This window comes from Netta rufina, assembly GCF_964035555.1.
Source record: "Netta rufina genome assembly, chromosome: 3".
NCBI lineage: Eukaryota > Metazoa > Chordata > Aves > Anseriformes > Anatidae > Netta > Netta rufina.
The window spans coordinates 101,010,047-101,082,135 of NC_140125.1; the positions used below are offsets into that span (position 1 = coordinate 101,010,047).

The 72,089-nt window shown below is 37.7% G+C and overlaps 1 protein-coding gene across 1 annotated transcript; it reads right to left on the bottom strand.

The window, feature by feature from the left end:
- Positions 1 to 30,685: 30,685 nt before the first annotated feature.
- On the bottom strand, positions 30,686 to 34,139 carry TMEM18 (transmembrane protein 18). The gene is made up of 5 exons (XM_084283497.1): positions 34,071 to 34,139; positions 33,717 to 33,837; positions 32,128 to 32,182; positions 31,259 to 31,352; positions 30,686 to 31,170 (listed from the first exon to the last, which is right to left on the bottom strand). The coding sequence occupies exons 1-5, from the start codon at positions 34,116 to 34,118 to the stop codon at positions 31,081 to 31,083; spliced, it is 408 nt and encodes a 135-aa protein (XP_084139623.1). The 5' UTR covers positions 34,119 to 34,139; the 3' UTR covers positions 30,686 to 31,080.
- Between the last annotated feature and the right edge of the window lie 37,950 nt (positions 34,140 to 72,089).

The window sequence follows — 72,089 nt, forward strand, 5'->3', positions numbered from 1 at the left end:
TAATTAGCTTTAGAGCATTTTACGTGTGACTTAGAAGACATGTTAAAACCTAGCATGCAATCCTCATGACGACATTGGGATCATATGCAAAACTATGCATTATCCCAGGAAATATTTGTCTTGCACCTTTCTTTCGTGGATTGTTTGCACATATACTTGAAAGATACCTGTAAAGTAATATATGAAGTGAAAGTAGTATTTGAAGTGAAATACAATGTATATGATTTAATAGAAATAGAGCTAATCTTCCAGGTATTATAAAGGCTAACACAACATCCAAAGTAAAAGAAGATCCAAGCACATTTTCCAGAGCTGTTCTAACCACACTGAGGTTGTATGGAACAAGAAGCAACTGACATTTGCACCCTTAAAAATGGAACAACTTCCTGATGTGCAGTAATGGGAGGAAGCAGTAAGGACCCATGTATCAGTCTGTGACAGAACAGCTCTCCTACAAAATACTATGTATATATGTCATGGCATAGTAAACCAAGACAGTGCACAATAATGTTTACCACGGTATAGAGAGGCAGCTATTCCCCTAATCTCTGGAACAGCGAGAAGTAGAACTTCTTTTTGATAGTTACAGTCAAACACTCATAAGGATCATATACTTCAAATCGCAGCTATCAGCACTGAGGATTAACACTTAGAATTCTTGCAACAGATATGTCCCTACAAAGAGCCTTAGCAAAATCTCAAGTTGTGCTGTGTTAAAACCTCTGCACCATGAACAGGAAGTGGGAAGAGAAGGCTTTTAGACTTGTGATTTAATTAGATGAAATTCACAAATCTTCCTGTCTTTTAAATTATTCTAGGTTTTTACCCAGTGCCATTGAGGTGCTAGTGAAGCATTGGGACAGGCTGCTTAGAGAAGTGGTGTAGTCTTCATCCTTGGACATTTTTGAGACCCAGCTGGACAAAGCCCTGAGGAATTCCAACTCAATGTTTCTCTAACAAGGAGGTCAACCCAGATAATCACATGAGTTCCTTTCCAATCTAAATGGTTCAGTGATTTTTGGGGTCATACACAGCTGCCTATAACTAGTTATAGAGTTACTCTTGTCACTAGTGATGGGTGAAACCATCCCAGTCTTGTCCATGGGTCAGACAAGGGGAAATGGGAGGCCCGAGATGATACTTTTTTTGTTGGAGGATGGATTTACAGGCAGGGCTGTTGGCTCCTGAAGTTCTGCAATGCAAATTTTACCTTTGAATCTAAATTAACTAATTCCAGAATAATTTCAGGTTCACAGTGATGAATCTGACGCAGTTTTAGAGCTCTGTTTCATGAATATAATTGCTTCCATTTTCTTCTAAACACTGGGATAGAAGGGACAAAACACTGTAACTAGTTACTCCCCCTTCCCTGAAGACTCCAACATACCTATCTTAACAATTGTATTCATGGACTTTGATGTCACTGGTGCAGCGGCAAAAATGTACAGATGACTATTCCCTTACTCTTGCTTGACTGTTGTTGCTGTAACTCTTTCATTTCATTTATAACTTATTCCACTGATGTGTCTTAGAACAAACTGTTAGTGTATTTACATGCCCTGCGTGACAAAGCTCCAATGTGAAATAGTTGGTTTTCTAGTCTATGTTTATCATTGCTATGGTTATTTATTATTTATTCCCATCTCATCACCTTTTTACAGGCAATGAGTGTATAAAATTGCTGAGATTGATGTGTTCCTTGACTGTCCCCAAAGAAAACCCAGTCAAATAGCTATCTAGTTGAATAATGAAATATTCAAATAAATATGCAACAAGCATCCCTATTAAATGCTACCTCAATTTTTGTTCCTGTATTCAGAGAGGGAAGACATCCCCTGCTGAAAAAGATTCTTTATATTTTTTAGTATCTTGGAACTTTGTCACTGCTGGTAAATTTTGGGGGGATAGAGGATATTTCAATTCAAAATTGCAGAGGAAACAATAATCTAAACTTTTCATTTTTTCTACCTCAAAAGGAAAAGCAAAATCCTCAAATTATAAGGCTGCTTTCTCATGGACAGAAAATGAAGTATACGTGTTTCTTTCATCTATGAATTATTCCCCACTCAGATCTATCACACATTTCCTAACTTGGTTCTTGTTTATCTATGGCACTTATATTAATTCACAGTAATAAGGTTAATTTTGTCTTGTTTTAATATTCAATATGTTCATCTCACAACGACTCTACGAATTGAGAATTAGATTGCCCAAAATCACAAATGTGCCTGCAGTGGGACTCAGATGTTTAAGTCAGTGACAGAGATGACTGTAGTTATGAAGTCACAGTTTATTCCATAGGGTAGAGTAGAAATGGAGGAACAATCCATCCATCCTCTGGAAGCTGTGCAGCTGTTTAGAAAATACTGTGAGTGGATCATGAAAAGCTCATCTGAGTCCTCTGTGCTTAAGCATATAATGCTTAAAGCTTGCTGTGTATTGGCCTCAGGTCTTAACTTCAGTGTGGATTCAACTGAGATGGGATAGCTCCAATAGACGTTGTTTTTTTTTTTTTTTGGTTTTGTTTTTGTTTTTGTTTGTCTGTTTTTGGTTTTGTTCTTGTTTTTTGTTCTTTTTTTTTTGTTGTTCTCGTTTTTGTTTTTGTGTTGTTTTCATGCAGGGTACACTGTTTCTCCTCCCTTTGCTGGATTCTGTGGTTGCTTTCTCCCATCTCCTTATAGGTTACTCAGTCCCATTCTGTTGATCATCAGTAATGTGATGGCACTAATTAAATCTTTGTCCATCTTCTACCTCAATGTCTGGAGCCCCAAGCAACTCTGTTAGACTACAAATAAGCAATAGTAGCATTTATTGTCTTGTCCCCTGGCCTTTCAGTCGCTCATTATGAGAATTTCAAGAAAAGCACAATATTTTCCTCTGACCAGAAAAATTCTATGGAACAAGCAAAATTACTATATTCATAATTAACTCTTTATTTAACTTTGATGAAAAAAAACAAACAAACAAACAAAAAAAAAAACAATAAGACTCAACCAACCAAGAAAAAAGAAAAGGGAAAAAAAAAAAAACTCACAAAACAACCCACATTTTGATGGCCTATAATATTACTATCTCATTTAAAAGATTTCACTTAAGAATTTAGAAGTTTTGCTGTAAAAAAAAGAACAACACTCTGCCCATCACAGTGCAGAGGACACCAGTAACAGTCCACTGTCATATCCAGATTGGATGACAGTTGTTTTTATCTTCTCAAACAAAGTCATAGAAAATTCAAGGAGAAATTCTTAACCATAACGTGTGAAATCAAACCAATATTTTTTTTACATATATAAAGCCACAGCCAAGTCTAAGCAAACCAAAATATGGAAATATCTCTGGCACCACCTACAGAAGTAATTCAGTATTAGCTTTTAAAGTTTTCAGTGGGGAAAAAAAAAAAAAAAAAAAAAAAAAAAAGGAACCATGAAAGAGAAATGAAGAGGAATAAAAAATAGATACATCTGTGACAACACAAAGAACTTCAGTAACTAGAATTAAATGGATGCTCAGCTTTCTACTGATGAAATGCTGTTTATTAATAGCTGCTGTGCTTCCCATGCAACTTATTCAAACACTAAAGTGTGCTTACGTGCTTGTGAATGGTCTGCAGGAAATGAAAAGTGACAAGATACAATCTGTGATGTGTGGAAATCAGTTTTTACTATGAAGATCTTATTCCCTAGTGCTGGAAGACTATGTATATAGATTAAACATATTTTCACAGCTGGATTTTTGAATAGAGCCTCATTAAACCGGGATAAATATACACTATATTGGTGTGTATGTGTGTGCGTGTGTGTGTGTGCGTTTTTTCTCATCGGCAACAAGACTGCTTTGGTACAGAAGAATGCTGTTTCATTATATCCAATCCAGCTGTGCTCTTCTACCAAAGCCCTAGCATTTTCCAAATGTAAAACTTAGCACTTGTTCACGACAACAGTAAGTTGGTGAAGTTGATTGAATGGAACATAATACAGATGTCTAGATAGGGTATGTGAAGATTTTGAAAACGGAGAGAGAATTTTGTCTACAAATATTTTTTCTCCACTAATCCACTGTGGTTGCACAACATTTATTTTATTTTATTTTATTTTTAGCTAAGTGTGTTGTGGTTATTAACATTAAAAAAAAAAAAAAAAAAGAATGAGAGGAGAGGAGAGGAGAGGAGAGGAGAGGAGAGGAGAGGAGAGGAGAGGAGAGGAGAGGAGAGGAGAGGAGAGGAGAGGAGAGGAGAGGAGAGGAGAGGAGAGGAGAGGAGAGGAGAGGAGAGGAGAGGAGAGGAGAGGAGAGGAGAGGAGAGGAGAGGAGAGGAGAGGAGAGGAGAGGAGAGGAGAGGAGAGACATAGCAGCAGAAAACTCCACAAAGTATCTTTATAAATGTTTATAAAGGTACACAAACAGCATTGTACATCCCTAATACTGTTTCAATTTGGTGCTCAGACATCTATAATGAAATTATTTCCCATTAAGTGATCTTAAAGCCTCAGTAAGGGCCTGTGCTTAAGCATGGGCTTAGATAGTGTTTAAGAAAGAAACAAACAAAAACTTAAAAACATGAGCTCTCTGATGTTAAAGACAAAATATCTGTTGAATTTCATCAGGGCCAAATTTCATTTGTGGACTTGTTAGAGGTAAAGCAGGTACTTGAATGCCTTCCAGATTTGGGTCTGTGGCACAGCTGTGAAATCAGGGGCAGTGTATACCCATTGGGATCTGCAGTCTTAAAGGAGCCAGTTGTTGAGCTAGATGTGTGGAAAGCAGCGAGGGCAATGCTGACAGACTAGCATGGCTGGCTGTTAGGGCTGTTTTACCCTCAAAACAAGTCATGTTTAGCTATACCAAGTATGCAGAACTTCTGTGCTTCTCCCTGGGCATTTAAAGAAGCAAGGTGGTCATATATTCATGGAGCAAGCAGCTTCATGAGAACCTTTATTTTTCATGATGTTTTGTAATTTGCCAGCAAATATATTTTTCCCAGAAGTTACTATGTAGTCTCCAGGTAGGCATCAGATACAAGAAAATTGTTGTATATATTCATATTTGTGTTCTTCACAATATATGATACGTATATAAAATGTCTATAAACATTCTTTATTGATATTCATTATTGAAAGTAGCTCCCTGATGAAACTACTTCAACTGATTACACTGATGTAGCTCAGAGGGAAACTAGACTGAAGATTGATTTGACATCATTGCATTTCCTTATAAAAATTCATTTCTTTTTTTTTTACCTAAAATAAGTTACATTTCATTACATTTTGAAATGTATGAGTAAATATTTAACTTGAGATTGTTATGATCCCATTAAAATAAGTCTTTTCCTGTTGTAAGAGTAATGATTCACTCTTCACAAGTGAGCTTTACTTCACATAGACCATTGACGTTAAATGCTAATCCTTCAGCCAAATCATAGGTAGAATGATTTTCTTCTTGAGCTGCAATATAAAATCCAGTAAACAAACCATTTAATCTTTGTAGGAATCTCACAAATATCATTTACCAGTGAGCCCAAGTCCCCTACTCTCAGAGAAGGCATTGGAGAATATATAATTGCAATGCAAAAATCCATGCTTGCTCCCAATGGATAAAATAGCTACATCTATGCATTATTCCACTCAAACTATTTGATCCTGTTAGATATTTGGTTACGCTGTAGATAGTGTCTTTATCATTGAGGATATTGCCTAAGACAATAATGCACATTCTTCTGCACAGGTTTTCTGCCTCAATGGGCAACTCCTTCCTTTTTTTTTTTTTTTTTTTTTTTTTTTTTTATCCAGGATGTTACTTTCACATGCAAATAAAGAGAAAGTTTTTACAGCAGAGTTCTTTTCACCTGAGTCACCTATCCTTCTAGTGATTCAATACTCTACCAGAGAGAGTTCTCTATCATCAAAACCAGAGGTGAGTTTCTTCAGAGCCCTTCAGCATATACTATGTCAGATATTTAAGAGAGTTTTTAATTGCTTTTCTGGTGATTATCAAGCTTTCTTGACCTGCTTATACAGAGAGCATAAACTAAGGCTATAAGTGTATTAGATGAATCAAGTTGAACCCTGCCTTGATTATAGAGAAGATGAAAGAGGTGATGGACTGCAGAGTGATATCCAAGTACCAGCTACTTTCCATCTTATGGAAGCAAGGGTGGAAACGGAAAGGAACAACAACCTTGTTTACAAAGCAGGTTGTTCCACACTGCAATATGTGATATGCTTCCCAAAAGGAAAGCACAATGCTTTTATTCACCCTATGGGAAAACAGCTGAGTACCAGTGACATGAGGATGTGTCCTGCTATTACAAAAACAAACAAACAAACAAAACAGCAACAATGACTAAGACAACACAAAACCTGTGAAATTACTATACCTGAATAACGACCATGGGAAAAAAAAAATCACTTTTATATTTTTGGGTTATTCATTTGTACGTTTGATAGCACTTTTGATATTGTCATTTTCACTTTCTTCTCTAAATTATCAGCTTTTCTCTTTCCTTGAAGAACAGAAATTTATGCCTATCAGGCTTTGGTTTCTTTTATTTCATTTCTTTTAACTGATCATATTTCTTGCTCACGGCATTTCCACTAACACATTACAGTCAAGAACAGGGAGGAAGAGCTGTATGTATTGTCTCTTATATTAGGAGTACAAGATTTGTATCCTATTTTATTTTCCTAATCTACTTTTTATTATTTCCATGACAACTGTCATGGTCCTATGTCAGTAAACTTATTCTGGATTTATTCAGTGTATTTAAACTCAAAATCAGAAACTGCCACTATAACAAAATTTTCTCTCTTAATGGGACATTTCTGTAAAGAATAAGTCAGTTTTGTGTTCTGTGTGGGTTCCATACAACTAATTTGAGATTCCAATTCATACGGGCCACATAGAAAGTTTTGTTATTAGAACTGTTCATTAACATTTTCCCTCGGGTGAGAAGATGATGCTAAATTGATTATTTAGCAATAAGAAGTCTGTCAGTCACAACTCTGTCTCCAGCCTTCCATTTACTAGGTGTTTATTTGGGAGGCTATGGAAAACCATTTTCATTTAAACTGTTTTCCTCTGAATTCATAGAATTGCTATAAATGTCACTACAAGAAAGAAGTGCTCTTATAATGTTGACTGAGTAGATTTTTGGCAGACTTCTTAACAACCTTGCACACTATCAATGACTGTTGATTTTTAATCTTCTTTAGATATCAGGTAGGGGCTGGGAAGATTGTTTTCTTTTTCCCTGTTCTATTGTTTGGATGCAAGTGGTTCCAACAATGCTGTTGTCATGGTAGTGCTTCTTGCAAAATCAAGTTTTTGTTTTAGGAGGCAGCTGCAATTTTTTTTTCTTCCTTTGGAGTCCTTATAGTGTATTACGGCCCTCTAACAATAATAATAATAATAATAATAATAATAATAATAATAATAATAATAATAATAATAATAATAATAATAATAATAATAATAATAATATAAATATTAAAAAAAATAATCACAAGTATTGGGCAAATTTCCCTTGAAGAATTAGCAATGAGAGCAAAAAATTAGCAAAAAAAATTGTAAGATGCCACAATCTGTGAATATGATGACTCACATCTCAACAAAGAAGCTGAATGAACATAGCAATAATATCCAAGAGTTAGTATTCCACTAACCTCATGCCACTGACTCACTGCTTGATTAGATGTAGCACACAACAGCTCCAGTGAATAGAGCAGCAGCCTTCAAGTATAGATTGCAAGGCTCTTATCAAAGACCATCAGAAATCTCTAGAAGGTAGTCGATCTTTCCTGCAGATCCCACTGTCACCTCCATGCCATTTTCCAGCATCAATATTTGCTAGAGCTTCCAATAAATGCGTATAATAGGTGGATGTGTTAATATCACTCTTATAAGTTTAAGCCACAACTACTTGTAGTTAGAATTAGAAAGAATTATGGTTTTCAGTAGTTTGTGAATTAGGTACTTCCCTGAACCTTAAAATACACATATGCATGCATGTGATTAAATATAAATGTATTTAAAATAATTTCAGAATTAGAAGACACTGGAAGTACAGTAAATCAGAATCCTGAAGCTGAAAACCAGTAAATTTCATAAAGGAATAATTTAATTCTGTATTATCTTTAAGTTTGCAAAATTACCTTGTGTAGAATAGACAAAACATGTTTATTTACATAGTCTGACATTTACTTTGAGTCTTTATTGCTAATAAAAATTAATCAGAGTGCTCTTAATCTCCTTAGAGTGAAATGGCATACCATCCCAAATCAAAAGACCCTGGAAACAAATAGCGATTTTATTTCAGACATTAAAATATTGTGATGTTTCTATTATGATGAAAGTATATAACAGGTTCTAATAAACCATCTGGAAAATCTTGCCAAAATAAGATAACTTTCTAGAAAGGCTTTTCTAGAAATTTTACTTTCTAGAAACTTTCTAGAAATTTTAGGCCTGTTTTATCTCCAATGTGGAGAACGGTTTGCTCGCGTCCTTTCATCAGCAGTCTTTCATAGATCTGAAGTGTATTTTCATGTCTTGCTTCAGACAAATCCTTCTCAGCAACTCCTCCTCATCCTTCATGAAGATCAGAGCCCCAGGCTTGCACAAACTCCAAGTCAGAAAACAGTTTTGAAAAGGGAGGAAAAACAATTTTATGTCATACAGGCTATCACTCCCTTTACATGCTACTGGCTGTTGTTCATCTGTAGCTCTAGAGAACAATATCACTGGGTCTATTCATTGTCTTGGCCACTGTAATTTCTAAATATTTCATTTACAAAACTGCTAGCTCACCAGTTGCTCCCATTCTGTATTCCTGTACTAGACTATATTAATGAATCTTCCACTTGACTTTCTTAAATATCATAGTGATTTAAGACTATTTTTCTAGTTTGCCAAGATCATTTTGAATTCTATTTGTCTTTCAACATATGTGCAGTCCCTGACTTATTGAACACCATTGTCAGCTGTATTCTCACTATTTATTTGAGAATTGTTCCAATTCTTTGATATAATAATTCTTTTTCTTACTATTACAAAATGAAAGTGACAGAATGCTGCTGATTCTGTTGCCCCCTGAAGCAGTTCAGTAATTCTGAACTACAAATCAGTAGTATTCACAAAATGAACACTCATAAAATACTCATACTTTATTAATAGGACTAATGGACTAATAAACCCACAATAAAATCCTGGGCACACAAGGAAATGCAAAAATGTTCTGTGAGCAGTATGAATAGTATTAAAATAGTCTAGAAGACTGTGTAAATAACTGATTTTTAATATTGGTTGATACAATAAAATTTCATTTTCTTCTTATGGGAAAAAATAAACGTTTTTTTTTTTTCCCCAGTCAAATAAAATGCCTGCTGGAACTGAATAAAAACATTTAATTTGTGAGCTTTGTGTTTGTTCTTCTTGGGATTTATTTGTTTTTCCTGTCATTCAGAAAGGAACAGTAAGAAAATATAACTAAAATACGACTTATTTTAAATTAATATTTTTGCCTTGTTTTATCTTTTTTTTTTTTTTCTTTTTTTCCTTTACTTTCCGAAATTATTGAAGATGTACATGTACTTCAGAACTCCAAAAAAAAGAAATCTTACAAAGAGAGGGTTAAACACAGGAATAAGTTCCATGAAGATATTGTGAAATTTCCATCCTTAAAAATTCTCAAATCTTAACTAGAAAAGGCCCAGAGCAGACAGATCTAATTTTGATCTAATCCCACTGTGAGCAGGGGTTTAATTACATAACATCCAGAGACTCCTTCCAATCTATATTTTTCTGTGATTGTGCCTAAATTAAATAAAGGACATATATTAAAACTGGAAAATGATAATAATTTTCCTACTTAGTAAATGCAAATATCCATTGTTTCTTCCAGAATTAATATGCTAGTAGTGCTCGGGGTGTTTGTTAGCACAAAAATAGATATGTTTATTAGGTCAAGGCTGAACGATCAGGCTGGATTACTCAAACGTCTTGAAAGTTGAGGAGATGACTCTAATTCTTTGTGGGAAGTTTCATCACTGCATCTCTGAATATCAGTGACTCTCTCATTGGTTCTTGATCTCCATCAATACTTTTCTTCCGGAGCATTCAAGTGCCAGTTCAAGGACAGAACGGGATTTGCTAGTTGTGAATAGGAGTTGTAGAGTAGGAGTGAGGGCCACCAAAAAAGAACCTGCCAGTGTCCCTCTGTCACTGAGCTGTGCAGAGAAGACCTGCCTACTGCTTTGAAATGGGGCTCAGGGCTGTGGGGGAGTACCCTGGGGGCTGGAAAGGGACAGTCAGGGCTGGAGGCACCCTAAGGGCCTGGACTCTGACATCTAGGCCAAAAGCCCTGTCCATGAGTGGGTCGATCTCACCCCAGGTTGTGATAGATGGCAGGACAAGTGGTTCCTTGGCACAACTGACAGGGAAACTCAGCCCAAGGCCTAGTCCTGAGGGAAGCTGTGTGTGTGCAGACCATGTGTTTTTCCTCCATCTGAGGCGACCATCCAGACCCAGTGGGCCTTACCCTTTCAAATACTGTGCAGCATGAAATCAACACATGGCAGTGCAGAAGGTGAAGGTTCAGCTTTGTGATGTGAAAACACCATGCTGGTGGGCTGTGACAGAGCCTTGTCATTGATTCAAGTGCGGTCAATGAAACAGATACAGAAGTACAAGCATGTCTCAGATGTACTTCGTGGTTGCCAGCAGGGAATGCAGTGTGACATGCAGTTGTATTACCTGAGGTAGGACCATACAAGTGCCACTTGCTGGGCTGTCAGAGGCATTCTGCTCTCATGCTCTCAACGAGGGCTGGCAGTCTTGTCACAGCCTTTCTTCTGCTGGATTGTCTCGGCATACAATTATTTTTTAAACAGCTCCAGGCATCATTATTTCTGGCTTCTGCAGTTTGATAGATGCTGCCACTAAGGTTTTGATCTTCACTAAGACCTTATTCTTCAACTGCTGATCCTAATAAACCTCTGCGTGCTATGGTATAAGAGCCTACAAGTAAAGAGTACAGCTCTGTTGAACCTGTTTTATTAATTTATTTTAATTCAAAGTTCTTTCACTTTTTAATGACTTTGCTGTTAACTCAGCTGGCTGTGCCAAATAGGAGACTGAGAATAGGTTCTTGGAAGAGCATATCCAAGAGTATTGCCCTTCTTTAATTGCAAGGCATCATCTTGCCCAGATCATTATACCTGGGATTTACTAGACTGAAAATATTCTGGCAAAACTTTTATAGTAGAAAGACTTTTAAATCTCCTACCTTCTGCCTTCCCTCTGCAAACAGCCATCCTGTTTGAGAGACTCAATTATCCGTATGAGTATTAACCTATGAGAAAAATATCAAATAAATAAATAAATATTTAAATATTTTAAATAGTCTGTCCAGAAGTGTCTGTGGAATAACCTGCATTCAAGCTCCAGTGTGCCAAGATTTTAAAGAGTTCAAATTCAGTGACTAGAGCCATTTTCATTTTGCTCAGGGATGGTACTACAGTTAACACTTGATCTGCCAGCTTTTATGGAGTTAAAAAATGTTAGAGGTAAAATCTAGGAAGAAAAAACACAGAGGGCAACACAAGGAATATAACTTTTTTTTTTTTTTTTTTTTTTTTTTTTTTCATCTTTCTTCCAAAGTAAGTGTGTCAGTATTTCCTGATTGAGTCTATCTCATTATACATAGCAGCCTCTCTGTTTTCCAGCTACTTAACCAGAACTGACTATGGTGTGTTATTCCCGGGATATCAGGAGAGGTGATACTTCCATAGATTTACTACCTGGAAGAGTTATTTGATTACTCCCCAGTGACTTTAGTTTCTAGAGGAAATGTTTTTTTAAGCACAGATACAGAAAACACTTAGAGCCTTGCAACAATGAATGTTTCATTCATTCACTGTATTGGTCATGATAATAAACACAGTTGTCTTTACAATGTGCATGCTTCCAAAATGCTCCAAAGCACTACCTTTCTCAGGCTACTCCAAAGTGACAAGCAGAACTCATTCACAACTTGCATGTGTTCTTACATACTCTAATTCTCTATAGGAAGAGAGGTTGCATGTATTAGATCCTGTTTGCTATGTGGCATTGTTGAAAAAGATGTAAATTAAATTTTATTAATACATTAATTAACATTAATTATATTTAAATTAGCACATTCTACCTGTACAGTTCATATTCTTCACACTTGGTATGTTTTGCTTTCATTTATACAGTTTGCCTAATTATAAACTTTCAGCTGATCCCCATTATATTGTGAGAACTGTTAAAAACTCACGGCACATTTTGGAGCTCAAGTAAATGTCAGGAGTGGAAGTATGGATACACTGAAGCAATTGGAGAATCCAGGTCAATAAGACCAGATTACACTCAAGAAAACTCTTCCTTCTCTTCTTTTATGCATTTTCTCTACAGTAGCCGCTCTGAGAAGATGAACAGCTTGCTCAACAGCAAGATCAGAATTCTGAAACAGCTCATCAGATGCTTCATGTTTCTGTGCTTTATTCTGGCTTTTGATCCCTGATCATATGCTCTGCATACATGCAAGACAGGAAGAGACATCAAGAAGTATAGATACTGACAAATGTTCAAATCAGCAAGCTATGACATGTCAATTCACATACACAGACACAGAGACACACGCAAGGTATGCTACAAATAGAGCTGATCACAAAGAGATACTGATGCATAACATAAAGAAAGATAATAAGACAAGATTTTGTTTCCATTTTCAGGGAATTTTTGCTTTCTTACAGGATAACTATCAGTTTCAGCTCCTGGGACCTACATGTATGTATTCCTCCCAGTAAGACTACTGTATATGAGAAATAATAATGTGTGTGCTCAGTGAAGTTAGTTGTAGAGTAATGGTGCCCTTAAAAGGTCAGGAGTATGATTTTTCAGAACAGTAAAGCTTGACAGGTCAATAGCAACAAAATCATAACCTTTTAATGCATATTGTCAGGAGCTGACTGGTCAAATTACACCAATAGGAAACAATGCAACAGAAATTGTTTTCTGTATCTGAAAACAAAGCAAAACAGAACAACAACAAAACACACTTTTCAATTACAGAGAGGTATTACCAGTAACTAATGAGACTTCATTAGATGAAAATAGAAAGTGAGGGAAAATCTCAATTTGATTTTCCAACATTCATATTTTAAATGTGTACATTATTCTTTACTTGTGCTGGTAGTAACAGAGCCGCTGTCCAGATATCATTTTAGCATGACCCTTCAGGCTAGCCAGGCCTGAACCATGATTCAAAGAAGGATTAAAAGAGCTAGGGAGATTCATTAATCTGGGGAAGAATCTGAACACTGAAAAAGAGATATATTAAGTGGGATGCTGTTCTTTCTTTTCACTGTGGTTCCTTTAAACTGGTTAGGGGGATGCATTCCTGTACAGAAGTGTACTTCCTATACTTCCTGTCAGAAATGACATAAGATTTTCTGTAAATTAAAGTCCTCTTTAAAACACGAGAATCGGGGAACCTACACATAAAGGCAGGATCTCTAGTGTCTAATGTATTGGATACACATATTTTAAGCATATGTTTTCAGTATAAAGAAATCCAAACACTGGATCAGTAGTAATAGTCTCACATTAGAATCTACAATAAACTCATTTATTCCTACTACAAACATTGATTTATGAACAACTCACAAACATAATTTCAGTACTTACCCAGTGCTAACATCCAGAAGGGCTGATTTGCTATTTTTGAGTAATTGCCAAACTTCTTAATTCCTGTTAGCTCTAGGAATTTTAGAAATATGTAATCACAAATCCAGGAAATCCAATACACATATGATCAATCTGAACTTTATCCACTTGCATAAGCTTCTACATTTTAGACAGAATGCATTTCCACTAAAAAAAAAAAAAAAAAAAAAAAAAAAAGTAATAAATGAAACATTATACTGGAAGTATAAAAATATTGTCTTGGATAATTAAAACAAAATGTCCTAAAAAAGACAAAGGTTTCCTAAAGCTGGCACAGACTTATTTGAATAATGCCCTGCAATAGAAAGGTTAAATGTACATCAGTTATATATAATTAATATCATACAATACTGCTTCATGCTGCTTTTCCTGCATCTGTCTCTAAAAGATCATGACATGTTGAAGTGAGCAAAATGGATGTGTTTATCTAAACCTGACAGCAATATGTAGTACAGACGGCAGCTCTTTGAAGATTACACAAAAATGCAAAAAGGAGATATACTTCATAGAGATCCAGAAGGAATACAGATTTGCTAAAAAGTGGTTTGTAAAAATATGGTTTGTTAAAAAGAGAAAAAATATGAAACCTGCAGCATATTTTTTTAGTTCTGCATAACAGTTTTGCCTAGATATATTTCTTTGCAATTTTTTTTGCAAGGCAACATTGAGCTTGCAGTTGAGTTGTGTTGTTAACTGTTAGGTGATTGTTAATTTTAGAATTGACCAGAAAATCTTTAAACCTTATGGCCAATAGCTTGCATGCCAAGGAAACAATTTTCTGTAAATGCTTTAGAGGTGTTAGCTAGAAAACAGTGTTTATACTGTCTAATAGTAGTAACCTAGGGTTAAGTGTCATATAGAAGAAGTCTGGTTTTATTTTACATTTAAAGCTGATTTTGGCAGAAAGGCAAAATTGGAAACACCAAATATAAATGAGGTATTTATGACACCACTGTAATCAGGATGTCTCAATGCAATGAAATTAAGTATGGCAAAGTGGTTCTCCAATAACCACACAAATAAAATTAAATTAAAGGAAAAACCATTAAACATTGTTACCCTAGTCAATTCTTAAAGAATAAACAGTTAGAAGTCAAGATCTAAATCACATTTTTAATTTCTTATTAAGCATTAACAGATAATACTAAATATTAAAATGTCAGCTGTGATATATATATATAATTAATTGACGAAGCATGTTTAAACTTACAGCTGTTAGTAACCTATCACTAGTGGTAAAATAGAAAAATAATTCAGATTATTTTTTTCAGTCATGGTTAACATCTTTGTAACATACAGTGACTTAGAACTTATTTAATTTGATAGTGTTGTGTATTTCTTTGCTTCAAAATAGGTTGGATGTTAACTAGAACTCTCAAGGAAAGGGCAAGTGACGCAAGTTTCTTATCTTAATGGTCACCTGGAGACGGAGAGCACCAGTTACCAGTTTTCTGGTAACTGAGCAAAGCAGCTTCCTCACCTTTCTATTTCTCTCAACAGAACTTGTACATCCTTAAGCTTGGTATGTGTTGTCTTTGCCATAGCATTTGTGTGTCCTTTGTAAAAGGAAATAATGTTTACTTGTTTTCATAAGATGTTTTCAAGATCAGTCAAGGAGAGTCATGTACAAAAGCAAAGCATTAGGCTTTAATAAAGTTTTGGTAAAATAAACCATGATCAGTTATAGAGTAATAGTACTCAGGCAGCTCACCAGTCATTTCCACAGCTTGCTTAAGCAAAGATGAATGGTGTATTGACAGTAGTGAGATATTTTATCACCCTTTCTCAATGCACACTCTTCCAGCACTTGATGCTCACCAGGCATCCATACATTGTTGGAGAGCAAGTCCTTCTCCTGGCTAGCAGCAAGGGCAAGAGCAGTATCCGATGTTTCCTTCTGTGCTGTACCACCTTAAAGAATATCCTGGAGCAAGTGTCTTTTTTACCCTTCTTTCAATGGTGCTGCATTTCATGGTGTCTCCATGACTTCACCTGTCATCTCATTTCAAGATATTTAATTCACTGCCTTTCCTCACTTTAGAGCCAAATGATTTGTTTGTATTTCTAACATGACTTAAGGTGAAACTTCAGATAACTACTTTTGTATCATGCTTCCTTTCAATTCAAAGAACAAACAAAACTGGTTATTATTAGAGATTGCTAAAATGAAGCAAAAAGTTACCCGAATCTTATTTTCAGAAATGGGGGAGTTAGGGGTGCAGGTGAGGGCAGAGGGAGAAGGGAGGAAATGGATATACTGTAAGAGAACAGATGGGGGATGTCTTATGCTTCAGTGATGTTGGTGCTCAGTTCAATACCCTAAGGAATGGTTCCCAAGAGAATCACAGCTGAAGGCTTTGTCAGATTTTGCTCTCAGACTAAGAGAATTTGAGGTCTAACTTTGATTTAAAAGCTGGGAGTTGAACTGCCATATTTTTAATTATTTTTTAATAATTGAAGGAAATTGGAACTTTCAAAGCAATGCAAGTAAAGGTTCCCACATAAAAAAAAAAAAAAAAAAAAAAGGATTCTCCTGTTCTCATGTTGATTTTCCAGTTTAAAACTGTTAAAAAAAATGTTTTCTTGTGCCTTTGGAAATAACATCACTGTTTATGCAATTCTAAGAGGCAAAATTATAAAGAATATCCTAAAATAGTGGATTTATTTTTCTTGTTTTTTGTTTTTTAATAACCTAGTTAATTTCAGACATAATTTTGGTTGGGCAAAATAGCTCAGAATTTGATGCTATTATATAATTAAAAGAAAATTCCAAGCTTTAAATGTTTTCCCATTTTTCATGTTAACTTAACCGTCAAGATCTTTGCCTGAATTTCAGGAAAAAATACACAGTTGGACTGACAGGAAACAGTAACACAGCAAGACATCCAACATCGTTGGGCATTCAGTGAGGCCTGTTCATTAAGTCTTAATTTATGCTCTCATGGTAAAAATTTCAGGTATCAGGAATATTGACACTGACCAGCAGTGAAGTATTTAATAATGCAAAGTAAATAACGTACTGGGACATTATGGTATTGTCTCATACTCTGTATAATTTAAGTTTGCAGTTTTGTCGTATGCTAAAGTAATCAATCCCACTGGCAATATAAATGTCAAGTACTATATATTAAGGTTAATGCAAATTTTCCCTCTTGCACCATGAAAAAAATATTCTATAAACCTGGAGAAAAGCCACATAAAATACTAAAATGTTTTCAACAGTTAGGCAGGAAAAAGCTGTCAACAACAGGAAGAATAATGATCATTTAAGCTGTTACAAAAAAGATTACCAACAGTCTTTCCTTGACATACACATGTGGTTAAAAGTTAATTTTACTGTACATATTGAATGTCATTATTTTACAAATTCCCATGCATGTGAATAATCAGGCAAGAAAGAGGTTTATTTAAGAAAATTATGCATACATATAAGGTTTTGCTGTACCATATTTGTTTCTTGAAAGTTGTATTGCAATCTTTTTTTAAAAAAATAGCAGAGCTTAAACATTGAATTGTTCCTATTCTATCTTTTGACCTGTTGTTTCAAAGATTTCTTGTTATTAGCCTAAATATCACAAATCTTTAAAATAATGTTATTAATTTTTAAGTATATTTTCCAGTAATTTCACTTTCCACTTCTCTAGTTTCCCAATTAAGACTGTCTACCTATTTCCAGTATTATTGATAAATAATAACTGAAGACTTATTCTAGTGTTCCTAAAAGTATTTCCAAAATATATATATATTATTTTTATTTGTAGTCAAGGCAAAAATGTATTTTGAGAGTATTTTGATAGCTAGATGGTTCACCAAGGTTGGAGAAAACCAACAGGCATGACTGCAAGTGCAGCTTTTCACCACATTAGAATTTGAACCAGGTTTCCTCATTGCTTAATAACTGGGCTCTCTCTCCTGGGTTAAAGTGGCCCTTAACAGGAGGCAGATGTTCCTGGACACTGTTGTTACTAAGGAGCTGTTGATAAGGGCACTGTACTGGTGTGAGTCTAATCCAGGTCAGAATTGTGAATTTGAGCTGTGAATCCCTTTCTAAATAAAGGTCCCCTTCATTGACCTATTAGTTATCATGAGGTTCTCTCCAGTGGTTTATTAGTTCCAGCCTAAACTTGAGAAACATCTACCAACAGAAATGTTACTGAAAACAGCTCATTTCTGCATCCACAACCCAACCTAAACAACAACAAATCCCGTAACAAAACTAACAAACAAAACCTTGCTTTAATCAATTACTGATAATATGCTATGTCAAAAAAATCCCTTTCACCCCCACTGAGGAGGACAAGAATGTAGACACAGTCTTTGTTCACATTGAATTTGTCAAGCTATAAGATGTCAGAATGGCATCTATCCTTTTAACCCCCCTATCCTTTTAACCAGGGACCAGACAATGAAGGTATCTGAAACATGGTATCAGATACCACGCACAGTGCAAAATCTCACACTTATTTTGCTTTTAGCAAACTAAAAGTTTAGCAAACACTGAAGAACTTCATGCAAATTAGTATTGTAGTTACTAAAAGTCCTAATACTTAAACAAAACTAAACAAAAAAAAAAAACTTACCTAAGAAAAGTGCATCAATGGCTACCTAATACAAATGTTCTTACCAGGATGTTCCACAGCAAAAATCACCAGGTGGTGGTGGTGACTGCTGGAGTCAGATTTTTTTGTTCTTGCACACTTCACTAAGTAACTGCTATTGGCAAGTCAGAGACAAGACAAGAATGGATTTGATCGGATCCAGCACAATTGTTATTTTTTGTGTTTTTCCTGTTATCTCTCAGTACAGTAAGACCATGTTCTGTCCTTAAAAAATGGCAATTTTTACCTTTCTGAAAACCTAGGAAATGTAACAAAAAAGCAAGCAGTATTCTAACATCAAACTATAAACAGTGTTTTTACAGTCCGAGTGTTGACCTCTCCACAGTATGCAAGTCTTTCAAATACATTTCTATTTGAAGAGAACAACCATAAACTGCAACAAAGGGAACAGCTAATCACTTCTACAAACTTGGGTGGCAGGATATAAAACCTTGAGGTGATCTCAACATCAGCAATGGAGGACAACATGTGAGGTTACTAAATTGCTTCCTCTGCTTCACTAAGAAGGCCCTCTCCTGTTTCCCTGTTTCTTTAGTTTTATAGGAGCTTTAGGGCAGAAGCAGAACCATCAGCCCCTGGGAGATGGTGGAGCTCCCTGCTGTGACAACATCTACACAAATGCCAAGCTACATCCACTTTCCTAAGCTGCAAACAGCCATTAACAGTTTGAGGAAAATACAATGATGTCTCCTACTCAAAAGCTGGATGTATTCTGTCCAGCATCAGTTCACGGATATTACTTTTCATTAATGTGGATGATTATTCCATTTTCAGAGAGGGTCACAAAGGGAAATATTATTGAAATCCCTAACAGGGTTTCCTATTCTTGCTTGTGCTGGGATACATCATAATGAACTTTTCAAACTGGAGTCAAAATGGGAATCCAAAGCAAGATAGCAAGATATAAACATTTATCCCAGATATGAAAGTGTGAAAGAAATGGCTGCTAGAAGAAAAGAACTGGCACTGGGTAACTCTGGATAGCCTAAATGCAGAATTTGGTAAGCTTCATGTAGTAGACTGTTTCCTATATTTCAGCAGAGAAAACAGCTCCTTTACCCTGAAGCTGTCAGCGTTCCTAAGGGTTTGAATTGGCTGATAATTGAAAAATGGAAGAATTCTCAAATACATTGAGGGCTGAAAGTTCTGACAGGTCTGGAGAGACTTGTCATCTTTTTGTCTTTTAGTATCAAACTGAAAATGAATTTCAGTGGAGAAAGTAGTCACTGAGAAGTTCAAGCTAGAGGACATTGAATTGGCTTCTGCCATAATCTGATCTGCAGCAGCCCAAATCTGTGTGCTTGCCAGCCACTCTGTGTTTATTTGAAATGCTAGTGTGGTTCCTCTGCTGACAGTAAACACGAAGCAGGTTTAAACCCAGCCCAGTAGGTCTAAGGAAGCTGTGACTACAGTAGATGTAAGTGTACTTAAATAACAGCATCTCTGCTACTTTTTAATTCAAGAACATTAAAGACAGAATTTATGTTTCACAGGTGGAAGAATACTTAAAATGTAAAAATGGGTTTATAATTTCTCTCTTCCAATTTCTGCTTTGATAGAGCAGATGTTACCCTTATTCCGCCTTTCATATTATTAAAGCAAAGATTGTAAAGGTTGTATTTATATGTGTCTATTAGCCATATTAGCCATCTTAATAGAAAATATAAAGTTACATCCATAACTGCATTTTGTGATATTACTCGACCTTATCTCAATAACTTATGATTTTAATTAACAGTTTACAGTAAATCTTAGTAAAGATGAATAAACTTCAGGCATTCCATAAGCCATATTAAAGCTCATACTCTATTTGGGAAAATTTTATCTTTTGTTCCCACACCAGTTTGGGAAATCATAACTAAATTTCATACACAGAACAAGATGAGCAATATGTAGGATTATATCAGCATCAAGTCCAACTCCTGGCTCTACACGGCAAGAAAAATTAAACCATATTTCTGAGATAATTGTCCAAATGCTTCTTGAACTCCAACAGGCTCAGTGCTGTGACTGCTTCCCCGGGGAGTCTGTCCCAGTGCCTGACCACTCTCTCAGTGAAGAACCTTTTCCTAACATCCAGCCTGAACCTCTTCTGACACAGCTTCATGCTGTTCCCTTGGGTCCCATCACTGGTCACCAGAGAGAAATATGGCAAGTTGCCAATTGGTGTGAACCCACCACACCTCAGCTTTCTCTTCTCCAAGCTGAACAAACCAAACACTCTAGACCTTTCATCATCTTGTTTGACATGATCCTTTGGACACACACATCCTTCTCTAGTTCTAATGTCACCCAACACAGCACACAGCACTGGAGATGAGGCTCTACCAGTGCAAAGTGGAGTGGGACACTCCACTTCCCTCGACTGGCTAGCAGTGCTGTGCTTATGAGACTCTTTTGATCATGTAAAACACTGATGTGTTGACTCTCACTACACTGACAGGAACAAACCTGAACTCAGCAAGAGATCAGACTAAATTTGAACCCTTCCAGTTAAGAAACTTCAACCATGTGGTATAAAGAAGTGAGACAAATCTAATGGTCTAGGCCATGCTAGAAATAACTTCTATAAAATAATTAGTGCTAAATCCAGTCACTGTGATTAAATTGGTCCACGAAGAAACATTCTTGCAATAATATGGCTGCTTGCATTTGTTAGGGCTTCATAACATACCATCTGCTCTTTTATATCCTTCTTTATAGCCCTGACTTTCAGAGAGATGGTAGTGATTACCTCACATCTTCATTATATAAAAAGAGCTGTTTGCTTGTTCAGTTTTCAGGAAAGAAAAAAAAAAAAAAAGTTTTTGTCAGTTTACTCATCAATTTGCTCATCTGTTTGTCCTATGCAACATGATGATTTCAAGTCTGCTGACACTGTTACCCAAGGGAGTATGATTCATGCAATAATTTTCCTTCCTTCCTGCCTATTTCTTTTAAATTTGCTGGAACTTTACTATAAGCCATACATATTTTTCACCTTAAACAATTCTGCCCTTACTAGCACTACAGTCATTCATTTCACTTTTAAAATCCTATCTTCTTATTTTAGACCAGAGGCTTACTAGTACTGGAAAAATACTCTAAATTAAGATGGCATAAGATTTTGGTTTCTTATTCTTAACATCTCATTCTTGTCAGGATACCTATTTTTTCTCACTCTCTCTTCCTGTGGAAAATGAACTCCTTCTTCAAGAATAAAGACTAATATTAATAACAATACCTTTGTGTTCATAGGCCCAATTTTCACCAAGGCTATCAAAGAATCCTAGAAACGTGGGAAGTCTCCCCCCCTCTTCAGCATGGTGGTCATTGACAGTGCTCCAGGATTGTAAATCAGCAGCCTTCTCAATTAATGCCCTGACACTGAATCCTGCAGCAGAGTATGGCTTACTGTAAGGAAACCCACCAGGGACTTCTGGGTGAAGCAACACAGGAATTCCCGTACCTGCTGCACATGAAAGGCTGTCGAAGAGGACGTCACACTGGCAGTGGTTTCACTTCAGAGGGCTCAAGTAAGGTGAGTCTGAAAATGCAAACCTGGAGAAAAGTATTGATCCTGGCAAAGGATCAGTTGCCTGAATCTGAGCTAAAACGAGCACAGCTAATTTCTTCATGCTCTAGATGAACTGAGCTGGGGCAATTATTTTGACTACAGCACATCCTAATTCAGAGAAAACAAACAAGGATTAGTATCTTGTGGTCAGTTTCCATGTTCGCTTGAGAGCTGGAGGCAGTGCATGAAGTTAAATGACTTTTAACTCTCAATACTGACCTATCAAATATTTGTTCGCTGTTTCTGAAAGAGAATTTTCATTCCCATGTTTTGATGGGTTTAGCAGAGCTTACATGAACGATACAATTCTGGCCCTTCTCACTAGAATTCTTGTGGATGATCTTTATGCACATGAATCTGCCAGTTCATTCCCAGAGAATGCTGGCAGGCTGCAAGGAACGTTCCTTCTTACTTTGTTGTGCATTTCTCTTTTCCCTAAGATAACTGCCTTATATCTAGCCTAATATTATCCAGCAGGTCTCCTTTTTTCTCCACTTGTCTTATAACAACCATCTTGTCCTGTTTTTTTGTTGTTTTTCTTTTCACGCAGCTTTTCCTCTCCTTATTCTTTGCCTTTTCATCTTTTATTTAAAAAACATTATTTTTAAATACTTTAAACATACAAAAACAGATCTGACTTTACTTCATTCCACTCAAATTTGTTTCTGTGCATGCCTTACTTGTAGTTCCACTCCAGAACCCTTCCAGTTTGCTTTGTGCACTGTGTCCTACAGGAAACATCTGTGAAGTTGCAATTATTACCGGGTCTCTTCTATCTCCATTGGTGTGGTACCCCTCACTTTGCCCTTTAAAATGTCATTTTTTTAGTGGCATTTAAACATGACTAAAATAAAATGACTAAACATAGTCACTATGTTGGTACAAGTACTTCTCCACATCCGTGCTCTTCCCTTTCATATCAAACACCTCTTATCTGTGGTTCTAATCCTTTGCCGGAGTTACTGTTACTCTTGGCTGTTTTCATGCCTCTGAAAAGAAGCTGAGTCACACCTGAATCCCCTGAAGGAAGAAAAGACGGGGCTCTTCTGCTTCTTTCCCCATAAGAGATTTGTTGTCTGGATACAACACACTTTAACTATATGAGCTTGCTAAAGAGCTGCACTGCAATGCTGTAATTTACACGCAGACACTCTAGATGGACAGTTAAGCGTTCAGAAAATGATGAGACATTATTAAGTCATGATTTAATCATTTTGTCTGTGGACCGGTCCTCACGCTTTTGAAATTTGGGAACTGAGAATCTTGTCACATTTGTGATTCTAATTCCAGTAAATCTATACCCAACAGCTTCGCAGACATTCTATTTCATCTCACAATCCTACATCTACGTCATCAGACCTTTTAACCAGCTTGGAAGGTTCTGCACACACTTAAAGCCATGTAAACAGAGTTAATATAAGGCCTAAATTAAATTACAGAAGATGTCAGAATATGTTAAGATGTCAAATTAGCCTATTTCCCAGTGCTGTATAGCAATAGAGCCCTCTAAGGGCTACAAAGAAAACTGATTGCTTTCTAGCTCATATTTAATATTGACAATTATGTATTTAATTGAAACAATTGCATATATATTTTTTACTATTTTTACGCGTTAATACAGCTATACTGTATCACATTCAGTTGGGTTAAATTCAAATGAGATAACTCTGTAAGGGTTATGAGAATTAAGTTAATGATAGTGAATGGTAATGGCCATTGTTAATTAGAATTGAATTAATACTTGTCTAACTAATGGGCATGCATACACAAAAACAGAGAGTTTTTGTGTTGTTTAATTTAGTAAAATTCTGACTGGTAGTATTTTAACCCATAAACTACTAGGTAAAACCAGTAAAGAAATGCAGTTTAAAACAAATGAAAAAACTTGTAAGCAACTAATATTCTTACAGTATTTGCATACAGCATTTTCTACTAAGTCTCAGACAAGGCTTCTAAAAGAGGGTAGTTTACAGTTCAGAGGACAAGGTCTCCATCTTTCACTGTAAAGATATTAAAAAGTACAATTTTTAAAGCACTACGGTTCGGAATTTGTCAATATTAGAGTGTATTAACATGTACAAGAATTAAAAAAGAAGTTGAAAAATACAATATCTATTTTTTTCTGTACTTTTTGTTTACTTGGCATTTAGTTTGTATTGCCCACTCATGATACAACCATGACATGTTGTCTTTAAATGTATTAGTTTTATGATTCACTTTACAATTGTATTGATTTCACTTTGTAGGTCATACTATAAAAAAATCTCAGACTCCAAAGTCCGATGTATTTCAGTGCACTTGAAAGTCAAAATTGTGATTTCAGAGTCTTTTGGATGACTTAACATAGAAGTCTTGAAAATAATAAATTCCACAAGTTTTGTAAGACCTTGGAGAAGAACTTGCTTTCTCTTTTCTAACATAGACATGTTGAACTCTCCAATATATTTCTTTCAAATATAAATCTTACTAAACGTTTTTATATAAATATTTATACAAGTTAAATATTTAGGGAATTTGCTAAACCTGTAAGTTATGTTTTTTCTTCATTTTCATTTTTGTTTTCTTTTAATATCAGGTACTGATAAATCAGTAAGATCATTTAATAATGTTTTAGTTTTTTGTTTTGTTTTGTTTTTGTTTTACACTTCTGTTTCAAAGACAATTACATGGAAATCACATAGCATGGCAACTGTCCTTGTTCACTCACACAAAGCCAGACAGCTAATTTTCATGTTAAAATTGTTTTTCCTACAACACAGGGTAAGCCGAAAACTTGGACAGCACACACTTTATTTACTAATTAATCTGAATCTTAGATGGTAAAAATGAATGAACTAATTTGTTAGAAAAAAAACAGTCTCATTAACTTTTTTTTTTTTTTTTTTATAAATTGGCTCTTGTTAATTATGAGAATGTTCTGTGTCCTGTTTTCTTTTTCTTTTCTAATACATAATTACTGTAGAAGGATTAGACTAATTTAGGATTTGGGGCAATTGAAACAAGAAAATAGAATTGGACTGTTTTATTTTCATCGACTGTGTGATTTCAAAAGAAAATACTGTGATTACTTACAAAATCAACACCTTAAAGCCATTAAATCTATTTCCAATCTCAGTTTACAACACTGTTGTGGGTCAAATTAAACAATCAAAAATCTCACGGTTGTCTGGACTGCTATGAAAACCTCACGCACTGAACAAGCAACGTATTATTTGTTTGGTATATCAATTTCCTGACTTTTGTTGATGCCTTTGCCTGAATACAAACCTCACAAATCACATACTCTCAAAGGTGGCTATAAGAAGCTAATTATTCCTATTAATCTCTAAATCAAAGTGAAGGGAACGTTATCAGAGGCATGACTCTGATCTTAGGGTTATGGGCCCTAAATGATTGATTCCTACGGTTATGGGCCCTAAATGATTGATGTCTTGTAGACCATACTATATATGACTTCAGGATGTATTATCATAGAATCATTTAGGTTGGAAAAGACCTCTAAGATCAGCTAGTCCAACATTTAGCCTAGTACTAAAGTCTACCAATAAACCACGATACACATTTCTTGAAGACCTCCAGGGATACTGACTGTCACTTCCTTAGGCAGCCTGTTCCAATGCCCCACAACTCTTTCAGTAAAGAAATCTTTCAGACTAACAAGATTATAATCTCCTAGTGACATAAACATCCCCTGGAGCAACTTGAGGCCATTTCCCCTCATCTTATCACTTGGGGCTTGGGAGCTACATTCTCAGGAGCTACATCCTCCTTTAAAGTAAAGGTCTTTCCTGAGCCTTCTCTTCTCCAAGCTAAACAACCCTAGCTCTTCTGCTGCTCCTCAGGAGTCATTCTTTAGACTCCACACCAGCTTCACTGCCCTTCTTTGGGCATGAAAACATTACTAACATCACTGTGCAAACCCATTTTCTCAAGCCCTTGCTGGACGAGAAGGGAAGAAAGGCTTATAGGATTGTATTACTTTGATTCAGGGCTTGATTAACATGTGTTATAAATGACACTTGGAACTCATCCATTTTAAGAAATGTGCCTTGTTTCAATCAGTTCTGCTAAATGCCTTGCTAATTACTGTAATGCTTTCAGATGAATGAGGCAACACATTTGATCCTGACTTTGTTTTCAAGTGGTTATAACCCTAGACAGTGCCAAAGAAAACAGGATCACTATTTCAGTGGGACCACTTAAAGTCAATGCTTGGAGCTCTGTAAAGCATTACTAGTTACAGCTCTTTTCCTGGCTTCATTACACCTGTGAAATAATGTAAGAAAGGTTCCTATTGTTCATATTTAAATGAAGCAGTAAACACAAAAGTAGGAAATGTAGAGTTTCTCAAAAAAAAAGTTATCAAGCATTTGAACACTGCTGAGGACTGTTTGACAGATTGTAAAGAAAGACTGAAGTGACTGCTGATATCTGAGAACCTCATTTATAACTACATGTGAATTTAAGTGCATGTGTAAAACTAAAGGGTAGTGATGAGCTACGCAAGGGAAATCAGAAAGAGATAGAAGACTCAAATAAGCTGTCAGTTCACCAACCAGACTACTTCAGCTCACACAATAATGTAATTGTTTTAGTTTATATACTTTTTTTTTTTTTAATTAGAAGACCTTCATAAATAAATGTAAGTATCCTCTCTTACTCATACTTAACTTCCTTGCCTAATCACAAAGCTTTAAAACACCAACCAAAATGCAGTCCTGACTCCAGAAGCATATATGCTCATCACCACTGCAAGTTTTTGGACCAGTACAAGCTTTCCTGGTCATTACAAAATGCTGCACAAAGTATTTATGAAGCTACGGTGAAAAACTACAGAACTGGCTCTCATGGAAATCTTTGAATTTCTGCATGTGAAACAGTGACATCCAGTGGCAAGCTTGGTTAACTGTATTGATCTCTACCCCAGACGCACAGAAAACCACCAATATTTCTATTTCATTGAAATGCATTAAAAGATGTTAAAAATACTTTAAAGATTTCAAAAACATTTAAATACACAATATATCAAACTATGCTTCAGAAAACTCACATTACATATAAAAGTGGTATAACAATCTGCAGTGAAAAATTCAATTTGCCTTTTTTTAATAAGCTTTATTATAAAAGCATGCAAAAAACGTTCATGCTTGAAGAAACACAACATTCCCTACATTACAGCTGTATTCCTTTCTATCTTGGCCACATAAAGAATCTTCTTTTTCCTGAGATTCCTGCTTCCTATAAAAAAAAGGAGAATTTGAGTTTGATTCTCAAAAACCCACAGAGTGATCCTTGGGACTACTCCCCCATTTAGGATTCATAGCAACAGCATATGAGCATCCAACAAAGATTTCCTTGAAACAGATCCCTTTCTTTTTGATTAAGCTAATTAGAAGTAACAAGACTGTCCTTCAAAGTTCAGTTTTCAGAATACACACAATGCAAGAGACCTCAATTTGTCTTTCCATGCCTTTGATGATGATGTGTATGGGATATACCCCTGTGTTTTCATAATAAAACAAAAAACTACTGAGCTAGCAAATATTCCTATACATTCAAGGTCCCTTATTGAAATTCACTCATTCTGTCGAGAATAATGAAATTCATTGGACTGAAGGAGGGGAAAATTCACCTGAAGATACAGCATTTCAGCGAACATGGAAGAAGAGAAAACTCTAGGTTCCAGTTCTTGGAAACTCACTTCATTTTACTTATTACTTTTCCATAGGGAATACAGCAAACTTTAAACTCCAGGAAGTCTGTCAACTAAACTCTGTTAATCTCGGTCCCTGCAGACTTCCATGCAACAAAACTGCTTTCTACTAGGAAAAAGTTGCCAGGCTAATATTCCTTCCCCCGTTAATGTTTTTCCACACTGGCTGACACTTGTGCGTTGTTGTGGAAAGATAAAGATTTGAGTCACTGCCTGTAAGATATACAGAGCCAGAAACAAATCACCTGTGTCTAGTCTCGCTGTCCAAAGGATCCAACTGAGCAGCTACCAGCTTTTCTGTATTTTTTTTTTCTTCTCCATTTTGGAATAAGCAAACAGGCTCTTCCATAAACAACCTAAAATCAGATCTCCCAATTAAGGTTATTCCACCAGTCATAAATATTTGGATCTCATTCACTTATATATACAAAATCCTAAGTAGACAAAGATCTCTGAAAACACGATGTAATTATTTTCATTTGTCTAATTATTTTCATTTGTCAGCAACTAGGCTGTTATGTTATTATGCTGCCACTTCATAAAAACAGTCATACAATGAACAAAAGCCTGCTTTGCTTAATTCTGGTCATTTCTCATACAGCTAGATGCTTACTTCAAATATTTTTTCTAAACATAACTCTTTAAACAGAGTTTTCCAGGCAAGCTTAGTTGCAGGTCAATTGAGATACAAGTTTCAGTCCTCCTGCAATGTAGGAAAATGGGAATGCTTTTCAGACAATCACATATATGGTAACAGTGTATTCTACTGTCACATTTACTTAGAGTTTCAGAAATCAGGGAAGTTGTAAAATCATCGTGCTTACAATTAAGTGTACACTTTGAAATGTTTGTCCTTTAAGTGGTAAGATTTTGGAATTAGGAGCTGTTTATATTCTCACTGAACATTACTTCTAGGGGACTAAAAATAATATGCAACACTGATACTTTCTATACTAAGCATCATCTGCCTGCGACCTACCACATTATGTTAGTGGTATCAGAAATTAACAGATAATATACAGTCAAAATGGATTTTTACTTGCTAATTACAAATAAAGTCCCTGATGCTCCAACTCTAGGGCTCACTTTAACTGTTAGAGTGGTGCCTTGAGATCTTATATTAAATGGCAATATTACTACATTAATGCTACATGTAATTAAATACTGCCTGAAATGTCAACTACACTGAGGTAAGATGAAAGAACTTAAATATGTACGAAATTTTTTATTTCGCTTGGAATCCCCAAAGGTACAGAGAATTTCTTCTATCCATAAATCCTGTGCCAAGCTAGATTAATACAAAACTCAGCAATACAGAAAATTTGTTATGTCTCTTACACCAGGAAAGACAGTTCTGATTGCTCACCAGTTTCACAGCTGCAGAAGAGGGAATTTCACTTTCCAACCTCACACAAGTAAGAGGACAAAACACTGAAGTGTTTGGGGAAGATTTGCTTTGGATGAACTAAAGCAAGCAGTTTTTCATTGCAAGAAACTTCCTTAGAGAATATGCTGCTCTGAACCGTGTCATCTACTGTGAATCGAACTCATAAATTGCATGAAGCCCAAACCTGTTAGCAACTGGTCATATCTCATGTACAGCAGGGTACACAAGTACCCTAGTGACTAGTGTCACTTGTGACAGTAGTGACACTTACAGATGTCACACTAGAACAACTGTGCATTTGTACTGTTGCAGAACAGTTCATAAGGAAGGTCAGGAGCACATCTATACATTTAGGCTTAGGTTCGTGCATAACATTCCATAATTCTCCCCCGTCAAACTGTAAGAGCAAAATTAACTTCTCCAAGCCAGACCAGGAGGACTACATCTATCCATATAAAATCAAACAGGTCTGTTCTCTGGTCTTGAAAACAGGTGCTATATACTACCTTGCATTCATCTGGATAGATCCTCTTCACTCCTTCATAAGTGTTGTGTTTTTTTTCTCCTTCCATAACCCAAAGGCACATGATCTCCACAAGACCACTATAGTTATTTCCACGGAGGAGTGTGAGTTGACACTGCCCAAAATTGCATCAATAGTCACAAAAGAATGGATGATTATGGGACAACAACCAAACCTGCATCTATTTAGTTTGCTAGTATATAAATACCTCAGCAGTCAGCATTTCTTGGCAGAGGTTTAAGGAGAGCCATGCTAAATTAATCCATGGAAGAATTAAAGAAACAGACCCCAGGCCAACAGTGCACTGCCTTTCCACAATGCTGTGAAACCCTCCAGAACATTTCACTCTCCCCTAAACTGGGAAGCTCACATACCATGAATATATATGCATCTGCTTATCTTCCTGCTTATTAACAGTAATTCCACTTTGGTCAAAACTATATGATTTTTTAAAATCACAGGCAAAATTAAAACCTTACGAGTGTGCTGCTTTTGCAATCTAGCCTTACATACTCAACTGTTCTTCACATTACAATACTCTTAGCTCAGTTAGATCATCACTAAACTGATTTTATACAGAGGTCTCCACATAGATGACTAACCACTTCCAGATGCAGCTTTCACTAAAAATGTATGGACTCTTATTATACTCCCTCCATCCCCCAATTTTCCTTATTCAAATAAAAACAGGTAACTCTAAGCAAAACTGAAGTCTTCTTTGTATTTACCATTTTTTAATTTCTAGTAGATTAAAAAATTAAGCATAAAAACCTAAACAAGATTAATAAAATAATACTGAACATCCTGAAGTTTTTCCTCTTCCCTTCTGTTTTAAAAAGGAAAAGAGATTACTGAAATTTCATCAAGTTTTAAGAAAAATATATTTATGTAATTGCATTAAAATCATGATTTGAATGATGTATGTAAATTAGGTAAAAGATATCAGCAAACCAGCAATTTCTAGGAAACAAAGAACAAAAATGACTTACAAAAATCAAGTTAACTCAATGTAAAATGCTGCAGATAGTTTTATTTATAAAATGCTACTCGTCAGAACTATTCACTGACATACAATACACACAGGAAGTATGAAACTTGATTTATAGACAAGTGAAATGCTTCACAGAAGCATGGATTCCTGAGGCATTCTGAGCATAATTCCTCATTTACTGGAATTCACAACGCAGTTCCATTGGCACAAGTAGCAAGAGACTGGATAAATATATGGTTAAGACAGTTACAAAGTTACATAGGCAAACAGAAACTGGAAGGTTGTGTCTCACCGATGTTAACAGACTTGGTCATGATGAAAACTAGCTGACGTCAAATGACACAAAGACCTGGTAAGACCAGATTTCTCAATTTCACTGTGAAATTCAGATGTATTGTAGATACCTGCTTTTGTCATTGCCCACAGCCACAGGCTGCAAAGTCCCTATTGACATCAGACAAAGAAAATTGCTGCTTCTGCATGAACAAGCAGTAGGACTGATTGCATGGACAAGTATTATTAAATTATCAAAAAATTTGTGTTAGACCCTTTCACTTCTTCTTCTGTTTTTCTGCTTTAATTTTCTGCTGTAGAGTCTTCAGTTCAGTCATAACATTTAAAGTTCTGTAAACCCAGTTGACCTGAAAAGTAGGTAAATTAAATTGTTAATTGCATGTATACAGGTGAGTTTAAAAAAAAAAAGCACCACCTGTATAAATGAAAACCTACCACAATTATGATAGTATTCACCAGTAGTGGTGCTGAGAATACCAGTGAAATAAACATTCCTCTTGAATCAAAGTACTGGTATTTAGAAAACAGCCTGAAAGAAGAAAAAATAAAGAAGAAATTTAAGAAGGAAGCTTTATTCAACATAGTTCACATAATGTTACGTCTTCACACCATTCAACATCGACATTGCACAGATTGTACGTTACAGATTCTTGGGATCCCCAAATACAGGCCAGCTGCATGAAGCTGGAAGTGTCAGTAAGTTATCAGTTACGAATGTTCACTACAGTACCAGCCTTTCTTAAGGTTTTATTGCTCAAGACTCAAATAAAACAACCAGAGATATAATTGTGCCTTAGAAGTCAAGCTTATCCTGAAGTGTTTGAGATGACTTTTAAATATTCATTTTGTGTCCTCATATTAGAAGACGTAACAGAAGTAACATGTAGAGAAGCTGCTACTTAGGCCATGCAGGCAGTAAGTGGAACATAAAGACTTAAAATTAGATGTCTGCAGAAAGTGTTGTTAAACATACAATTTTCAGTTATATCAGAAAATGATTAGTTCAGTTCTTATGACAATAAACTATTAGTTTAACTCTGGTATGCAGGTTTAATAAAAAAGACTGTGATTTTAAGCAATAAATACACACTAACTATAAAAAAAATAAAAAAAATATTTTTAAAAGTGGTAACCATATCACACTCTACGGTTTTGTTCAGACGTATTTTAACAATGCAACAAATTCTCTGCCATCCTATTCTAGTGATGGGTGACTCTAGGTTAAGTTTTTTGGGGGGATTGATATATATGAAAAGAGAATATTTGTAGGACATCCATTTAAATATGAAAATGTAAATATTTACCTCCAGTTCATGGCTGCTACTTCATTTATATATTCGGCAGAGTACACTAAACCCACTGTACAAGAAAAAAATATTAGATTCAGTAATTATTTAAATACAACTGCCATCCGTTCTGCCATATATACAAGAGACGTAGTGTATGATGTGTATACAACTCCTTGACCATCAGAATATCAAACTGCACATTTAGTATTTCACAATATGGCTTGAATTGGACTTTAAAGATACTTCCAAACTTAAAAGTACTTCCAAACCCCTGCTACCAGACCAGGTTGCCCAAAGCCCCAGTCGGCCTGGCCTTAAACAGTCCCAGGGACAGGGAATACACAGCTTCTCTGGGCAACCTGTTCCAGTGCCTCAACACCCTCTCAGTGAAGAATTTCTTCCTCACCTGTAATCTAAACCTCCCCTCTTTTAGTTTAAAGCCATTCCCCCTTGTCCTGTCACTGTACTTCCTGACAAAGAGTCTCTCCCCAGCTTTCCTGTAGGCCTCCTTTAGGTACGTGAAGGCTGCTATAAGGTCTCCCTGGATCTTTCTCTTCAAGAAATAACCCCAGCTCTCTCAACCTTTCTTTGTAGGAGAGGCTTTCTTTGTAGGCTGTTCTTCAGCCCCCTGATCATCCCAGCTCTAAAGTAAAATCCCACATAGTTACTAACAAGTACACAGTGATCACTTGCTATATTACAGACAAACAACCATGAAATCCTGCTTAACTGAGTTTACAGGAACAGCTCAGAAAACAAACGATCTAGAAAGAAGACAGCACTATTTCTAACAATCTTCTTGGTGACTCCCTCTAAGTTACATCTGTAAAAAAAGAAAAACAGAACTTCCCAGTAACCAGAACGTAATTTAGGTATCATTTTAGATGCTCTGGTCTCACATTTCTGTATTTAGGACTACTATTTGAAGTTAAGGAACTAAACATTTGCAGTACATCTATGAATTCACACTTAAGCATTTATAGAAACCACTCACGTATTGCACAGTGTTTGAATCAAAAAAAAAAAAAAAAAAAAGATAGTAATTCCCTCCTAGTCATAGTTTTCCCAGTTGATTAAATAATATTTTTTTAGAATCAGTCTTGCTCATTCTCGTGCCACTATCACAGGTGTCAGTGAGGCATATGATAAACCTGCTCCAAAAATGAATCCAGCTGTAAGCTGACTGTATTTACTGAACTGCAGCATAAGTAATGCAGAGCAGAAGGAAGCTGCTCTGAATTTCTTCCTGAGAAGTGGTGTAACACACGTCGTGCAACCATGCAAAAAAATCATTTATCCCAGATTCTCACTACGGTCAAAAAGTTTCAAGTCTCTGCTTTGTACAGTCTTAGAAGCTAAATAAATACATAAATATTTATAGACCATGGCAGCTTCTATATCAGGCAAATCAACTACGTATAGATATATATACTACTACTACTACAAGAAGAATACTACTTTGTACACACTTTATTTGTTGCAAAACGTATCACAAAGCCCTGGGCTGCACAAGAAACTGTCACTAAAATACAGGAAGTGCGAGCAAGACACCTGCCCTATATCCCCCGACGAGGAGCTCAGGGAACCATAAATGCACTACTCACCCATGCAGAGAAAGTGCCCAATTTGCACCCGGTAGTGCTGGAAGGAGAAACAAGTTATGAGGAAGCAGAGGACGTGGAAAACCGCCAGCCCCACCAGCCAGGGCTCGGACCAGTCCGTTCTCTAAGGAAAAAAAAAAAAAAAAAACAAAAAAAACCAACAACACGGAAGGAGATTAGGGCACCGCTGGAGCCTTCCTCCTCCCACACCGCACCGAAGACCGCTTTCAGTCACGGACCGCGCTCACCAAGCACCCCAGCGCGGGCTGCCCCACGCAAAAAGGAGCAGGTCCCCGTTACACACTGCAGGCAGCGCCTTCTCCCCAGCCCGTTCACCCCCAGAGGACGGCGCCTCACCGCCACGATCGTGGACAGCCCCGGCGGGCCGCTCAGCGGCGCCTCCATCGCGGCGGTGCTCCGCCTCACCACAGGTAACGGCCGCCGAAGTCTCGCGAGAAGACGCCCAACTGCCGCGGTTGTGGCCGTTGGGCGTCTTCTCGCGAGACTTCGGCGAGGGCCAGGTCCCTGCCCCGCGGCGGTGGCTTAGGGGGAGGTCTGAGGGAGGGGAGATGGCGGCTGTGCCCTCGTCACTGAGGGAGTAAGGGATTGTTACTCCTGACCTTACTCGGCTCTCCTGTATCAAAAAGCACCTCTCCTTGTATGTGTGAAGTGGTAACCCTCTAATATAACACTTCAGAAAAGCACCAGGAGCGCTGATTCCGTTTAGTGTTTGAGTATGAAGTTAAACTAGAATTTAGTTTTTTATCACACTGTGCTCAGTAGAAAACTTCTGACAAAAAACAATTGACCATGCAGGAACATAAGTTGTCAACTCGAAAATACTACTTTTTTACCAAAAGAAAAAATTACATATTTAAATGAATTGCTGCGTAATGGAAAGGGAGTCATGTCTCATTTATATTAACTCTTTTTGCCAAATGCATGCAGACCTCTAAGGACCTGTAGCTTCTAAAGACCTTTTACTCTGAAAGAGACATTTCAAATGCAGGTTCATCAGCTAGGCCGGGAGACTTTATTAATGGCATTAATTTTTTATTTGTTACACAATCCATACAGTCATACTATAGCTCCACATTCTGCTCCCCACCCCCCTTTTGGCATTGGCTTACCAACTCTGAAGGTTTCACCTTTATTTTTATTTTTTTTTCCAGAATGTTTAGAAGTGCATGTATAAGTAAATACAAATATTATTTTTAGTCTTCTACTGTATAGCCAAATAGAGGCCATCACTGTGAACTACTTTAATTTTCAGTCACACATACCTGCAATTTAGTGTGAGATAGCTGAAACTGAGGTTATTTCTCTATTTTACTTTAGGTTTATGGTATTTTTATTCCTCAGCAAGAGTGTCTGAAGGCCAAGCAAGGGATTTACTAAGAGCACTGTAAAATTAATCAGGGTGGTGCAAAGGTTGTCATTTTTACTACTGTTTTCCTCTTAATTTTAAAACAGAAAAAAAAAAAAAAAAAAAAAAAAGTTTCAAATCCACTTTATAGATTGGGAAATTGGGAAATGAGGCCAGAAAAAAATTGACATTTGACAGAAGAAATTGTCATTTGAAAAGCCCTATTATCAATATAATAAATTAAATCACTTGGGATTTTTGTAAATGAGGAATTAGTTTCTTGTAATTGCTCAGTAACTGACTAGAGAAACAATCTGCAAAAGCTGGAAGGCTTCAGTGAATGAAGGATATAATAGCTGCTTTATGAGCAAACATGCTGGTCAGTGGTGATTCTGTAGTACAAACAAGCTGGGTGGATGGGAAGTTAGTGGTTTGTTGTGGCTACAAAATAACGTATTAAAAAATGTGTAGCTTTTACTGTCAGCCACTGTGGCAGCAGTGTAAGTTTTTCATAGGAAAGTGGGAGTTGCTTCTGTAAGACTGACTAGAATAAAGCTATTAATGCTGTTTGTCAGCAGGTGGTAGCAGATACATAAGTACTGCCAGCACCTTTGTGTGGTGTAGGTTGTTTCATGTGTTTTTAGTGGAGAATGAAATGTGAAATGAAACATACTTAAAAGTTAATAAACACACATTGCTCTTTGATAAGGAAAAGCCTGTATATTTGTCTTTTTATAGCATTTTGCAAAGCCAGTATGCTATGTTTAAATCGTAATTTAAAAAAATGCTGTAGAAGCAAAAAAAAATACTCAGTATAATAATATTTCTGGTCAGACAAATATTTCTGCTCTTTTTACTATAAATAACCTAATCAAGTGGCATCTAAAACTCAGCTTCATTTTTCTGTTTTATGATTCAAATTTGTATGTGCTTTCTTTCCACACTAGCATATTATTCAAGCAGATTGGATAAAAGATCCCCCCAGAAGGAGATTGATAAAAAGATTTTATTTTTTTTCCCTTTCAACAAATGAAAATGTTAATTTGCTTTACATAGGAAGAGGTAAAGGTATGTTCCATTGTAAACTGGTTTTCATTTAGGAGGGATAGGGTTGCCTTGAACTATATACATTTTTCAAGGCATTGTGGTAAAACAGTTTACAATGGTCTCAATTTAAACAGGCACCGCCATATGGACACGTTGGCCTGTTATTGTTTGGTTTGTCACATGGATCGTTACAATCAGAATGTGTGATTTTAGCCACAGCTTACAAAGAGTTAGGACCAGATTGCAGCAGGTGTAGAAGTTCATCAACCTCAGCAAACCTCAGCCTTAACAAAGAAGCAAAATACATGGACATTCCTATCCCTTTAGAGATCTAAACAGTTAAGTGACAGTAGTGTACCAGCGTTTGTCTACATTGTCTTTTATTCAATACTACATGTGGGATTCATTTCATCACCTGGGTCTGGGCGGATGCAGTCAAGTCCTTTATGTGGGTGATGTCTCAGTATAGGTCACACTCAGTGACAGTGTTGGGAACCTTTCAATGATTTTGAGGTGCTTCTCTTTCATACTGACCTCAGAGTTGCACATGGCTACCTTTATCAGGCAGGGTGGCTGCACTGCTGCTTCCTGCTGCTTCTCCTGCTGGCCATGGACACCTGTGTTGGTTCTAAGGGCATGAGCTAGCTGGGTCTTCAGCAGCACAACATGTGCAGACTCCAGTGAGGATTATCTGGGTTCTCTCACTCAAGGGAGGTGGTACAGAGGGATGGTACCAGAGCTGGACTGCAGTGAGGAATGGGAGACGTGGTAGTGGATGTCTCGTGAGTAGTTGACTCACTGCTTCCTTTTTCTCCTGTGGAGAAAAACTTTCATTCATGTTCTTATCAAGGAGAGGACAAGCTGCTTTGCTGCTGCAGGGTCAGGGCCACCCACCATCTGGTAGATAGAGCAGCTTTGTCTGCACTTGCAAGTCAACCATGGCCAGGCTGGGCACTTGGCTTGGACTGCCACCACTGACACACCATCAGCAGTGGCCTCATGCAGCGTGGGCCTGGCCAAAAAGTACTAACCCTCTGGACAAGATCAATATATCTGAGAAGGACATGTTCAATAGTGACCTCTTTCCATGTTCCTGGGAGGTCAATCCTTTGGCAATGGCATGGCTCCTTAGACTTTTGGCTCTTTGATTTTCCCCATGCTTTTCCCAAGCTGTTCTCTTCTCATTCCGTTTTCCCCACTTCCCATCTCTTCCTTCATTCCTGGTGTAATCACGGACACGTGCCTGCAGTCCACTGGACTCTGCTGTCTGCCACCACAAAGAGGTGAGCAGTGCTGAGATTCTCCAAGAGACGCATGTCAGGTGTCTCAGAGGGCAAAAGAAAGGATTAATGGATATCTTCTGTTGTGTCTCCACGAGGAAAGAAAAAAGTTTGTCAGAAGACAATGAGCAAGCTAGGGAATGAGGCAGCACTTCACCTATTCCCCTCACCTAGGGAATACCTACTGGCAGCCTTACAGTGCCTGTGAGATTATCAACAAGATGAAGCCAGGCTCTTCTGGTGGTGTGGTAGGAGGACAAGATGCAATGGGTAAAAAATAAAACTAGAAGTTTAGACGGGATGTAAGGAGAAGCTTTTCTCCTATGAGAATAATCAAGCAATGGAACAGGTTTTCCAGAAGGTTGTAGGGCATCTGTTGGAGGTTTTCAGGATCCAGTTGGATAAATCCCTGAGCAACATGATATGGCCTCATAGTGGAGCTTGCCTGGAGCAAGAGGTTGTAATGACCTAAGGTCCTTTCCAACCTGAATTATTCTGGTTCCATGAATCCACAATTTAAATGAGAAAAATCAACAGCTTAGTTGTGTACACTAAACAACATTGCACTAGCCTGAAAGTGAAATGGCTGTTTTGTGTGTCTTTTTCAGAATCCTATTCCTTTAACTTTATCTCTTTCATGTATTTCCGCCAGGGTGTTTTCCTCAGTGCAGAATAGCTTCAGGCTTCTACTTTTCTTCCTCCTCTATTCCCAAACCTTGCAGACAGTCTGAAATGCAAATGTCTTTTTGTTCTCTACCTACTAACATGACTGACTGTTAAATAATGCTACTAATCCCACCAAAGATCTCTTCAGGATTCTTTCTAAGCCCTGCTGTGTTCTGGCAAAACAACCAGATTTTACTTCTGTTGGGTCTTTGTCCAGGGTAGAAGAGGCCAAACATAATTGCAGGCAAAAAGCAGCCCTGACAGTATTAGGTCCTGCTCTTATTTATGCACTTTACGTTCACTTGACTCTTTCTGAAGCTTTCTTCTCTCAAAACTGCTGCATTGATTGACTGCTTTTTTTTTTCTCTTTTTTTCTTTTTTCTTTCTTTTTTTTTTTCTTTATTTATTTTTTATTTTCAGCTCAGAAGTACCATGTTATGTCATTCCACAGAGTGGTATGGAAATCAAATACTTCTACATTTCTTTGATGTGTGACTCTGTAGTGTGTGGCACATGATTCACTGCATTCAAGCTGCAATACTGCTATTGTCATAAAAAGGGCAATAAGGTATAGAGGTATTTAGATTGTGTAGGGCAACCTTCATGATTTTGTCTGCCTTGGTTCCAGAACTGGATGTTAGCATTGTATTTTCTGCTTAAGGGCATGCCTGTATGGCACAACCTAGTCTCTTTTGCCCCCTGTTCTTAACATGCAGGGAAGCACATGCTGCATGGAGAAGGGAGCAGCAGGAACAGGATCAACTGGGAGAGACACTTTTTGAAACATATCCTTGTTCTGAGAGATGTTTTCCTTTTCATCTATGAGACTCAAAGCTCTCTCTAAAATCTTGTACTTTGGAGCTGGTGCTGCCTCTTGTTCATCATCTTCCTTTAATGAATCAGGAGTGAAGGGTGGAAAAACAGGGTAGCAGTTTGTCCTGGTTTCAGTTAGAACAGAATTAATTTTCTTCCTAGTAGCTGGTGGAATGCTGTGTTTTGGCTTAGGATGAGAAGAGTGCTGATAACACCCCGATGTTTTAATTGTTGCAGAGCAGTGCAACAATTGTCCAAGCCAAGGACATCTCAGCCTTTCGCTCTGCCCTGCCAACAGGCAGGCTGGGGGTGCAGTAAGAGCTGGGAGGGGACAGACCCAGGACAGGTGACCCAAACTAGCCAAAGGGGTATTCCATACCATCTGACGTCATGCTAAACAATATATAGGGGTGGCTAGCTGGGGGGAGGGGGCCGGACTGCTCGGGGTTAGGCTGGGCATCGGTCAGCGGGTGGTGAGCAATTGCATTGTGCATCACTTGTTTGTACATATTATTATTACTTTCCTATTATCACCATTGTATCATTATTATTATTATTGTTATTATTATTTTGTTATTATTATTTTCCTGTCTTATTAAACTGTCTTTATCTCAACTCACGGGCTTCACTTTCTATTTCTCTCCCCCGTCCCAGAGAGGGAGGGGGGAGGGGGAGCGAACAGCTGCATGGTGTTTAGCTGCCGGCCGGGTTAAACCACGACACAGTTCAGCAACAGAGAAGGCAGCCAAGAGCTAGAATTATTGAAGGGAATAATTACGTGAGAGTCAAATCAGCAAAAAAGTTTGGGAAGGTAACACACAGCATGCCTAGAAAACCTTTGAGAAAGGTCAAGTTGCACAGGCACTTCAAAGTCAGTGCTGAATACACAAAGTGGGTTGTATAGAGCACTTTGGGCAAAGACTAAACTTTAGAGCTGCAGAACAAACAGTTGCAGGCCTAATTGCATAATTTTAATTTGCAGATCCAATTTTTAGAGTTCCAGGGTGGTGTGATATTTGGGAAGTGAAACATACAGGAATGAATCTATTTTTAAAATTGCCATTTGCAGAGAAACGTTGTCACAGAAATGGTTGTACACAGGACACATTGAAGTGCTGTACTTTGCAAAAGGTAACCAATTTCAACTTTTTTTTTTTTTTTTTTTTTTTTGGTAGAAGAATCATAGGAATGGGGGCTATGGTACAGTTTCTTTTTGAAAATAAATTGTCTGGCTATATCAGACCACAGCTCAAGTACTGTCTCCATTTTGGGCTCCCCCCTTACAAAGAAAATACCGGTTTACCAGACCAAGTCAGTGGGGTATCACTACCACGATTAGGAGTCTGAAGCCCTTGGCATACAAGAAGTTGAGAGAACTGGTTTTGTACAAAGGTAAGATGGAAAGCTAAGGGAATATTATACTGTTATCTTCAACCAGTTTTGTCAGGTGTGAGTTCTCCTTTGAAAATCTATGCTAACAACTCCCAATCACCTTCTTGTCCTTCACATTGATGGAAAGAGTTTTCAGGGTTATTTTCGCTATCATGTTCCCAAGGACTGAAGCAAGGCTGTTTGGCCTGTGGTACCCCAAATCCCCCAAATCCTCATTCTTGAAGGTAGTTACATTTTTTTTTTTTTTTCATTCCTTAGGAATATTCCCGGACTGCCTTTCAAAGATAATTTTTGGCTTTGCCAGCAAAAGTTGACTACCTTGAGTACTTGTTGAGGCTAAAGTTTATGTACATTCACATACCCTACTGAGTCTTTTTATGGCCAACTATCAGCTTTTGTTCTGTTGAAATGCAATTCAGCAAGAAATATGTATCTGCCCAGCAACTATTCCAACTCTCCCTTTCTGGAAAAATATTTTCCAGAAAATATTTTTCTGGAATACATACTGGAGATGCACTCCTCCAGCTCCCTCCTCCCATTTTTACTTTGTGTCCAGTCCTTTTATTCCGTTTGTACATAAGCAATACTGCCAGAAAGTAAGGCAGTATCCACTTTTTTTTTTTTTAAAGTAAAAAACATAATAATAATAATTCTCCCATGCAGTGCCTTTTGATGGCATGCTAGAAAACAGAAAGTGAGAAAGAAAAAAAATGCAGCAAAAGAAAGACAACGACAAAATGTGGTAACAACTGGGGCACCACTGAAAGATCCATTTCTGAGCCTGTATTAGAAACTGAAGGATAATACCTGTCTGTGTGGTTTATACCCCCATCCCCAGCAATACATGGAAGAGCACCTTCAATATTCACTGTTTTGCAGCCTTCCTTGTATCATCCTTTCCTTGTTACTGCTGTTTTCTCTGGAGTGGAATTATATTTTACCCTCCTTAACAGCACTGTCTGTATGATTTCAGAACAAACTCTACTAACACATTACCAGATGCTACACTTACATGAGTATGGGTCATTCAAGGGTAAAGAGATAAACTGGTTGCCCTAACAGAAAAAAAAAAAAAAAAAAAAAAAAAAGTATGATCATATGAAAATTGCTAATCTGCCTTCCTTTCCCACTTTCCCGTAAGCAGACTACTGCAGTGATATGGACACATGCCTTCAGTGTGTCATTAACTGTTGCTAGGGGAAAGATGCAGACAGAGATCTTTTCCTTAAAGAACAGATTTAGACTTTCACCACTAGCAATAGGTATCTTATTTTCCATGAGTTATGAACCACAGAAATTAATCACCCCCCAACCAGTATTATGGTGAGTCAAAATCAATATTAGCAAATTTCTTCCGTTTCAGAACTTTCCAGGCTGAGACTCTAGCATATTCAGAAGTACTCACTGGGGAAGATGGTTAATCTCCCTTTTCCAAAGGCTTTGGATATTTCTCAGGAGGGTCCTGTGGTCCCCTTCCAGGCACCAGAGAATGCAGGTTGAGTACTGCAGTAGTCTTTTCATTTTTCCAGACAAAATTATTTGGCTCCCTGTAGCAAGAATAGATTTGCCTGGCTTTACCAGACTTAGTTTCTGTTCCTGTTTTTCAAATATGTTGCATTCATCTTTTTCTTCCAACTTAATGCAGCATTGATCCTGTAGGATGGGACTTTGCAGAGATAAGCTTCCATGTGACCTTGGCAGACTGTCATCAAGTAGTTCAGGCTTCCAGTGAAATTTTTGCCTGGCTGAGATCACCAGAGTAATACTCTTTGTCAGGACTGAGACAGGAACTTTTAGGTAGCCACCATTAGTTTGGTTCTCCTGAACTGAAGACATAATGATGGTATAAGACCACTTATACTGATGAGGCAAATTTGGTGTTAACGTTGTCCTCTTTGGAATTAGAAAGTCCAAGTCCAAGTTTGTATCTGTTAGCCTACCAAGATTTCTCACTGCTTTTATTTTATTATTTTTTTTTTTTCCTGGAAAGCACAGAAACTTGTGAATGATCTCCAATTACTTTTCTCATTATTTTGGATTTCTCTCATCTGTAAAGGAAGGATAAGACAAACATTTCCAGAATTTTTGCTTGCATATAGCAGGAGTACTTCACAGGTACCTATTTTTTTTTTCTTTAAATTCTGTACTTTGGGTGTCTATTAACACTGGGCACTCTGGGTTGCTTCTCAGTGTGAAGCTTTGTGGTTAGTTTAGGAGATAAACATACTGCATGCACTGGCTGCGTGTACAAAACATGTTCCATATAACCCTTACCACAAATACCCAGTGCATTCATACCTGAGAAATTATGCAGCTCTCTAAACTGCTAATGTAGATGCACCTCAACTGTTCAGGTTAAGAATGTTGTTCACAGTTACTTGCAGTTATGTAAGGACTCAGAAGTTGGTCCTTACTGGAAACCATAGGGTAGAAAATAAAGATACCTAAAGGTGAGCTGAGGAAGAAGGCCTCAGGCAGAATACTTGACCCTTAAAGAAATCTGTGATTTTTATTTTTTTTTTCCCTATGGAAACATTCAGAGCCATATTTATTTTAGTTTGGTGTTTAAATTGAGGTAATTGAATGCTTGTATGTGTATTTGACAAGTTACTTCATTTGATCTATTTAACATATGCAGGAAAAATTCAAAATAGAGCACTCTACCATCTCTTAACTACTACTTATTGCTTCTGTTTGGTTGGTTGGTTGTTTTTGTCGTTGTTACTCAGATATCAGACATATCTTAAGGGATCACCTCTGTTTTTGGTCTCAGTGCTGTTATCAGGCTAAGGTTGTTATAGGAAGGCATTTCTTTTATGCAGTTTTACTGAATAGATGGGGCATTGGGATGTGCTTATTGGTTTCCAGTTCCAGATTCTTAGGGAAGAATATATGAACAGGACAATCAGATAGTGATACTTGCAGATAAAATCTCATAGCAATCTTGCAGCTCTTTGCTTTTGCATGTTAAAAGCTGGAAGAAATTTGCTGTGACTGAGATTTGAACTGAAGTTGCTAAAGGCTCAGTGCAAAACATTAACCAGTTCCCTGGTGAATGCCCAAACCGGGATTAAAGAGTGTTGTCATCAAATTACATATACAGTAAAAATGGTGCAATTAGCTAATTGCGAGACTAAGCATAAGTTCATAGTGTAAAGAAAGGAAAATAAATGAGCATTCAACAATCCACAGATGAATATCAACAGTAGATGGCACTCTTACTTTGTTCTTCAGTGCATTAGTTTTTCAGGAACGTATTATTTCAAGCAGTGTTCACAAAACAGGTTTTGAGATACATTCAGATGAGGGAAATTTTGTGCTATAGATCCTCATCATAATAAAAAGAGCCCAGCATACCTTTTAAGTTTATGGAACAGTTACCTATGCTTCCTGCGGGTGTTAATAATTGCCCTTTTAGTCCCTACTGCTAAATATATTCTACAGATACAAAGACCCTACAGACTTCTGTAGGACCCTCTTTGTATATTAAAAAGGAAGAAAATTTTACCACCGGGACTTAGAGAATTATGTTGGGAATCTCTGTGGAAATGCTGAAAGCTGTTACTGTTTCTTTTTGTTTTGTTTTGTTTTTTCTTAGTGCTGTAAGCCAATACCCCTTCAGTTGTGTCTGCCCCATGCACATACTGCCAGCTCCTCATATGCTGTGGGTGAGGATCCTCGTGTACCTCAATTCAGTCAAAGCTGTGTTCTAGAACTGTTGCCAGTAAGAAAGAGAAATGTGCTTTGGAGTTGTAAGAGAGCTGGTGGCAACTAGAGCAATTCCATTTTTCTTAATTGCACCATACATACAGTGCTTGAGCACTCACTGTTTAACCAGTAGTGCCCTGTGATAAGTTTTTATTAAGCAGATTTTTTTTCCAGGTATACTTGGTCACTGCTGCCTTCTAATCACATTTATCACTCTCATCTGAGGCTAATTTGAGATTCCTGGTGACAAGGAAATTATCTAATAGCACTGTTAGTTTGGAGACTCTACCTGTTGCAACTTAAAATATGGATCCCAGGGGCTCCTGGAGTTTTTGTTAAGGCTGGCTCTAGAGCCTTAGCTAGCTGCACAAAAATAGAGAACCTCCATGTGATGACATGGTGAATAGTAGTATCCTGACATAAAATTTAATTTCTTCAAACAAGGGAAGATCTGAATTTCTTTCCAGGAAGATTGGTTGCATGTCTATGTAAATGGTTCATTTTCCTTTCAATTTCTTATTTTTTTAATATGTAGACTTAAGTGTTTGGCTAAATCAGATCTGGGCTATCTCTCAAGTAAATGGAGATTATTGTAAGCAGATTCTATTGGACCTCCATTCACAAGAACCCAAGTTCCTTGCAGTCTGTATGTGCTTGTTATGGTCCTGTAGGGCAAAGATACTTTAAAAATAAAAAATAAAAAATAAAAGAATAAAAAATAAAAATGAAAGGGTTACCCTGCAACTTCCTGAAAAATAAGTTTTTGGTAGGGAATGGGTTAGCAGTGTACACAGTGGAAAGTACGAATTAAAGTTTAGTGTGTGGAGGGACATGTGCCTCTCTGGCTTATTAAGATAGCTTTGAAGGTTGTAGGAAACCCAGCATGAAACCAATCTTGTTGCGTTCATGTATATACCGTCAGTAGGATTAGTACTGAAGTGCAGTCTGACCTTTCTGTGTGTCCATTTCCGTATGTGGGAAATTTATCGATATGCAGTAAAGTTCAGCCTGAGTATGTGCCAAAATGTAAGCAATATGCAATTAGGGAAAGAGGGACTAAAACTGGTCTGCGAAGTTTGATTCCAGTGAGTATCCATATGAGACATGGAAGAAAAAAAAATATTAAAAAAAAAAAAAAGCATGTGAAAGTCATATAATGTAAACCAAGTCTTTTTTTTTTTTTTTTTTTTTTTAATAGTTAAATATTGTTTTTTAAAACTGCAGAACAGAGGGCTTGATTTTTTTCCAAGATCAGTCTCCCTGAAAACACTGCTGTTAATAACTCCCTGTTTGAAGAGTCCTCTGTCATGAGCAGTGAAGATCTTCATTAGTTACAAGCACTGAAGACTTAAAGAAAGTGCCTGGTTGTAGATATAACAAAATGGGCATCTTTAGGTGTTCTAATTAACACTTCTGTAGAGGGGGAGAAGAGAAACTCAGTGGAACATACCTGAATATTATTCACTGAATAATTAGATAATGAAGGAGCAATGGGTTTTTCAGCTCTTCACATTTTCTTGGGAAACTATGAAGAATCTCGCAGTGATGTGTACATAAAATAGTAAATTGAGGAAAAATAGACTTCAGTTTCGTTACATTGACATCAGCTGTAAGCAATCTTAGTGGTAACTTGTATATCATAATGATTAATGGCAGATGCAAAGCTGAAACTGTTGTATTTCTTAAATATATTATACTCTATCTGAAATTGTAATACTTAAATGTTTAAAGATGGATGGAGTTAAATTATCATATCACTTCCTGCATGTATAACACATTAAAATGAAATAACACTTAAAAACCAATAACACTAAGTAACCAATATTAAAGAAACTTAGTATCAAAGGAAAACATTAGATGTGGAAACTTGAATTGCAATGTCAGAAAATAGGACACATTTTTAAAAGAATCGGTATAATACGTGCAAGAAAATCTGTGCACTTGGTAACTTCTAACAAAAAAAAAATTTGAAAGAAGTGTTAATTACAGTAAACTTCCTTGCAGTGTTTTTTTCTGGAAGTAAGAATTCTTAATTTAGGCTTTATTAATATGAGTGTTGACTATACCTGCTAAAGTGGGCAGGAGTCTTGAAAGCCTTGAGGGAAATTCCACTTTGTGGGAAATATGCACAAGAGCTTCCCAATTTACACTTTCACCTTCATTACACTGTTTGAAAAGTTAAAATTAGGTGAAAAACCTAAGGAGGAAGAGTCCAATAAAGGTAATTCTCTAAGTGAATGCTCAATCCATCTTTTTCAGGAAGATCAGTAAGTGGCATACCAAACCCTCTTTCCTAGTTAGTAGGGCTCCTGGGCATATTCTGTTTTCAACAGTGTTCTATGTATTTGAAAGTAAAAATTTGGTAGAACCTTATTTAGTCACTTATTTTTAGCTGTGAATATGTAAATATTGGAGAGATTCTAGTTTAGAGTAATGATGAGTATGATTAAGGAGTTCAGAAATGTCACTGTCCCCTCACAGTAAAGGCGAAATCTTATTTTGCACACAGATGCTATTGCTGAGGGACTGTGGAATTTCCATCTCTGGATATTTTCAGTTTGAGGGGCAAAAAGCTCTGAGCAGCCTTGCCTAACCTTGAAGGCGGCCCTGTCTGGAGCAGGAGGTTTGATTGGATGACCTTCATAGGTCCCTTCTATTATAAATTTTCGTATGATTGTTATGACTCTGTTTCAACTATTAAAGTACCCCTTTTATATAGGACAAGGTAAGTCAGTTCTTTCCTGACATGAAATTTTCAGTATAAGGCATAGATATAATCATGTTTTTGAGTTAAAAAAAAAAAAAAAAAAAAAAAAAGTAAAAAAGTTAATAATTTTGCTCCTTAAAAATGATGCTCCTTTTTAATGAGAAGATTCCTTTCTGTGTGCTTTTATCTATTCATTCTACTTGATTATGAGTAGTGCTATTTTTGATGAATAATATTGTTTGTAAAGAAATAGGGCTCTACAAAGAAGATCAATCGGCATGAGTCTGCCTTTGCTAGTCATTAAATGTTTCTGTGGCAAAAAATTTGGATATCTACAAGTTTTATACCATGGGGTGGTGACCAGAGAAACCATTTAGGAGATACAGTGTCTGAGAGAAGGGGTGGGAACCAAGAAATTATGTGGGACGCCATCAAGATGGAATCAGTATCTGTCATGCTTGAGAGAAGTTACAAATTTCTTCATACTTTGTTGTGGTACCCACTATTACACAAAGGCTGACAGTACAATCCAAATGTGCAGTGAGACAGTGTAATGACTAACATTTCAGTTTGAACAAACCCACATATACTCTCTTGTACTTTAAAGGAAAGAAGAGACACTTCTGAAGCTGCTTCTGCTCGTTTGCCTATATAGCAAGTTTAGTGCTATAAAGTTAAAAACAGAAAGCTATGGAAGAAGAAGAAAAAAAAAAATCAGTACAGAATACGAGATTAGCACAATACAGCTTCCAGTTGTTTACTGTTTCTTTTATTCATTTTTTACCCAATTGCACTGGTTGCATCATTGAGGGTGAGATGAAGTCACAAAGCATTACCAGGCAATTGGATTTTTTTTTTCTCTGAGAATTTTAATGATGTACTGGAGTGCTGTTGCAGTTTAAAGTAATAGCTTATCAAATGAAATGCAGTATAGTGTTGCTTCTTGCAGAGGGGACAGGAATATATGGGTAGCTGTCAAAAAAAAAAAAAAAAAAAAGAAAAGAAAAAAAGTATCCTCACCCTGGCAGTAGACAGGAATGTACATGGTAGAGGAGTTCAGGAAGAAAAGAGGCACTAATAAATTTGGGGCAAGTTCAAGGAGGAGGCAGCAAAAGGTGAAGCAGGTGAAGAGAAGCAAGCTAAGAGAAAACATCCTTAAAGGACTAGGATGAAGGGCTGGAAAACAAGTTAAAAATAAGCCTGAAGCATCAATGGATGAGTGATTTTCATATGTATGCAGTCTTCCAGAGCTGCTGAGTACTGAGGAGGAGAGAGGCTGGAAGCAAAAAGAAGCAGAACTGTGGCCTCAGCCAGGATCTCCTACATACTGTGCTGTTACAAGATTTTTCTTCCGTCAGTGTAAAAAAAAAAATCTCTGCACTTTTACAGGATTTCTGTTCACTTCAACAGTTGCTTTTCCATGGTCAAGTACTATGGTGATTTGACTGTTGCTGGCTGCCAGACACCCACTCAATGGCTCTCTCTTTTCCCCTCACACTCTTTCCCTTCCATAGCACGTGTCCTCCAATGGGTTGCAGTCCTACATGATCAACAGGACTCAATGTGGGCTCTCCACAGGCTGCAGAGGAGTCCCTGCTGGAGCACCTCCTGCCCTCCTTCTCTCAGTGTTCACAAGTTTTTCCTCACTCTCTCTGCTGTGCACCATTTTGCCATTTCTTGTCTCTGAGATGCCACCATTTTGGGTGCAGGACCCAGCCATGCCCTGCGGCGGGGCTGTTGGAACCAGCTGGAACCGGCCATGTCTGGCATGGGGCAACCCCGGCCTCTCCTCACAGGGAGGAGGCACCCGGGCACCTGCACCCCATACATCCACCAGGACATCTCCACACACCTTCTTCAATCTCTGTAGGAGACAGAGAGGAGATATATATATATACACACAAATATATATGCTGTCATGACATGTTGAAACATTCCTGTTTGAAACACTTTAGTGTTAGAGACTTTCCTATGGCTTAGATCTGAAAAATACTGAAGATTTTTTTTTTTTTTTTTCTAAATAGGGACAAAAATAGTTGATGGAAGCATACTGCCTATCTGCATGTGCTTGATGGGGCATATCCCATTTCTAACTGGTTAATACAACTTTACACAGACAGTAAAGGATCACACTGCCAATTCAGCCATGCACTTTTCTTATGCCACAATGCGACGGAGCATTCCTTTAGTAGGCTTTCTGTAAGGCAGAAATGCCTTTGGGATTTCTAAGTGCCAATGTTTCAGACATCTTTTGAATAATTGGAGGCTTCTGTGCCTTTCATTAGTTATGTGAAGATGTGAGAGAATGATATTTATGGTGGTTGGACTACAGTTTCTGCAGCAGCTGCACTCCCAGCCTACAGAAACTGCTTGCATCACATGTAGTGCACGGGGAAGATCTCAAAATCTGAAGTGCATCACCTTTCTTGACCTGCTGGCAATACTTTGCCTAATGTAGCCAAGAATACCATTAGCTTTCTTAGTGGCCAGGGTCCATTTCTGTCTTAGATTCAACTTGGCTTCCACTAGATTATTTTTTGCAAATCTCTGTAAAAATCACTGAACAGCTACTGTCATGAGCAAATCAAACTCACTATAGGGGGGGCTAATATAATTTCTTGCCAACTGATAAGACTAGAGCAGTGAGAGCTAAAAGCAAACTAAAAGCTCCTACCTGCCATCCACCTTCTTCTGCCCCCTCACCCTGTTATGGGACACCACAGGCTACAGGGGGACAGACTGCTCCTCTGGGGACTTCTCCATGGGCTGCAGGGAAACTTCTGCACAGGTGATAGGAGCACCTCCTGCCCTTCTTCTGCACTGCCCTTGGGGGCTGCAGGGCTGGTTCTCACGTTTTCTCACTCCTCTCACCCAGCTGCTGTTACCAGCAGTTTTTCCCTTTCTTAAATCTATTCTCCCAGAGGCCCAGCCAGTGTTACTCACTGGCTCAACTCTGGCCAGCAGCAGATCCCTTTTGGAGCTGGCTGGAGCTGGCTCTGATCTGACATGGGGCAGCTGCTAGGCTCTGCTCACAGAGGCCACCCCTGCAGCCCCCCTGCCGCCAGAGCCTTGCTATGTAAACCTAACACTTTGTCTTGCAAAGCTATGCTGATTTTAAAAGACAATACTGTGATTTTTATTTACCAGTTCAATTTGCTTTCTGTGTTCTGTTCTGGGCTTTGAACAGTTGTAATCCAGTTATAACGAGGATGGGTATCATGGTGAGCATGTATAAAATAAGATATTCCTTATTTTAGGGAAATACAGATACCTCTTTCGTAATTGCTGCAGTCTGTTCTGAAAGATAACTAATGGATGAAACCTTAGAAGAAAGCTACATCTTTGACAGTCGAAACTACATAACCTTTGCCAGGAATATTTGCCTCTGCAGGACAGTGAGAGGAAAAGATAACTAGCTCTGTTCTTTTATACATAGTAGCGTGGGGGCAAATTTGCACATCTTTTTTGATAATGTGGCCTGGGTTAACAAGAGCTCCAAACAATTTTGCAAAGGTATTTGCCTAAAGCCTGATATTGCTAGGAAGAAAACAGCAATGACCAAGTTTCCTTTAGATGACCTTCATCCCAATTAAATAATAACCAGGAAACAGCCAAGAGGCTATTGAGAAAAGAAGTCAACTTGACAAGTGTAAAAGCATAAAAAGTTGTGATAGTGGGGAGGGACCTGGAGTGAATGTGACATAAGGCCATCACATGGGTCGGATGCCATGAGCATCTGTCTAGTGGAGTGACAGCACAGAGGGCAGCACATACAGACCTGCACCTCGTGTATATGTGAACTCATGGGATGCTTTCTTATCAGCGTGTGAGCGTGTGGCTTGGCAGATTTTTGGAAGAGGTACAGACATATACGAAACTAAAGAAACCCTATATCCAATGGAAGCCTTGGGTACATACAGGGAAACTGCCCCAAAAGAGTGTTGTTTGCCTCTGAGAGGGCCCATGTGCACGTGTGTGTGTGTGTGTGGAGGGGGGGGTATGGGGGAGGTAAGGTGGCTTAGAAGTCTTCAGCAATTAGTTAGAGGAGCACTTAAAAAATTCTAGATGCTTACTAACATTTTGTTAAATGTTCAATATTGTGGTTTATCTGTTGCATTGCTGATATTGATCCTGAATGTATAGTTCTCTGATTGCCAGTTAATTACACGTTGCTTATAAATCAATAAAGTGCTTTGAGGCTGATTGGTTTTAACGTACTTAAGCAGATTTTCCCTGCAACAAGTGTTCAGCTGATTAAATTAGATATCACTGTAGTGGGAAGGGTTTGCATTGTGTTGGTCTGTTTTAAAACCCATAAAATTGCAGGCTGTAGTAGCAACCCTCTACCATTTCCTAAATGAAGAACTGCAGCTGTGGGTTTAGGAGGGAATGTGTCTGCATGAATGTTTATACAGAAGCTCCAGAGGAGTGGCAAATGGGTAACAACAAAGAAAACACACCTGCAGAGGTTGCTGAGTGTAACAATGCATTGGGTAGTGGGAGGCAGAGGTCTCCTTTTAAATGCAGAAGTCACATTGATCCCTAAAGTGATCCCTAAACAGTCTGTCCACATTTCAAAGGTAAAAAAAGGGGAGAAGGAAGAGGAATAATGAGTGTGGGACAAATTGGCCAAGAGGGCAGCAGTCTGGTACACAGCTGTCAACAGAAGAAATGTGGAGGGTGGAGAAACTGGGCAAACATTACATACTGGTTGACACAAAGTACAGTGCTGGAACACATCAGCCCAGAGAGGGAGAAAGAGCAATGCAGCACTTCATACAATTGCCAGCAAGAAAAAAAAAAAAAAAAAAAAAAAAAAAAAAAAAAAAAATCACTAAAAAAACCTACATAATTGGAAAAGGAGACACAGTTAAGGGGAGTTTTTTGTGAAAACCTGTGTTTGGGGGAAAAAGGAAAAAAAATCACACAAAACTAAACATTGCTTCAAAGGTGACTGGAAACATAAGAAATCTTGATGCAGGAGGGCTGTGTGCTGCTGAAGGAATGAAGGAAGCTGCTTCCAGTACAGAAGAATAGTGCAGTAAAATTTGTAAGGGAAGAGAGAGGAAGAGGTGACTCTTTGAGCGGTGAGTGGCTGTTTTTTGGGAGGCTCAGCAAGCTTGGATAGTCGGGTGTGAGGCAAAGGCTCACCTATGGCCTGCATTTAGGAAGTTAGAAGCTGCTCACAGGAAGAGCTACTGAGATAGTGTTGATGCCTGCTTCTGACATGATTTTAGCACTAGGGGAAAAAGAGAAGATGCTTTAATGAAATGAGTGAAACATGATTCTTACTGGAACTAGTCAGAGCTGCTTGAATGACTGAATGTCTGCAAAAAGAGATTCTCCCAAAACCTTTATTTTCAGGAAAGACAGATACTAGTATATATATGTGACAGCACTCAAAAAAAAGCTCCCCTCACCTTAATATTCCGGTCCTTTTGTTTGCCAAAGATAACATGTAAATGCTGGAAGTGCCTTCCCGCAACAGCAATTCACTATGTAAAAACCTCTTCTATGTTAGCGACCTCGTTCCCTAGCAAGGAAGGTGTTGGAGAGCAATTGCTGCCTTGAGAACAGGAACCTCCCAGCACAGGGCTCCTGTTCTAAACAAGACAAACTCTTAGCATTAACACATAAATGGCTGAGATAAACTATACTCTACTTAAGCAAGGCTAAATAGGAGATTCTTTTTTTAAGCAGAGCAGTTAAATTCGATGTTGACCACCAATGTCATGGGTAGGTAGGGTGGAGTGGCTGCTGGAAGAGAACTGTAATACTCAGTGAATTGAATTTATTTATTTGGCAGGACCGGAATAGCAAGTAGGCAGCAATTCTTGCTAAATTAGCACACCTACTCCCCTGAGATACTCACACACGCACACAGAAATCAGACATTCAGCCCCAGTTGTCCAGTTTAGATCAGTACCAATGGCATAGGGAAAAGAAGGCACTTGCTCTGACTGGTCAAGTGTTGTGTCCACAGCAAACAGCTCAACACAGGCGTGGCTGATCTCCTCCTTGGGCTTCTGCTCCTGTAAATGTCAGACATATGTGTATTGTGACACCCTTTCAAGGTGCTATTGCCTTAATTATTGCTTCCTAATGGCTTTGTTAGTCTTGTAGTACCAGACCAGCTCTTGAACTTTCTTCACTGCTGAGGCCAATTAGTGGAGACCAATTAGCGGTTGCCAGCTATTGCAGTTTGTCACCTCCAAATTCCACGCTAGTATGTTACAGAAAAATGGGTACATTTGTTATCCAGGTCCTAATCACCTGGTGCTGGGCAGCTGCAATCAAGTCTCCTTTGTCTGACCAGTGCTTCAAGTGCCTTTAGTCAACAGTCTGAGCCAGTTTATGGGTAATCAGCAGCAGTCCATGGCAGAAGTATGTCTGTGTGTTGCTGCTGAGTAGTAAGACATCTGACAAAGGTTGAAATCAATTGCCTAGACAGTCTCCAGGGAGTTGCACCAGAACCTCTTGTCTGCTTGGCCTGTGGCTGATTCACCATTGCTGGTGGTCATATGGAGATGCCTGTTCAATAACAATTCAGAATTGAGCAGTGTAATTGATGTAAAAGCCTTCCTGTAAGGCAATGTCTTGGACGTTCAGCTGTCTAACAGCAAATCTGCTGAGCTGTCTCCATGCAAAACTTAGGAAACAGCATATGAATTTCAATAATCTTCCTTACCTTCTTAAAAGGCTGTCTCAATGTGAGGCAGAGGAGCATGATTTGTAGCTATTTCCAATATGGTATTTCTATGTGGTCATTGCTAGGACAATGCATGACTGGTGCCTTTCCCTGAAATTGTTTCATGTCCATAATATAGAAAGGGCCTCAGCATTCAGATTCCTGCTTGGCTCCACCAGTAAGAGTAACTTTTCTTATGTGTACCAGCAATGCCTGTTACTGTAGTGCCCATCCTCCAGCAGTGGACAAGTGAAAAAGCCATGCTTAAAAATTCTGTGCTGTGTGCTAACCTACAGATGTAAGCACCTCTGGAGTGCTTTAATTCCTTGCTAGTGTAATCATGCACCATTTAATTTCTTCTAGTCCCTGAGAGATTTGTGGCTAGAGTTTTAGGAAGGCATTGTCATATTTCCATAATATTTTTGGAGATACGTTTGTGAGAAGAAACAAATCCTTTTTTTCTTAAAGGCTTCCCACTATTATTATTATCCTTACGTATTGTCCTGGCAGGCAGAAAGGATGTCTTAGAGTTCTTCTGGTTGGTAATGCTAAACACACATTCTTGTTTCTGGGAAGGGTGGAGGAAGAAGATGAGGTGAAAAAGAATCAGAAGAATGCCTAGCATTTCCAAAGCTGCTGCTGGTGACTATGAAAAGAGCTCATAAAACTTGATTCCTTAGGCAGAGAAAATCTTCGAAAATCTAGGCTTGAGGTTTTTGTCTTAAATTACAGCTTGAAAAAGATGTCCAACTATTTTTGTGCTGTCCACCTGCTACAGATCCAAAGGTGATGGAGGCTGGGTATGCTGTTGGAAGATGGAGAATTGTCTGTTAAAAGGTGAATAATTCTGAAGGATGCTGAGATGTTCTTTGGCCACGTGATTTGGCCATGGGGGCAATACTGTATAATGACACTAATTGCAACAGGACTAAATGGATGAAGAGACAAGAGATGATAAATACAAGTTGTTTCCTAAGCATTGCAAACTGTTCTTCTTTGCCTTCTCTAGCACTTTTTAATCCCTACAGAAAGAGAACAAAGCCTTTCTGTGTTGCTGAAGTTTTATAAAAACATACATAAATGTTTGCCTCCTCCTTTCATGAGCATCTTGTGCATAATCTGCCCCAGCAGAAAAAGCTAGCTATGCACTGTTCCTGTGTTGCTCTGTTAATGTGGCTCATGTGGCCCATGTGGTAGTTCAAAGTAGAAATGTAGAAATACTATATCCATCCTTTACAGGAGCAAGAACGTGCAACTAAGCAGTACATAGTACAGCTGCTGAACTGCAGAATAGGTGGATGATAATGTCAAAGTACAGACATTCTGAGAAGTTTGTTTCACAAAGCCCCTTGTGCAATGCATCATTTCCTGAGCATAATTTGGGAAACTGAACAGGATGTTGGTTGCTTCTGGTGAGACTGTTAGCTGAGGTGGGCTGTCCTCAGTGTTCCCTGAATGCAGTGTGCCATGAGGAAAAGCTAGTGTTCTTTTTCTTTTCAAGTGTTCAGCTGTGTTTGGCAGATTTTATAAATATAGCATTATTACAATTATTGTTGTTATTTATTGTCATTATATATTTATAAATACCACAACTACAGGGTTTTGCAAAACATTTTCTTCATAGAATTGCATTATATATCTATTTTATTGAAAAATTAAAGATTATAAAAACATTCTAATTTAGTTACCCAAACTGATAATGGTAGTATTAAAATGTCTGTGCTGTAATGCCAACATAGCTGAAGAAATGAAATGTTCTATAAATGAGTATTTTCTTTCCTGGAAGACATACGTATTTTCATCACTTTTACTTATAAAATGATTTGTGTCAATTTGTGAATCTTGTCAGGAGCTAGAGATGAAAAGAGAATGAGTTCAAACTCTCAAACCCTTGACAATACTTAAGCTAATAATACATGAGAAACAGTCTACAACAGAAGTTGTTACAGAGGTACAGCCAGGTAAATCATGGGCTCGTAACAGATTTTTTGGGATGCTTTTTCATACTTTTAATTTTTTTTTCTTATTTCCTCTCTAGCTTCCAAGTACAGCACTACTTTCATTCCTGCTGATACCCAGACCACTCCTTGCTGATCCCAAGCATGGGTGGCTTACTTCCAGGGACTGGAATTGCAGCTTAGATCATTCTTTTCAATTTTCCAGACAGAAAGCAGAAATGGCATGTTTTTTTGGACCAGCTGAGAGCATAAGGTTTCTTAGTCACAGTCATAGCAATGGGCAAATCATACAATCATGGAATAGTTTGGGTTGGAAGGGACCCAGAGATCAGAATTCCAAACCCCTACCACTAGACCAGGTTGCTCAAAGTAAAGGATTCCTGATTTAAACAAACAAACTGACTTTTGAATGAATTTGGAATGAAAATAGAAGGTATATAAGGAGACCCTCAACCTTAAGTAGTGAACTGTGGTTGCAGCTGAAGATGAAGGTATACAACAGTTAAAAATATGTGTTGGAGGAAACACTTTTCTGGTGGGTCAGCACTTTCCTGTCATGGCTGTCCCTAGACAACACCATCTGGAGGGGAGCAAGCCTGTCACTAGACCTCAGCAAATCTACCTGTCCCAGAAGTATTTTGATCAGCAATATTCCTCAACCCTTTCCTCACCAAATCTCTTAACTTCAGCCTCCTTGCACTATCTGTTTTCTATTGTATCCGATAGGTAGTGTCAGAGACAGCAGCTAGAGAACAGCCTTTAGAGATCCCAAATCAGATTGAGGATGCAGTACATTGAGTACCAGTCTTTTTCAAACGTTAGAGGGAAGAGAAGGAGGTATAGAAAATACGCAAATACAGCAATAGAAAAAAGGAGATTTTGATTGAGAAGAAAAAGACAGCAAATCATAAAACCACACCGAAAAATCTTTCCCTGTGAAATTAACTGTAACTCTTGCATCTTCCAGTTAAAAACTGGTAGTTGTTTTAGTTCTATGCCAGTCACTGGTTGATAGTCAGTTGTGTGGCTACATTTTGAAATGCATGTTTCTTCACATACTTGCTGATGTGGGGAAAAAAAAAATAATAATAAAAAATAAAAACAACAAACCATCTTCTGTCAGCTTCAGTACAGAAATGTGAGCATTAAATGTGGTTTCAGTGATCCAAGGAACTTGTTACACCATACATGTCATAAGTAGTCATGTTTACTGACTATAATTACAAAAATATGTGCTTTGTAGAACAAACACTTTAAAAATCAATACTTCTTCCTTTTTAGTCTTTCATCAATCCACCAACACCCATTAAACATTATAGACCATTTTGTGTTAGTGTAAGGTCATGCAGTACATAATTGGAAAAGGTTTCTGGAAACTAGTGACATAAAGAGCTATTAAATAACTGGATTGTTTTTAAAAAAAGTTTTTACCCATTTGCTTTTGATTGCAGTTCTGATGGCTTTTGAGGTGCAGATGTGCTCTTATATTCAATTCATAAGTTTTCAGAGAGTCAGTAAAATGGCATGCAGTATTTTTAGAAAATATTTTTTTTTAGTTAAGAAAGAATTTTAGAGACTCTAATACAGCCTAAGCAAATGGAATGACTAATCTCATTTATTGTGCTCTTATTGGGAACAAAACAAATGTTTTTTTCAGCCTCACTGGTGATTTGTCTTCACATGAATATTTCAGGTTAATAAACCAGACAGTATATAAAGTATAGCAGCTACACTATTGTGGACTACATTCATGTCTTTGAACTCTGGAAGTCTAAAAGTTTATTGTCTGAGCCTAGTGAGTCACATTAGTCTCTTCATGTAGAGTAAAAATAGGCACCTCCATAAAGTGCTTCATCTACTTCATCACCTATTTTTATAGACCTACTTTAACATGAAGTGGAGAGATTTTTTATAAAAGCAGTTTGAATCCTGAAAAAAATAAAAACAACAACAGAAAACACTGATCTGTGGCAGGTGTTTGTCACAAAGGCATTTTTAATGTTCGTTACAGGAGGCCTGTACATGGCTAGTTTGGAGTAATTCAATGTTCTGTCCCTCAGTCCACTGCATAGTAGCTGCCCTAACTGCAAGATTTCAATTCAATGACAAATTCCAGCTACATTTACATTTAGGAATAAGTTGAAGGATGTTTAATGTGAGCAACTTGTTAGTACCCCCTGCAGAATACTTGCAAAATAAAAACATGCACCATTTTAGGAGGCACCAAAAACTTGAAATATGGCGATCTCATGGTGATTATTTATAAAGCCACATTTATTTGTTCTAAAATTGCAAGGAAAAAAAAAAAAAAAAAAAAAGCTTTTAATATTCATTCTGTCCTCACCAGATTGAAAATAATCAGGTGTTAATTTGGATGTGAGAAATGTTTCCAGTTCTGTTTCAGAAGTATTATTAAAACTTGATGGAAGCTAATGGCAAGCACAGGCAGCAAGTACTAATAACCCTAGAGACCCAGTGTAATCAAGTTATAATAGCTGCATCCAAAGGGCTGTTTTTGTCTTGTCTGTAGGGTTCAATTTTCTATCTTAGACAGGAGAAGAGAGGAGGCTTTATCTGCAACAGAAATAGAGATCAGCCTCCCAGGCATGACAGTTGTGCCTGCTCCTACCTCCAAGTGTTGCTCCTTCCCCTGCTTCTGGTGACACATGTCAAATGAACTGATGACAAGTAGTAGATCTGTGTTAACAAGGAAACAAGTTTTTTTCAAAAATCTCCATTTGCTCTAATGCAGATGTGTGTTCAATGTGACCCTGGCGTGTAGCTGAGTGAAGATAATCATACGAGGGATGAATTCACATGTCGGATAGCAATGCTAATAGACTTTATAATCTTGGACAACAGTCTGAAAACATTAAATGCTAAAAAACAGTTTTTTGAGTGCAAGATCTTGTTTCATATATAAGTACAAAACAAGTCAGACATTTGTAATTTCCTAAGTTGCCCTGAAGGTTTGGAATACCTATTGAGATATCTGTCACAGTGCAAGTAAAAGAGCAGGGACAAGAAATTTCTTTATCAGGCTGTATCTGAGAGACTTCTTATCACTTGGGAAGGATGAATTTTCTTGACGCTTCCTGAGGCTTATTACATAAGGACTTGCTGTCTTCTGTAAAGAAGAGGGATCCCTGTTTTGAAGTCTGGATCAGAATGTGAATTATTGTGTACCTCTTAAGACCACATACTGGAATATTATTGTGGAACTCAGTATCCTGGATTTAATTTATTGGATTTTTGTTCTTTTATATATGAAAGTAACAGAGAAGACAGGCTTGGTGGTACCTGTGAAAGTATACACCATGCCTAATTCTTTGTGTGCGGATGACCTGTATTCCTCAGTTTCTTCCAGTTTCAGAGCCTCTGGAAAATGCTTTTAGTCTGAGGGAAAATGGTAGAAAATGAGAATGAATGTATTTAAAGACAGTGTATGCATTCCAGTTAGTGTCACAAACTTTTCACTGAGTGCTTTGAATGGTTTGGTCATTGAACTGTGTGGTTTATGAGAAAATACAGTCAAGGCTAATCTCACAATCTAAAGGCTCCAACGCAACCCTCAAGAAAATTCTGTGTTGTAAAACAGACTTTTATGAGGGGGTGATATTGAAGGGAGCCCTGTCCAGTGCCATGCCTGTATGCACTGTGTATGGGAAACTGTGTCATGTTATGTAAAGAGTCCATGCACCTGAAAACGGTCAGCTATAATTTTGCACAAGTGAGGGCCAGTCTTAAGTTGTCTCAAGAGCTCCTTCTGCACTAAGACTTGAGTAGGTTTATGTGGAAGAGTTTAGACTGGCCTGAAGAATTCCAAGCTGAGTTAGGATAAATTGCAGAAAGTGTAAGATGACACATTTTTCCTGATGGGCTGCAGTAATGCCACTTGCAAAACCATGCTCCTGAACTCGAACTGAATTTCTGAATGAAGTTGTTTGATTTGTCTAGTTTCAAAATGAGTTTTAAGCTTTTTTTTTTTTTTTTTTTTCCTTCCCTGATTTTCTTAATTGCTTTTTTAGAATGCCCACTTGCTGAGGCAGGAAACAAGCAGCTACACTCACATGGTATGTTAACCTCTTTCTAAGAATAGCTCCCTTAAGGAAGCAGGGAGGAGGTCCCTTAAAAGGGACAGGAAGAGGTGATATGAGTGTGGCAGGTAGGTTAATCCTGAGTTAAGTGTTTGGTACTCACCTGTTGGTATGACAATCTGCTGCGATGCCTGTCAGGTTGGGAGCTGGATTTGTGCCTCAGCCCTTTCTTTGTTAAGGCAAGGAGAAAATCCATGCCAAAAATAAATCTGATAATAGTATTGTTTCCTTCTCTCATGTGTGGCACCTTCAGGTGTATCAACGAATTCTGAGTAAACTCAGTACACAAAGAAAAGCTCCTTTTAACATTCTCCTTCTAACAGCAGACTGAAAAGCTAAAAATGGAAGTTCCTTGCTGTGGGCAAAGAGGTATTACACAAGGAGGGGAGGGATGTTAATGTGAATGTAGGACACAGGCACTCAGATAAAGGGTTAGACAGATAAGAATAAATGAAGGATAGACAGAAAAAGTGGTGCTTTAAGATTTCAGCCCCAGCCAAGTTTCTGTATTGTCCCTGACCAATGCATCTGAGACAACATCTAGGAGTAGGTCTGCCAAATGGAATTTCTTCATTCCCACCTTCCATATTTCACTTTGTGGCTTGAAATACACCTGAGGATATTACCTTACTCCTCAGATCTAGTTTAGAGTTAAGAAGATTTGTTTTGAAGTAGCATTGTATGCTCAGTGCTGCATGTTGGAACACTTTTTTTTTTTTAAAGCAACAAAACTGACTTTTGTATCTTCAGTTCAGATGCAGAACACTGAAAAAGCCATACATTTCAACCCATTATGGAGTGCAGAACACTCTGATAGCTGAACCATAACTGTTTGTTCTAAGAAAGGTTAAATCTGTCTGTATCAATGACCAAATGCAAAAGAAAGGTAGCCACAGTTTGTGGCAAAGCATTTTCTTTTTTGAAGCTGTTTAGGATGCTAATGAGCAGGATGGTATAGAGGGAAGACAACATGGTTTGGAATAAGATTTTCCTCATTCAGGAGGTTATGCTGCTTTGCCCTGCAGCCTTCACTACCTCTTTTATTTTTATTTTTATTTTTATTTTTTTCCCTCTGACAATCTACTGAAATGAAGTAACCCTCATTGGTATTAATTGTTGACGCTTTTGCAATTTTCTCTTTGGCAAATGCTTCATTATCAGCTCAGTAGCATTGCAAGTCAGCAGGATGCTGGTTGTTACTGTGTAGTGGAAAGGAGCTGCTGTTAGACTGAAATCTCATAAAATCCTATTAACACGGATGCTGCTCTGCTGTGTACAAGTGAAAGTGTCTCAGATCAATGGTATCCAGTGCTTTTTACTAGAAATATGTTTTCTGTTCAGTGCCATCACAGATGTATTACAAACATACTAGATAGTGCTAAGTATCATAACGGCACTTACTATGGGCAGAAAAAGGCGTTGAGCTCTGTATGATGAATATATTTTTACAAACACTGACTGATCTTTGCTGTATTTTACCTTCATAAAAATGGTTCTTATTACTTTCATTATTATTATTATTAACTTGTTGATTAGATCAAATATTCTTATGCCCCTCATTCTTATTATGTTCTTATGTACCCTCATTAAAGAACTTATTCACATAATTTGGTTGTAGATATCTACTGAGGCAGCAGCTGACAGATACCATTCTTGTACTCGTATGTAGTATTGGCATTGCACACTGCATGGTGTGGCCACTCTTACCCAACAGATTCTCTCTTGAAAGTTACAGGGAAGCACAAAACTTGTCATTTTCCTATCAGACAGAGAATACCTTTCAGGTATATAGCAAAGAGAGAGCCACTGGAACTTGTAATGACTTTTGGCTATTTCTGGTGGTGCCACATGACAGAATATCTGAAAAGTATTCCTTAAGAACTCCATGCATGACCAGAGCCTGCATACTCACAGCAACGTTTGCCTTTGGCAACAAATAGTGCCTTATACTTACAATTTCAATCACTGTAGCTTCAAATAAAAGCATCCTTGCCTTTTTGTAATTTCTGCTGCAATTTGCACAAAATAAGGAAATAACATTGCTAAGATACTGAACATGATACTCAGTCTCCCTTTTGCTTAAATGTCTGTGAACCTACTGCAGAAAATGACAAAATCACTTTGAAGCACCCGTTTCTTCCTTCCCATAAGACTTCAGGTGAAATGCAGAACATGCAAATTGGTTGTTTGATTTTTAAGCAAAACACACTAGGGAAAAAATAAAAGAATTTATTTAAAAATTCCTTCAGGACAAGGACACAGTCTCCTGGTGGAATAAGGAGGATGCTACACATGTAGCCTGCTCTTTGAGGCCTGGATATCTTCTGCAGAGACTGTCAGGCAGGTGGTGAGAAGCAGAATGAAAAGAAGGCAGTCAGTGTTTTCTAATCTGGCAGTTTTTACAGCCTAATCTACTCAGCTGTGATGTTTCATTTGCCTATAAGGAACCATTCGGGCAAGTGCCCTAGCTGCTTTAACTTCAGCCCCACCTCTTCTCTCTGAGGCAAATATCACAATCATCCTAAATCACTCCTAATTATATGTTTAGTGTTGCCTATGTGAGCATACAGCCAGTCTTCTACAGAGATGGCACAGAATTGTTAACCAGAGCAATCCTCTACTGTGCGGGAAAAGTTGGTGTTTTAATTCCATCTGAGATAAGAACTTGGTAAATGGTTTTTGTGGTAGCCTTGTGGCACCCAACACTTTACCTGTATCTGCTCTCTCGGTAATTTTTCCTCTTTTCCTACAGGAACTCCTGCTATCATTTGCCACCCTATTTACCTGGAACTGTTTTAAAATGCACTTACCAGGGTTTGCTGCCCATGAACAGTGACTTGTCAAATCAGAATGTCTTTCTTTCATCTAGATGATGAATCAATTAGGCATTTGAATAGTTGAAGGTGTTCTTGCTGTTCGTAGTGGTAGATAAGGAATCTTCTGGTAGTGACCTTTCTTTTGCTCTCTATAAGTACATTAAAGGAGGCTGTAGTGAGGTGGGGGTTGGTCTGTTCTCCCATGTGCCTGGTGACAGGATGAGGGGGAATGGGCTAAAGTTGCGCCAGGGTTGTTTTAGGTTGGATGTTAGGAAGAACTTCTTTACCGAGAGGGTTGTTAGGCATTGGAATGGGCTGCCCAGGGAAGTGGTGGAGTCACCATCCCTGGAAGTCTTTAAAAGATAGTTAGATGTTGAACTTAATGATATGGTTTAGTAGAGGACTTGTTAGTGTTAGGTCAGAGGTTGGCCTCGATGATCTTGAGGTCTCTTCCAGCCTAGACGATTCTGTGATTCTCCTTATGCCCAACAACTGTCCTGTGTCTCTGCAGTGTGAAGAGAGTTTGGGGGCTCAGTGTGTGTTGTGACAGGTCTCCCAAAGTTCCCAGTGCCTGCAGTGTTCATTGATTGCCACCAATGCCTTCCCTGCCTCCCCTTGTTGTTCTCTGTGTGCAGTTTTGTATTTGGAAAGTTCTTTCCTCTGTACTGTAATGTGAGTTAGCCTTTGTGGGTAGAGGGAAGGAGCAAACAACCTACAATGCAGGGCAATAGCTGTATACTCTAAGTCGGCCAGATACACAGCAGACTCAGGCCTTGTCAAACTGCCTTATGCGTCATCTTCTACTTACCACCTGCAGTGAGTACTGTTACTTCATCACTGATATCTGCATTACAATTACATGCTCCCTCACCATAGCCGCACATCAGCAGGGTTTCAGCTGAGTGGTCAAGAGATCTGGTGGCATCTTGACAATGGAGTTAAGGTGTCTCTGCTTGCCTGGCAGCATGCTGGAGTATGATCTTTAAAAGATGAATTTTGTTGTTGTTTGTAGGTTTTATTTATTTATTTATTTATTTATTTTTAATAAGCATCACCTAGAAGTCATCTATGGAATACTTCTACTTAAGGTCTTGAAGAAAGGAGAAACTAAGTGTTGAGAAGACTGGAGAAGAACTAGAGACCTTGGGATGACATAGGAGGCTAAAGAGGGGTAGCTGTGAAGTTGAGCAGCCCATTAAAGTATTGCCATTGCTGGTAACAGAATACAGACTTTGCATTGACTCTGAAAGTCTTCTGGACTAGGACTCACCAAGCTTATTTTGTCTGGACTTTTTCTGGCCTGTCTGGAGTTTTACTGAAGCTTTTTTTTTTTTTTTTTTTTTTTTTTTTTTTAACTAAAACAACAACTGTTGAACAACCAGGTGACTATTTTGTAAAGCTACACAGCCTTAGCTTACATTATGCCATTGTGTAGTGGTATAATAATTTTGATGTCCTTCTGCAAATGACAGTTATCAATAGCAAGCAGTTCTTCTGTGTACAGTGAACTATTTATGACCCTGGAACAATAATGTAGTGAATTGGTATACAGGTTAAGGATGATAGCAGAAGCCTTGAAAGAACAGGAGCAGGAAGATACCAGAAGCTCTAGGGCTATAAACAAATCACCAGTAGTCAGTTACTGGTCATTAAAGTAATACAAGTTCAGGAAAACATATATTTTTTTTTTAAGGATAGCAAAACAAAAAATAAATACCCAACATATTTAAAACACAACATGTATAATACATTTGGAAAAACTTTGAGTTATGGACCATGAAAGGCAGAACAAGGGATAACACAGGTTAACATAAAGTTCCCAGCAAGCAGACTCTGAAGTGAGGAGAAAAGAAATCCCTCCATCCATATACATTTCCTCTTCTGCTGATTCTCCAACAGTAAAAGGACCAGCATAACACCATAGAAAAGATACAAAGTAGTAGGAGTGTGTGCGTGACTTTGGCGATTCTAACTACAATTTTGAGGCTTTTTCAGTGGAATTTCTTGTGTTCTTCCTTGCTCTTCCTATAATGGTTATATACCAGCTAATAATAATCATTTGATTAGAATGTTATGATTCTAATTAAACTAACAATAAATTTCACATAACATGTTTGTTTCTGTAACCCACATAAGTTGCACATGGTGCAGTATAATGTCGATAGGGTAGATTCACCTCTATGTCCATAAAAACGGTGGAAATGGACTTGAAGGGACACAATGACAGAAGTTATATGTTGGAAGAATATCAGTAAGTTCTCATAGGTGAAATACAGTAATTGAGGAATAGTCACAGAAAATGAGAATGGAAGTGTATTTTTTAAAAGAAAATACCCTTTTTGTGTGAAGTCACTTCCCCCCCCTCCCCCCCCCCCCCCCCCCCCCCCCCCCCCCCCCCCCCCACCCCCCCCCCCAATAATAACTAACTAAATAAAAAGAAAGGAAAAGCAATTTAAAAATTCCTATTCAGTCATCCATTTGAGTGTGCTGTCCTTCATGTCCTTCATATCCATTCCTCTTTCTGGTTAAGATACAATAAGATATAAACAATTAAAGAATTTATTCTGTAATTTGTTAGGTGTGTTAGTGGCATGAGGAATAAGAAGCGTTTGTTCAGCTGAGCACAGAATTGATATTGGTATTACTGAGGTCAGACATGGGGAGGCAGAATGACTCGGACAGTAGGAGTGTCAAAAACAGGCTGGGTAAGGGGGACAGCAAGATGTTACAGGGGTTTGCATGGCCACTGGAGTTATGAGTAAGAAGAATATGTGTTTTAAAATACATTCTCAAATACCTTATCTGGGTTGGACCAGATGACCTCCACAGATACCTTTCAACCTAAACAGTTTATGATTCTGTTAGGCATTATAGGAAAAAAATGAAGCTCCAATTAGTATTATATATTCTATCCTATTCAAAGATCTATTCTATTATAATATTGTCTATGCCTATTACCCATCTCCAGTTATTGTTATCTATGTTAACTGGACAGAGGTGGACAAATGACCAGTTTTATCAATGATAACACAGAAATGTTCAATGATATTTCTAATCTATAGTTGGAAAAAGACTGACTTGATTTATTTAGATCATAATGATAAAAGACATCCTATTCCAAGAATAACTCCAGAAATATGTGAAAGGACCTCTGCTAAAATTAAACATTTCAAAATTATCTAGCTAAGGTAATTTGCATACAGGAGCTTTAAAAGAGTAGATTGAATGGTCCTTCCAATAAATCTGGAAGTTCTGAAATTCAAGGGATCTAGAAGAATAGAATGCCAATATTAAAAAATAATAATAATAATTAAAAAAAAAAAAAAAAAGTTGAACAGAAGGACCTAAGATTTTTGTCCCCTGATACTGATCGGGGCAAAATGATGTCCTAAATGATGAAGATTTTAAAGTGTATAATGATATTACTGCTGATCAACTTGTGTCAAATAGACAAGACTTTTTCATATTAACAGGTTGAAACAGTAAGCTTAGGTATGATAGAAACCACAGTATTAATGTATTTTTGTAAAAGATTTAATTTTACACAAGCTTAATTAATGAAGTAGTACAAGCCTGTTCCCAGGAGGTTGATTTAGTGCTCCTGAAGTAAATGTATGCATCAGTAACGCAATTCAAGCAACTCAGACAGCACCTGCAGCTCTATGGGCCTTCTGACAGAAAACTTAGCCAACCAGGAGGTGAGCAAGTGATATGAAAGTGATATACAACATTAGATGACACAATTCTGTAGTTGTAAACTTGGTAGTAGTAGCCATGAGCACTGGGTTGCAATTGTCCACACTGTTACTGACACTAGGAAGTTCTTGGAGGCTACAGTATAGCCCCACACATTCCCCCATAGGGGAAATGTATCATGTTGATGGCTATTTCTAAGAACAATCACAATGAACATACCTCTTGATGCTGGCTTCATTAAGAGCTTTACCTCACAGAATTTTATGTTGCTCAATATCCCCAAAGGGGTATTATTGTTATATAGCTACTCAGATTCATACTGCAGAGGAGTCTCAGGTCTGGGGGTTTTTGTCTAGCTCTACTGTTCTACAAACCTTCAATTTCAATAAAGAGTTAACAGTCAATGCTGACTTCCACATCAATGTTACATTTTTTTTTCTTCTTTTTTCTTTTTTTTTTCCTCTTCCTACGACTTAGCAGGAAGAACAAAATTTTATGAGTGAATGTGAGGGGCGCACAATAGTGCTTTGAAGACAATCAGCCTTACCATGCAGTCATGTGTCTGAACTAATATTTCTGAACTAGATAACGGCCCAAGCCTACATAATTGGCTGATAGATATAAAATGCTATATTTAAGTCAATTCCTTTTCTAGCAACTGCATTATCTGCTGAAGATAAACTTTTCTATTGTATGTGGGTGAAAAGATCAGAATCATTATTTACTGTGTCTTTTGGTAAACTCAAATCCAATTCTGTGATAATCAGCTTTAGCTGCCAGGCTGAACATACAATAAACAGTGCCCTCTAAGACAGTAGCGGAAGTGGTTCTTTTTTTCAGCATCAGTCAAAGTATGATTTGAGGTATAGCTGACAAGGAGTTCCAGGAGTGTCCTTCTATTATTTTTGCACCCTGCTGTGATCAGCTTGGCTCCCTGGAGATCGCAATCTGACTGATGTCCAATATAGATGGGAAGATGTTGATGTTTGTTACCCACAATAAGTGCCTTGAATAAATTGAAAGCATCTGTTGTTTTGTTGCTGTTGCTGCTTTTGTCTTCTGTTGTCATTATTGCAGGTAGCCAGTTATAGTGTCAACTGTTTCAGTATTACTTTTATCATCTACTGACTGTTGCATGGCAGCAACTTGGTGCTAGAAAGGAAGTTGCAGTCTCCTTCATGATCACATTGACAGTGGGATGGGTGTCACTTCCTGTGTTCTCTGCTTATACATGAGCTACATCTTATACCAGAAGCTGTTGTGTGGTGTGCAAATTTACTCACAAGGGAAATTGTTCAAGATACGTATTTCCTATGGTATTTTCATGGTCACTGTATTCTAGTATAATCATCATTATTTAGGTATCAGTTGTAATCTTTCTTTCAAGTTGCATGATGTTGCATTTGAGTGTATAAAGACCAGTCTTGACTGCAGTATCTTGCTGAATTGATCACATAATTATTTATGTCTCCAACAATTTTTCTGTCATCTGCCAATTTTTCTAGCAATGATTTTATATTCTACCCAGAAAATATTAAAATATTTTGGTTAAAATATTAAACAGAATTGATCAAAGAAGAGAGACCTGTAAGATGATCAGTAAGAGGCAAGAATCCCTTCAGTAACAGAAGAAACTGAAATCGACATTTATTTGTATTTTGAGATCTGTTGGACCATCTTTAATATTTTTGCTACATTCTCTCTATATATTTATTTGTGTGGGACTAGGTCAGTTACATTACAGAAAAGTATTTTCTTTATTAGTTTTAGACCATAAATACTGTTCAGTGGAAGACAGGCTTTGGGACTGAGTATTTATAATACAACAAAGGGTTAAGGAAACTGGTCCCACTTGCTAAATAGGGACATAGACTCAGCCTGTTAATTTTAACTTACCTTCATCAAAAGTTACAGAGAACTATTTATTATTAGTAGTATTTATTAATTTATTTATTTTTTTCAGATAAGAGTGACTATGTTCTTGGAAAGGGTTTCAAGACTGTGTTGCCAAGTTAGAAAAAAAAAAAAAAAAGTTGTTTTCTTCTGTTGATTCTACTTGCTCAAGCTTACTGTATTACTTTGATTTGATAGGCTATTCTAATTACCAAACTGCAGCACGGGCGCTTTCCCTTAGTTGTCTGCCGGGATGGTACGATTAGCTGATATGCATATCCACTGAGGATCTCAAGTATCAGAAACTTATCTTGTTTAAGTAACTGTGCATTTGCTTGGTAAGTACCTGACTTGATCACGATGATAATAAAGTTACCAAAGTCAAGATACGAAGACTAAACTAAATACTTTATAGCTCTCAAGTTAGTCAGATTTGATATTAGACAGGAGTTATATTGCAAAGTCTATGAAGAAAAATCTGATAAATTCACTAAAGCTTTCAAAAGGTAAGAGATGCATATTTAGTTTCAAAGCCTCAAAGCCTAATAAATGTTTTATTAAAGTTGATCAAATGCCAAGCGTGAATGATTAAATGTCATAATAATGAATCTTAATTCTTCTGCATTCTCAAATCTGCATTGCAGTCCTTGCTGCTAATGAAATGTCACTAGCTCTTTACAGGGTGGAGGATGTGTTTTGTGAGACTTCAGTAGAAGGTTCTTCAACTGAATGATCCTAAAAACCTGGTAACCAGGAAGCTCTTTTGAGGATGTCTTGTAGAACGTTGGACAACTCATGCCATTACTGGGAAGATTTAATGGTAAATGTAAAAACTGTGTGGGGTGCCAGGTCTTCACAGGTGACAAGTCACAGCATATACGGTTTGCTAAGTTGCATGGGAGTTTTTCAGGGCTTAGGGATGGAAGTTACTGATTTCATTGTGTATAAGCAAAGTTTAGTCCAGTATGGTGGAGCAGTGGAGAGACAAAGTTTGGATGATTGACTGGTACTGGTTTTGACATTTAGTACCTATTCAGAGACCTCATCCTGTACTTGGAAATAACACAGAAAAATCACAAGTAGAGATGAAGACTCCTGAAAACAGCAGTTGGATTTCCCATTAAATGGAATCTATCTACCACCAGTCTTCCAGCAAGAACAGATGCTGAGCTGGGTGAGTGGTGAGGTGGTCTTGATGCATTCTTTTAACAATTTATGAAGCCACCATCTCCTACAGAAAACAGTACAATCTCAATGAGATAAGAGATAATCTAATCTTGACCAAAGATTAGTGGCAAATCCTCAGGGCAGTACCATTTGCGTGTCATAGCCTGACTCATCTTCTGACACACAATGGAATTACGTAGAACAGTACAGATTTCACTGGGACTATGCACAAATGAACTTGAATATCTCCTCCATCCTCTAAAGAGGCATATGTTCCATAAACCCAAATGCAGATTTGGAGGAGGATAGAAACAAGGGCTGTACACTACAGTATCCTTTAGAGTGGATGGGAAGGTCTAGAAAAGCTGATGCCCCCCTTATCTTTATTCAGTCTTCTCTTCCAAACATCAGTGATGGTGGCTGGCAGCCCAGGAGAAATACCAGGCACCATGGCAGGTATTTTATAGAATTGTAGAATATCTTGAGTTGAAAGAAACCAACAGGGATCAGAGCCCAGCTCCACACACGATGACCTGAAAGTTAAACCATACGTCTGAGAGCATTGCCCAAATGCTTCCAGAACTCCTTGGGGCTGTGACCACTGCTGTGGGGAACCTGTCCCAGTGCCCGACCACCCTCTTGGTGAAGAACCTTTTCCTACCACCCAGCCTGACCCTCCCCTGTCCCAGCTCCATGCTGTTCCCTTGGGTCCTGTTGCTGTCCCCAGAGAGCTCAGCGCCTGCCCCTCCGCTCCCCTCGTGAGGGAACTGCAGGCCACCATGAGGCCTCCCCTCAGCCTCATCTAGGCTGAAAAATACAAGTGACTTCAGCAGATCCTCATGCATCTTGTCCTTCAGACCTTTGTCACCCCCATTTAGACACTCTCAAATAGTTTTATGTCCCTATATTGTGACACCCAAAGCTGCACACAGTGCTTGAGGTGAGGCTGCACCAGAGCAGAGCAGGAGTCACTTTCCTTGACCAGCTAGTGATGCTATGTCTAATGTGCTCCAGGATATGGCTGACCCTTTTGGCTGCCAGGGCACATTGGTGATTCATATTCAGCATGCTATCAACATGAACATCTAGCCTCTTGTCCCCCAGGTCTGCACATACATACAGGGTTGCTCCATTCCAGGTCCAGAATCCAGCACTTGCTGTTCTTAAATTTCATATTGTTGGTGATTGCCCAGCTCTCTAATTTGTCAAGATATCTCTGCAAGACCCTTCTACCATTGAGGGGAGTCATCAGCTCCTCCTCATGTAGTATAGTCAGCAAACTTAGTATGCATTTGACTCCTACATCCAGATTATTTATAAAAGCATTGAAGAGAACTGGTCCTGAAATGGAGCCCTGCGGAACCCCACTGGTGACTGGCTGCCAGCCTGATGTTATTCACTATAACCTTCTCAGCCTGACCTGTCAGCCAATTGCTTGCACATAGTATTATGTACTTATCTAGCTATATGCTGGATGTTTTGACCAGAAGGATACTGTAAGAAGCTTGAAAGCATGCTTTGTTGAAATCCAAAAAGACTACATCAGCTTGCTTCCCTGTGGTAGCTGTGGTAGCCTTTCCTTCTCCTTTTTCTCTTCATCAAACATAGTGGCATCCCTAATGAACACTGCAGCTGTAGTCCCTGCTATCAGGACCTGACTTTCCAGTTGAGAGAAACAGCCTAGAGGCAGCAGAAATTTGATCAAACCAATATTCATATATGCTATATTAGCAGCTGTTAGATGACAATCTCTATTCTTCACTTTGTTTTGAACATAACATTAATTTCTAATAACTATAAAAGTTTTCTCATAACATTACTCATTAAGTTATTGTCTGCGCATGAATGTAAGTGTTCATTGCCACTTGCGATTCTTTCTGAAAATAAAGAAAATAAACATCTTTAAAATATGCATAGAAATACTCAAAATCCTTCCCTTCAACATTCTTGGACAAATCAAGTGTCTAAGTAAGTGCCTTATATTTAAGCCATACAAGTAGTTCCTGCTAGTCTTGGAAAAAGGTTTTGTCAGCTAGCTTTAGTTTCAAAAAGTTCTCATTACATTAGTAATGGGGAAAAAAATCCTCTCTCTCCAGTTTTACTCACATTTCAAAAAGAATTAACATTAAGTATGTGTTATCTCTTGTTTGAAATCTGCTGTGCTTTTGGCAAGGCAAATATATTAATATCTGCAACTAGCTTTACTGTAAAAAGTGACAACTAGAGAAGCAAAACTAGAGAAGCAAAAGAATATTTATTATTCAGCAAAAATAAAATTAAAATTCTAATCAGTTTAATCAAGCTTTTTCTAATTAGACATAGAAAGACACTTGTTAATATGTTTTTGTTTTTCCTGATAGTTTCATTTCTACTATTTTGGTACTGGTATGTAGACCAAACAACTTAAACTACCCCTAAACAGGGGAAAAAAAAAAAAAAAACGTGCCTCTATTTGAAATTATTTTTATGCTGATAAAAAGTATTATTTTAATGCTTTCATAAGAAGTATGCATACTCTTCAAAGTGTTTTCCTAGCAAAAGTGTAATCACACAAGACAGATTTGAAAAATCTTATTTTCCATGAAATTGTGGTTTGTTTATTTTTTTAGTTATTATTTATATTATTAGTTAGCATTATTTATATATTATTAGTTAGTATTTATTATTATTGTTGTTATTTTGTCCTCTCCTCTGGTGACCTTTTCTGTGGTTTTTGTTTGTTTGTTTGTTTGTTTTTTGGTCTTTCTTCTTTCTACATTTTGTCCATTTTCACTTAATTGTCTTTTATTGATATGGTCTATGCCACATCAGTCTTCTTGAAATATCTGTGAGTAGATTTTTGGGTTTCTGTTGTCTATAGACTTTCTTTTTTGTGCTTGTTGATTTTGCATCTTCCAGGCTGGAATCTATTGACACTTTAAATTCTTTTTATTTTTTTATTTTTTTCTTCCTTTTTTGTCTAATCCTTTCCGGAATGATTTTTAGCAAGATCTGACACTACTATGACACTCAAGAAAATATTCTGTATTTACATTTTTGTTGTACAGGAGATGTATGTTGATTTTTCTCTATTTATCTGGTT

Excerpts from the sequence above, each read along its gene's own strand:
- TMEM18 (XM_084283497.1), bottom strand. The coding sequence starts at position 34,118 with ATGGAGGCGCCGCTGAGCGGCCCGCCGGGGCTGTCCACGATCGTGGCG. Across the intron at positions 32,183-33,716 it reads TGGGCACTTTCTCTGCATGG|TGGGTTTAGTGTACTCTGCC; the intron begins GTGAGTAGTGCA and ends TTTCTTGTACAG. Across the intron at positions 31,353-32,127 it reads GTAGCAGCCATGAACTGGAG|GCTGTTTTCTAAATACCAGT; the intron begins GTAAATATTTAC and ends TTCTTCTTTCAG.